The following is a 71,838-nucleotide window of genomic DNA, read 5'->3' on the forward strand; positions in this document are numbered from 1 at the left end:
TTCTATTCCATTGGCCTTACAAAACAATAGGCTATCATTTGCAAAGAAAATGTGGGATACCTTCATCTATCCACGAGCTACTAGTACCCCATGTATTAAATCCTTCTCCTCTGCTTTGCATAACAAGTTAATCAGAGCTTCAACACATAATATGAAAAGGTAAGGTGATAAAGGGTCACCTTGCCTTATGCCTCGAGTGAGGGAGAAAATTTTTTTAGGTTCACCATTCACTAGTAAGGAATAGGTGACTGTTTCAATACAGTGCATCACCAAGTCCACCCACTTGTTGCAAAAGCCCAGCTTGAGAAGGACTGCTCTCAGAAAACTCCATTCCACTCTATCATAAGTTTTACTCATGTCTAGTTTCAAAGCCATATAGCCTTCTTTACTTGCCATTTTACATTTCATAGTATGCAATGCCACAAATGCAATAATTATGTTATCTGAGATGAGTCTGTTAGGTACAAAGGCTGATTGAGGTGCATATATTATACCAGGGAGCACCTTTTTCAATCTATTTTCTATAATTTTTTAGATAAGTTTATAGAGAACATTACATAGAGATATATGTCTAAACTTTGTCACTTTTGTTGGTGCCTTCTTCTTTGGTGTTAGTGCAATGGAAGTGTTGTTGATGCTTTCCATGCTACCCTTCGCATTCAGCACATTCAAAACTGCATCACATACTTTAGGTCCCACTATGGATCAGTGTTTTTGATAGAACATAGCTAGAAATCCATCTGGTCCTGGAGATCTTAGTCCATTCATGCTGAAGAGGGCTTCTTCCACTTCCTAAGTGCAGTAAGGTCTGGTGATAAGCTCATTTTAAGACTCAGTCACTCGAGGCTCTAATGAAGAGATGCAGTCAGAAGGTTGGCTGGGGTTTAAGGAGGAGAAGAGGTTAGTGAAGTAGACTTGGAATAAATCACAAATTCCTTTTCTAGAGGTTAGTACTTGGTCATTGTTGTCCACCAGCTTCTTGATCAAGTTAGTTTTTCTTCTTTGTGATGCAGCCTGGTGGAAGTATTTAGTGTTTCTATCACCCTCCTTCAACCACCTTTACTTGGCCCTTTGCTTCCACTTAATGTTTTCAACCTCTAAAATTTTCTCCACCCCCCTTCGTACTTGCTTAATTTCCTCAATTAAATGGCCTGTGTTTCGTTCCTGAAGATACGATAGGTGTGCCATCTGATCTTGGATCCCTCTCTTAGAATTGCCAAATTTCTTTTTGCTCCACTGAGTAAGATTCTATTGGTAGTGCTTTAGGCTTTCTGAGGTGAAGCTCATTGTGTTGCTAGCCAAGGTGGGAGCCCTCCATGCCTCTTCCACTATTTGCAGCAATCTTCACTAAGTGTCCAGCTAGCTTCAAATCTGCAAGGCCTAGTATTTCTGTTAACTGAATAGTTTTAGCTGGTCCATAGTGATCCAAATTGGGTTGTGATTTGAGTTAAGGGAGGGGAGGGTAATGACTCTCGGGTCTGTATAAAGGTCTAGCCAAACTCCATTACAAAGAGCCCTATCCAGCCTCTCTTTTGTGAAAGCTACCCCTTGCCTTCCATTTGTCTAAGTGAATTTATTCCTTGAGTACCCCATGTCAAGAAGACCACATTTATCTATAGCCTCTTTAAACATATCCATTTGCTTATAAGGTCTCAAGGGTCCTCCACTTTTCTCTCCATACTTTAGAATCTCATTGAAGTCTCCGACACACAACCATCTAGTAGTTGTGGCAGGTTTTAGAGCTTCCAGGAGTTTCCAACTCTCATGCCGTTTTTCTGTATTTGGGTTACCATAGAAGCCAGTTAGGATCCAAGTGGTTCCCTCCTTTATTCCATTGACTTACAGTGAGATGTGGGATTGTGTATAGGACAAAACCTCAGCCTCTATCCCTTCCTTCTAGAAAAAAGCTAGGCCTATTGAGCTAATCACAAAACCATGTTCATAATTCAGCAACCGCTTGATTGATTCCATTTTGTTCCTTCTACTCTTTGTCTCCATTAAGAAAACAAAGGATGGGGATTTTGTTTGCACCATCAGGAGCAAATTATTAACTGACTGAGGGGTTCCAAGCCCTCGGCAGTTTCAACTCAAGCAACTTATCTCAGTTGGTGGGGCTGGATACCAGCCACCACCATGTCATCCTTGTTTAAAGACAAGGTAGGTCTTTGCTCATTTTTTGACTTCTTAAAGGCCTTTATTGCAGTTGCTTTGGTAATATGGCTCACATCTCTTTTAGAACCAATTGGCCTGTTTTCTTTGTTGTGTTCTAACTCTATTAGGAGGCTATCAAAACTTTTGTCTTTTGCTTTCCTCTTCTAGGTTGCTTGTCTCTTTATCCTCTGCAAGGCTTGGACTTGGTTTGAGACAAAATGGGCAAGAGATGATGCTTGGGCCTTCAGGTCGTTGCTATTCTCGAAACCCAAGGTAGAGTTTTGGGCCTTGTCATGGCTGGTTTTCTTTGGTTTACTGTGTGGGGGTTCAGACTCCTCAACCCCTTGCATCAGACAAACATCTGCAGGTTGGAAAGGCTTCTCTAGTATGTCCTAACTTAGATTCCCATATGTTTCCTTAAAAGGGGCATGCTTACACTTTTCTTTCTGGTCAACAGAAAGTTCCTTCTCAATTGCCATATTAGATTCAGAGTTGTCCCCATCCTACAGACTAGCTTCCTGATAATCTATAGTGGCTGTGTGCTTCCTGGTAGGAGAGTCATCCCTGACCTTTCTCTCTCCCCCTCCCATGGCTGCTCCCCTGCTTCTTCAGGTGGTCCTTTTGAACCGTACTTCTTTTTTAAAAAATTACTTTCTCTAGCTGCTGGGGCTCAAAGCCAAATCCCATATTGTAGCTTGCTGCTGCCTATAGCCATTGAAGAACATCCCTTATGTGCATGCTTGACAACACCACACTTGAAACAAAAGGTAGGCAAATGTTCATATTTGAGAGGGATCCAAGTTTTCTTACCTTCAAAGGTCAGGAAGAGACCTCGCTAGAGTGCTTTTGAAATGTCCAACTCCACCTTTAGCCTCAGGAATTTCCCCCAGCCAATGCCCCTCTCTCTCATCTGCTTGGATAGTTAGATGTTTCCTAATGGTATCACCAATCCTTTTACCAACATCATCAGTCATGCTTGCTAAAGGCATGTTATAGGCCTACACCCAAAATTCCTTTGTGGTGAATGTGACTTCATTGATGAAACTGTTTCCTTCATACAGATTTAGACATATCAGCCACCTGTCAAAAGACCATGGTCTCCCACGTATAACCTATTGAAGGTCCCTCTCAAGGTGGAACTCTACTAAATATTTGTTGGTTCCAACTTCAATAAACTGAATCCAACTCTTGCACCTCCACACTTTAGACATGGTGGTCTTGAAAGCTTCTCTATTCACTGATCTTTCAATAATGACCATGGCCAAAACACATAAATTACTCTGTTGCATTACTTTAGCTACCGAGTTCGATGGCATAATTACCTCTCCTTTTTCCTTCTCAGTTAAGCTGAGTCCTTCCCATTGTCTTGCTAAGTCCTCCTCCATGTTATCCTCTTCAAACCAGCTGAACTAGTTTAAGAGACCAGACTCTGCTAAAGAGAAAAAACCTCACCCTTCATGTCACTTTATTTATCACACTTATTAGGCCTTATAGACAATATCCAGATCTTATATTTGACAACTACACAATGTATGATTCATAACCTATGTATGTCTATTAATTTAAATAATTCTAACGACCTCCCACTTGGACCACATAGGTTTAGGGAAAAATCAAACATTGTAAGTTTTATGAGCTCAAACTGTAATTACTAAACTTTATGGATATCATCTCCAAACAATCTGGTTCATTGAATAATATTAGTATAGGATCATGGTAGTCATTGTCACATTTATTGTGACAAGACCTATCCATGGTCACAAACACTAATATTATCAACAACATAGATCTAGTACGGATACGTAGCATGTAAATTTTATGTAATGTGATCCTTTATCATGCCTATTTCCAATTGGTCCTTGCATCATTTTTTTAAACCCTTATGTATTACCAAAATTGAAAAGAAATGCAGCTTTAGAATCATCAATAAACCAAAAGTATGATCATAAAAAATGTCAAATAAGCCAAGTACATAACAGACAAACTCCCACTAATAAAATATGTCATTAGGGCTAACCACTCCTATACGATCTACTGGCTCCTTAAATACTTTAGCCAGTAAGCCCTTAGTGAGTGGATCCACAACCATGATATTTGTATTAATGTACTCAATTGACACATAATGATTCTAAACTCTTTCTTTCATGACAAGAAACTTCATGTCAATGTGTTTAGTCTTTGACAAACACTTGTCATTCTTAGAATATAATTCAGCGGCCTTATTATCACAATAAACCTTTAGTGGATTTTCAATATTGTACATGTCTTGCATCACCTACTTGTTTTCCATTTCCCCTTTATTCAGTTTATATTTGTAATCATTGCTTGGGAGAGATTAGATTTCTCTCACTTTTGCACCTAATTAAGGGTAAAATTGTCTAGTTTTCTTAAAATTTAGGTGGCTTGATTATATTTGAACTCAAAGGAACTTTCCTTCCTCTTTAAAAAAAAAAAAAAAAAACGAATGAAGGGAAAACTAATCCCTTGCATCATTCACATTAGGTTTGGCATTATGGGGAAAAAAAAAAAAATGATTTTTGTATATATGCCTTCTAACCATTACCCCTCGGTTGCCTTCTAAAAAATGATATTTTAGTGAGTTTTTGGAACTCCCTCTAATTGAGAATTTTTTAAGCAAAGATGTTGGAAAAGATAAAACTTTAAAAATTTTCTAAAATGCTCAAGATTTTTGACACACAAATATGGATACTTTTTCAAAGATGATAGTATCCTAATTTTATTAATAATAGCTTTAACGTTTGGTAGAGGAATATTGTGGTGACAAAATCCAATATGTTGGAATTACATGTAATCTTTTTATAACGAAAAACCAATTTTTCAGAAAATTCCCAATCTGTCCAATATCCCCACATTGACCTTCTTCACCTTCAAGTTATAAAATTCTATTTGCATAAACGACTTATATATCATTCTTCTTGTGTTTTTATTTTTTCATGGAATGATAAGCTGAATGGAACTTCTATATTTTCTCCTTTTTTTATTCCTATTTCTCCCTCTATTTTTCTTCTTTGCATTTCCATCTCTCTTTTTCTTCTTTTATTATTGAGAGCATGTCTGCTATAATCTTCTCAATAGCCTCTTTTTGTTATTGTGACTTAATCAACACTAGACCCATTCCATTATGTATAGGTATCCAATGATTAAATTTTCAGGTTCGTAGTTCTTGTGACTTGAGAAAAACAATTCTTTATATTTGCCAATTGGTGCTACCAATTGTTCTCTAGTCTCCAACTTGTTGGAATGAGGCTAGACTTGATCTTTTGTTGGTTGACTTACTAACACCAACCAAAATCATGGGTTCTCTAGCTTAGCTAAGGGTGCTATCTGCATCCAACAGGCTAGCGTTACCCCCTTCACAACCCTGCATGTGAGGAGGGTGGAGTTCCCCCACCCCCCTTCGGGAGCTCTTAAATAGTTGGGACAGACCTGAACTAGTGCTGGGGGACAGACCCCCTGAACTAGTGTTGCGATTCTGACACCTAGAGCCAAAGTTACAATTAAAGTACTGATGTCACCACTTTTCCCCTCCCAATCGAAGAATAAGTCCCCTCGCTCAACCAAGGAAATAGTCTTCTCGCCAAAATCTTGGGAATAATTATCACTTCCCACTAGTTTTGCACTGGTCTACCTTATAGAGATAGTTTGGTGTTTTTAACGTTGCATCTATCAGTTGAGCCTCTTCGGCCTTGGATTTAGTTTTGGATCCTCCTACATCAAGCGCTAGGGTTAAATAACCCCGCCCCAAACAACATGGTTGTTTTTTTTTTTTAAATAATAGTAATCTCGTTGTCAAAATGATGGTGGCGAGGTGGCTGTGGGTAGAGCCCAACCACCCACCCCTAGTCCAGCCTAGAAAAACCTAGTCATATGGTCAGAATTGACAATGATAGGACCCAAATGTTTTAGCCATTGGGCTCCGAAGACCGACCTGTAACCCTCGAGAGAAGAATAAAGAGGTCAACCTTAAAGATCAAGCCTTGTTTCTAGCACTCAAACTACTCATTTTCTCCTTCGAAGCGACAAGTACATTGATGTTTGATTTACCAACTATCTGCAAATCTCTTGCAAGAACCAAAGTACTCACAAAATTGTGAGTGCTACTCATATCAACCAAAATAAAGGTGGAAATGCTGTCCACGAAAACCTTGAAGGCTTCAAGTAGTTTGATCCAACTATAACATGTTTTGGCAATATTGGTGGATAATGAATGCAATGTTTTAATTAATTTATTATTTTATAGATAATTGAAAAAGGTGTATATTGAAAGGTTTTTACATTAAATAAGCAAATGAATGGCATTTAAGACAAGTAAATAAATTAAAATAATAAAATATAATTTTAAAAAATTAAAAAAATAGTGTTGAGGTAGTGATATTTTATCAAAATAAAAATATTTGATCAATAGAAACTATTTGCTCCCAATTTTGTAAAAAATAAATGTTGGCACATTAACTTAAATAGACATACAAGACATACATATCACAAGTATAACACATCTTTTTTGGAAGAGAGATGGTACCTCTAATTTTATTAATGATCCTCACTTGTGGCAAAGGAAAACTATGGTTACAGATGAAGGCTTGGGGGAATAAAAGCCCTAAAGCCAAGCTTTAAAATGTAGTAAGAAAAATATATCTTGCATATACAAACTAAAATTTCTATAACCATACAAAAAACTACAAGTACTAATGAAAGCAATCAATTCAACAAAAAATAACCAACAAAAAAATGTATCAAGACAGCAACTTACCAAATGAGTGTTTGAACCGAGATTGTATAACTTAGTCAATTCTATATTCACACGTAAAATATGGCCTTTTACGAGGCCATACCGGGTCTCATTTGTGTTGTGTTGCTTTTTACATGTCTACGAGAAATACAAGTACATGCTTCACATTTGTCAATAACAAGATGTCTACAATTGATTAATATTTCAATTTCTTTGGACAATTATTTCAGCCAAACAGAATCAAGGAGTACCAATGTATGCAAATTTTGCAACTTTGTCATGGAATTCGGTAACTTCTTGATATTAGGAATCCCAAACAGATCAAGATGTCTTAAAAGCTTCAATGTTTTTATAGATTTTAGAACATGACCAACCCATGTTCCATGCAAATCCAACGCACACAGTTTCTCACAAGAGGAAAATAATTTATCACAAGTTGACGTAGATATATGTAGTAATTTGTAGGGGATGAGAAATGTATGTATTCTAGTAGCTTTAGAAAATGAGTTATTAAAGAAGGCCTCATATGGAGAGTTGGAAATGGGAGCAAGATTAGAATCTGGCAGGACAAATGGCTTCCATGCCCATCATCCTTCTGAGTGCAATCACCTGTCAATACATTGGAGGCAGAAGCATTAGTCTCTGCACTCATAAATCTAGATACTATGCAGTGGAATCACCCCTTTATCTATGCCATCTTTTCAGATTCTGAGGCAAGCTTAATTAGTAAGATCCCTATTAGTCCCTCTAGGAGCCAAGATATGCTAACTTGGAGATGTTCAACTAGTGAAAAGTCTACTGTGAGAAGTGCCTATCATCTACAAGGCTCAATAAAAAAGATATAATGGGGCAATCATTAGAACAGGCTTCCTCTTCGAGGTTTTGGAATCAAATCTGGGGTATCAAGGCACCCCAAGCCACAAAATCCTTTCTCTGGAGGGCAACAACTGATTCCCTTGCCACAAGCCTAAACCTGCATAGAAGGAAAGTGATAGAGTCACCCCTTTGCCCAATTTGTTCCCTTGAGCCTGAATCAATCTCTCATGCTATTTGGTCCTATAATGCAGCTCAAGATGTGTGGTCTATAAGCTCAAGAAGAATTCAAAAGTTGAGTATCCTTGATGGTTCCTTCAAGGACATTTTGATGCCTATTCTAGCCCAATTACTTCCCTTGGAAATCACTGAAGTTTCTGTCACTGCTAAAGCAATCTGGCATAGAAGGAACACCTGGCTCTATGAGCAGCAGTTTCACCCTCCTTCCCAAGTCTCCAAGCAGGCCCATGTGGAGATGTCTTCAATCAAGTCCTGGCTAAAGGGTAGATTAAAACAGGCAAAGGTCCTTGTGCCTCCAAACACCAAATGGGTTGCTCCCCCACCAAACCTTGTCGAAGTTAATTGGGATGCAGCCATTAATAAAGACAATTCAAAATTGGGAATTGGTGTGGTCATTAGGGACTCAGATGGCTCCATTGTAGCTTCCCTTTGTTCATCCATGGACCTGGACCCTGATCCATTACTAGGAGAAGCAGTAGTTGCTCAAATAGCTCCTTTTGCGCTGAACTAGGGCTACATGATATTATCCTTGAAGGGGATTCTCTTGTAGTGGTAAAGGCTATTCAACACAAAGAAGATAACTGGAGCTCCATCAGAATTGTCATTAGAGATGTCAAGATCATGCTCTCCAAGACCCGCAACTGGTCTATTCAACATATTCCTAGGGAAGTCAATGTAATTGCACATCATTTGGCTAAGTTTGGCCTTACTTGCTCAGACTACTGTATACTTATTGAGGATCATCCTCCATGTATTCAGCATTTGCTCTAATGAATGAAATGTTTTCTTTAAAAGGGGGGGGGGGGGGGGGGGGGGGGGTTGGAAAGCTTTATAAGTTTTTTCCTCTCTAGGTTTTCTCTTACATAGAGGCGATTTTACTGCCTAGGTGAAGTTGCTTTCTATATTTTCTTTTCTCGTCTTTTGGTGAAGATGGACGACTCTCTCGATGATCTATACCTCCACCTCTCATTGACTGAACAAGAAAATGAAGAGGTGGTGACAGAACCAGAGAAGTTGGAGGATGCTATCCTCTATGGGGGTAAATTCTTGATTATGAATTTGTTGACTAAACGACATTTTAACAAGGACGTTTTCAAGAGTACTATGAGGAAAGCATGGCATCTGGTACGATGAAATTTAGAGATCTTAATCCTTCACTTATGCTTATTGAATTCAAAGATAGTAGGGATAAGGAGAAAGTTCTTCATGAAGGCCCCCGGTCCTTTGATAAGCAACTGGTCTTGATGAAGGAAGTTGATTGCTGAAAACAAGTGCAACAGATGCAGCTAATGTCGGCTAGTTTTTGGGTTCGGCTCCATGATTTTCCTCTAATGGCTAGAAATGAATGTGTGGGTCGTTTACTAGGGGAAAAGATTGGAATCATGGAAGAAGTAGATGTGGATGAGGGGGAGATTGCGTGGGGGGAATTATTGAGGGTTCAGGTTAATTTGTTGGTTTCCAAACCACTGCTAAGGGGCTTAAAGTTCTCAATTGGAGATGGTGAATCAATTTGGGTATGTTTCTTTTATGAGAGACACCCAAATTGTTGCTATTGGTGTTGTCGTTTGGACATAGTGATAAAGAGTGTAATAGTTTCTAGCATTCTTCTGATTCGGCTTCCAAGATGGTTTTCCCGTATGGCATGTGGCTTTGTGTGGGTGGTTATGGTGATCGAGGTTCAGTTGGCAAACATAGAGAAAAAGCTCTTGTTACACATGGTCCGGCTCTCCTAGAGGCATACAATCACCAAAGTTGCAAGGCAGTAAGTCTGTGGAAGGGGAAGTGCAGGCTATGGTGGCGGAAGGTGGTGCAACTGGTCAGTCTCAATTTCAAATCATAACGGATGAGGTTGTTATGCCGATTTTGAAGAAAGGCAGTATCACAAAAAGTAAGGAGACTAAGTCTACTCATTTTTAGGGAACAGAAAGTGGGGAATTAACTAGGGGTGCAAATTCAGGGGCAGTTGGCAACGATAATGTTTTTCAAACTTTGCCTATTGGTGAAACTGCTCTGGATCACATCTTGAGTGTTCATGGCCTAATGGGATTCTTAAGCCTAAATTGAAGATTAAAAAGGTTGTTCATAAAAGACCCACTAAAACTAAGCCTGATGGGCTTACAAGTAGAAAATGGAGGCGCATGTCATTTATTCATGAAACAAAAACCTCACTTTCCCCAAATGTTCAACCATCGAACTTTCAATTACAGGGGGATTCCAAGAAAAGAAAGGGGGCTAGCTCAAATGGGTCTTCGCAGGGAAGGTCAGCTAAACATGTTCAGACTTCGCAAGTTCTGGGGGATTCAATTTCGATAACAGATTCATAGATATCGGCAATGGCTGTGGTACAGCACTGCCGGAAGCCATGAAAATGCTGAGTTGGAATGCCCATGGGCTTGGGAACCCATGGGGCATTTGAACCCTCTATGATTTAGTCAAAAGGGAAGGGCCTGATGTACTATTCTTGCAGGAGACACGCTTATCTACTCATGAGTTTGAATCCTGTCAGTACAAACTAAGGTTTAATAATTGTTTGGCTGTTAGTTCATCTGGTAGAAAATGGTGAATTGCACTATTATGGGGTTGTGATGTTGATCTGTCTATTCTTAATTACTCCTCTAATCATATTGTTGCTGTTATTAAAGATGTTAATTTGCATATGGGCCAATGGTTTTTAACTGCTGTGTATGGATTTCCTTAAACTAATCTGAGATATCAAACATGGAATCTACTTAGATCACTTTGTAGAATCAATGGTTTAGCATGTGTAGTTATGGGAGATTTTAATGAATTGTTGTTTCACCATGAGAAGAATGGAGGAAAACCTAGGCTTGAGAGGCAATTATCTGATTTTCGAGAGTTCATTGAAGAGTGTGATTTGAGAGATTTGGGATACTCAAGTAATAAGTACACTTGGTGTTATAGGAGAGCTGGTAACCAACATATTAGTGAAAGACTTGATAGATTCTTAGTTAATTCTATTTGGTGGAATTGCTTTCCTAATGCAAAAGTTACTCATGGTGTAGTTGCTTATTCTGACCATTCACCAATTTGGGGTTAATTTGGAGGGGGAAACTGAGTCCCATAGATTCAAAAAAACTTTTAAATTTGAGACTATGTGGGTGGGTGAAAAAGACTGTGAGGATATTATCAAAGGTGTTTGGGGTAGGTGTTCTTGTCACTATAATATGGGAGAGGTAGCTACATTGATTCAGGATTGTGGAGCTCAATTGAGGGTTTGGAATAAACATGTTTTTGGACATGTTCAAAAATGGCTCAATAAAGCTCAGAACAGTATGCAAAATTCGCATAAGAAGGATCCAATAGGTGTCAATATAGATGCTATGAATTTGGCCAAAGAAATGGTTCAGCTTTGGATGGAAAGGAATGAGGTAATGTGGCGACAACGATATAAGGCTTTATGGCTTAAAGAGGGTGATAATAATACTAAGTATTTTCATATGAATGCATCCCAAAGAAGGAAAAAGAATAAGATTGTGAAGATTCAAGATGACAATGAGGAATGGCATGAAGGGTACGGTTGAAAGGGATAGGGTCATTCTTAATTATTTCCAAACTCTCTTTACAAGTTCTAATCCAACTAATTCTTTGGAATTTTTGGAACCTTAGCTGGCAAAGTTTCTGCTCAAATGAATATGGAGTTAATTAAGGAGTTTCATGCTGATAAAGTAAAGGAAGCTCAACAACAAATGAATGCTACGAAGGCCCTAGGACCTGATGGCATATCACCAATATTTTTTTCAGAAATATTGGCATGTGGTTGGCAACTCTACTACCTCAGTAGTTCTCCAAGCTTTAAACTCAGGTGTCTTTCCTTCTTCTCTAAACCATGCACGTATTACACTCATTCCCAAAAAGAAGTGTCCTATTAAAGTGAGTGATTATAGGCCAATTATCATGTGTAATGTGGTTTACAAACTCATTACAAAGGTTCTTTCTAATAATTGAAAACAGTTTTATCCAGTGTTATTAGTGAGAGTCAAAGTGTGTTTGTTCCTGGGCGTTTTTATTTCTGATAATGTATTAACTACATATGAATTGGTACATTATCTCAAACAAAAAAGGAAAAGAAAAAATGGATTCATGTCTTTAAAGTTAGATATGAGTAAGGCCTACGATAGGGTTGAGTGGGGGTTTATAAAATCTGTTATGAAGGTGATGGGCTTTCATCAAAGTTTCATTGAATTGATCATGTGTTGTGTTAGGTCTATGTCCTTTTCGGTTTTGATTAATGGGGAACTTAAGGGTCCTATATTACCTTCTGTAGGTTTAAGACAAAGGGACCCACTATCCTCTTATCTTTTTCTTCTTTATACTAAGGGTTTGATCTCTCTTTTGAGATATGCTAGTTTGAGGAAGGATATTTCAAGATTAAAAATTTGCAAAAGGGTTCCAAATATAAATCATCTGCTATTTGCAGATGATAGTATTATTTTCTGTAGAGCTAAATTGGAGGAGAATAAAAGAGTGCAAGATTTGTTGGCAAGGTATGAATCTGTTTATGGGCAGAGAATCAACAAGGAAAAGACTACCATTGTGTTTAGTGGCAATGTGAGAGTGGATACCAAGCCTAAGATAAAGAATCTGTAGAGTAATTGTGAGACTCAATAGTATGAGAAATATCTTGGGCTTCCACCTGTTATTGGGAGGTCTAAGAATCGTGCTTTTCAGTTAATAAAACAATGGGTGTGGCAAAAATTTCAATCTTGAAAAGAAAAATTATTGTTGTTAAGGACATGTCCTACCACCTCAAACGTAACCGTTCACCTACACAATGTAAGAAAACATCCATGTGATACACCTGAAAATACTCTGATGCTTAAGTCAGTAAGAGTCTTACTCAAGTAATAACGAATTTAGATCTAAATTGTCTTTGGAGTTACCTGGTATATATAAAGGTTTCTTGTTGAATTAGATCAGCACTATAATGGGATCACACTCATGTGATGTCTATCTTGCACAATGTTTATTAGCCTAGAATGTGTTTGAGTAACCAAAATAACCACATACATGCATGAAATTCATATCCTTCCATGCAAGGCGACGTGTAGATCCCTACTGGGCCTGAGTTCCCCAGTTTGGGCGGTGAGAGAGCCTTCTCTATTGGGCTAAAATCACCAAATGGGCCCTCCAGCTACCCCGATGATTCCCTTCACTACAAGGTGTAGGGAATTTATGTTGTGAAATCTTATTTATTATATATACATATTTTTCTTTTAAAAAACCACGCGAACCTTGTTATGGGCTTTCACATTTCAAGCCCTTCTAACTATCTTTGAGCCTCTCTCTAAACCATCAATTACCTCGCTGTCCCATCATGTTTCTTTATCCCGTTGCTTCCCGTTTTCAAGAAACAAGGGCACTCATGATTTACCACTTACGTGGCGATCGTTACAGGGTTACGTGCAACAGTTACCATTCTGCTCCCTTGTCATTCCATGATGCCTACGGCAGTTGACCCTTTGTATTTGCCTTTCAAATACATTTCCCTTAAGCCTTTCACTCTCCCTTCTTTCAGTACACTTTCTGTGCCTTTTTGGTCATGCTTTCTCTCTAACTCTTCTTTCTCCTAGCTTGTTCCTTCCTCTCCGTTCATTTGCTACTCTTCACTCCCTCTTTCCATGGCTGAACACAGTAGCAGCTCTATGTAATCGTTATACGTCCTGGATATCCCAACTTTCAAGGGATATGGGTGGCGCTCAGCCCTCACGTAAAGTGGTTTGACAGCGATTCGATAAGAAATCGCATACTTGAAACAGCAGTACTGGACATTCCCCCACAAGGGTATTGCAACGACGAGGGTTTTTAAGGAAAGGTCACCTTGACCGTGTCTCTATTGGCTCATGGGTTAAGGCTTCCTTCTGTCGCCCTCTTCGCGACATCCTAAACCTTTTCAGCTGGGCTCCTACTCAGCTCCATCCCTTCTCATTAAGGGCCTATATGTGCGCCTATATAGTGTTTCGTATGGCCCTGGAGCCCCCTGGGGAATTTTACCCCAATCTGACCACTCGAGAATTTTTGTCCTTCTACAACCTAAGGCCAACTACCAAGGGTAACATCATTAGCTTCCGCAAGAAAGATAAAGGGCATACCTTGGCACGATTCGAAACTTGATATTCCAATGCGAAGAATTGGACTAGTAATTTCTTCATCATCACTGGCCAGGGCTGGGAGTTCCCTGCCTCTAAAACCCTCCAGCGAGATTTCCCATTTATGGCTAATCGGGGCACACTTCCTGATGAAAAATGTTTATGGGCAAGCATGGAACCCTTGTCTGACCAAGAAATGGCCAGAATTGAAACTGTCTATTTCTTTGGTTGAGGCTCACCCTGACTATTTTTGGATTGACTTCTTGCTGACCCCCGCCCACATCGATCATTCCCACATTCAAGGGCGCTCATTCTTGATTTTGGCTGCAATTCCCTCCTTTCCGCCAAAGAAATCTGTAACACCCCGTTTCCAGAGGACCGGAGAGTTAGCTCTTATTACTTAATATCAACTTCAATATCACAACTATAAAATCTAGAAAACTTCATAAAATATTAATTCATTCACTCAATCCAAATATCCATGTTCCTTCATTGAGACAACAAAGAAATTTCTCAATAACATAAATTAAGAACTCCCAAAAGACTCAAAAATATCCTTAACTCATCAAATCAAAATATTTGAAAATAAATCAATTTACTAACTACAACTCTCAAATAAGCACTTGTACCCTGGGGCATTTATTCCACTACGATCATCACACCTTGCTAAAACTTCCTACTTTTGTTCTCCAGCTGAACCATCAAAATTATCTAAAAAATATTTGAAAATAAGGAGTGAGTTATTAACAACTCAATAAGTAGAGAACATATATTAGTTTGCAAACTTGAGCATTTACAGATTTTAAAATACAGAACAAGATGGTTTTACTTTCAGAATACAGAATCAGAACATGGTATCAAAAATATCAAAGTGAAAGTTTCAGAAAAATATTGTTATTCAAAGTTCCATTAGCACAACATAACTGAAACATTACATCAAAACAAAATTTCATGTTTAACCCCCGTGGTAGGTAGGGCTGAGCACCGACTTATCGGAGTCGGTATTCTAGTGCTCCGACTTTGACTTTGACTTTGTCGGAGGCCGAATCCGACCTCCGACTCCGACTGGTATAGACTGGGCTTTTTTAGTTGACTTTTTTATTGGACTTTTTTCCTTAACCCATTTGACATTTCAAGCTCATAATTTTAGACTTTAATCAGATTTGGGCTTCTATATCAATTTTTTTTAAAAAAATATAATTTCAAATTTTTAATTTATTTAACCAAATTTGCTGTAAAAAGAAATCATTCATACTGGGATCCTTCATCCTTACTCCTTAGAACCTGATACACACATTAAAAATACATAACCGAAATTATAAACTAAAATCATTCATTCAAAATTACAAAATACATAACCAAAACTACAAACTAAAATCATTCATTCAAAATTACAAATTAAAAATACATAACCAAAATTACAAACTAAAATCAATTATACAAAATTCTATTGTCATTTCAACAACAAAAAACAAAATAACACAAAGCCAACAACACATGGTCTACCATCATTTAACCCATCCAAATTCCATCATCATCTATCCTCCCAATTATCCAACCAACTCATGTCTCATCATCCATCAACAAGTTCTAATTCCATCAACAAGTTACAACTTACAACAAAAGAACCAATACAAATTACAATAAATGTCATTCCAACTTGTGCCTGAAGAAAAAAGAACAAAATTAGTGAAGAAATAAGATACCATATAAATTTATAAAAATAAAGAAAAAAAATTTGAAATAAGATACCATATTGTTGGGCTCCATCTCCATAAAAAAAATGCATCAACAAATAGAACCACAATAACATAGTAACTAGATATATGAATGTAAGGATGCATTGCAGGGCTTCTGAAGGTAATATGAGTGTGAAAAATAATCTTTAAGAATCATTCATTTCTTCCACTTATCTTTTCTTTGGGCTATAAAAAGCAGATGTTCCCTGGATTTATGGGTGATTTTATTTTTCATTGTTCAAAGGCGCTAACAAAATAAATGGTATGGACAATTTACAACAAGGGACGTTGTAGAATAGATGAATATGGGATGTATGTGGACAAAATCCTCTACAGAAACATAATTTGTGCATGATTGACTAATGTTCTTTGTGCCAGTACTTGCAGGGAACGTCCAAATCCATAGCCAAATATATTATAGTAGAATAGGATAATTTATGTTCATATCCATTTCCTTTGGAATTCGTGTTTAAGCTAATGTTAATTCATAAGCTAGTTTTCTTTTAATTTTATTATTTACTTAAAAAAAATATAAGAATGATTAACTTGAAAACAATAAAAGAAATAGTGGGGGAAATTGCTTCGCTAGGAGTTTTTGGTATCGTCAACTACAGTGATATTTCTATCCTTTTTATTCCTGCACTACAGTTTTGCATCTCTATATTTCAGTACAATTTACGGAAGGGAGAAAACGTGCAGTTCACCCATATTCATCCTGTTACCAAATCGAGCATAAATGATTTACTGAAATCGGCCAAAACAAAAAATATCCACATAAAAATTGATCTTATCAAAACAAAATATCAGAATATGTGAAAATCAACCAACAAAACAAAAAATGGGAAGAAGAGAATCAAGAGATTGGCCAGAGTTTCAACCAGATCTAAAACTAAGATGGGTAAGTTAGCTCACATGTATAGATCTGAAGGAAGAAGAGATCGGAGGCTGGGCTAAGGATGGGTGAACGCTGACCACGGGCTGGGGCTGGGATCCTGCGGTAGTGCAACTGGGGCTGGGATCCTGGGCAGTGCAACTAGGTTTGCTGAAGTGAGAAGTCCGAAGACATGGTCACACGAAGAAAGTTCAAGAAGAATGGATAGGACTATGGAGTTAGAAGTGATATCCAATCCAATTGAGTCAAACGGTGCCATATTAGTTTTAACTTAGTATAATAAAAGTGATATCCTGCTGAATGGAGAGGACATGTATTTATTGACAGGACATGTATTTATTATTATATGTTATTCAATATTAACTTAGTATAATATTTTATAGTAATGTTTAACTTATTCTTATTATAATATTATTATTACATGTTATTCAATATTAACTTAGTATAATATTTTATAGTAATGCTTAACTTATTCTTATTATAATATTGTACATTAGTTATTATATATTAGTATTACATGTTATTATAGATTGATTACTATTAAATGTTATTATACTTTAATATTTATATATTAGTGTTATATGTTATTATATATTGATTATTATACATTACTAGTACATGTTATACATTAGTATTAAATGTTATTAAACATTAGTTATTAAATATCAGTATTACAAGCTAATATGTTATTATGCATTAGTGGTTTAGTGCTTATACATTATTAGTATTACTATATTACATGTTATAAGTTATTATATAATCAATTACTATAGTCTATACATTACTACTACATGGTATATTAGGTAGTAAGGTACATTAGTGTTACATGTTATTATAGTATAAGTGTATTATTTTAGGTACATTTGTTCATACTAGCTAGTATATAACTCACTATATAAGTTATAGTTATATAAAATATATATGATTAATGTATAAAGAATATAGATATTTTCATAATAATAATTAACTTATGCTAGTATATATATTATTGAGTTTAACTAACTATAGTATATATAAGATATAACTATATAGTTATATATTTTATATTTTTATTATTTATATATTAGTGTTTATCCATTGGTGTTACGTGTTATTATGCATTTTAGTATTTATACATTATTATTAAATGTTATGATGATTAATATATAAAAAAATACATATATTTTTATTAAATATGTACAATATCGGAGTGAAGTCAGAGCGGAGTTGGAATCGGAGTCGGAATCGGGGTATCGGAGTTGGAGTTGAAGTCGGGATCGGGGCATCAAAGTCAGAGTCGGAGCGAATTGGAGTCGGTACACCCCCACCTCCAACTCCGACTCCGACTCCAACTCCGACTTCCTTGGGAAAAAAAACTTAGTCTCCGACTCCGACTTCGACTACGACTTGTCGGAGTCGGAGCAGAGTCGGTGTCAGAGTCGGATTTTCAGATTTCTACTCAGCCCTAGTGGTAGGGTTGTGTAAACCCCGACGGCCAACAGAGTAAAAACAGAATATGAATCTTCCCTTTATTATTCTTGGAACCCCAAGAGTACACACAGGAAAGACCACACAGAAAACCACTTTGCTTCCAAAGTGGGTGCACCAAAAATAGAAAAGTTGGTACCAACCTGAATAGAGGCCACAATTTTACACCCACGGTAAGGTCAGAATGGAATAGAAATAGAAACAGAATGTTATGCCAAAGGTTTTCAGAAATCACATTATATCATATCAGAGTACATAACATCTTCAGAACAGAACAAAATCATATCACAAAAACATAATTTATGCACAAAATTTCATATTTGCTCTCTTTTGCACAATTTAGAAACAAAATGTCAAAATAACTCATGTCTACACCATTCATGCTAGAAACTACCTTATTCTGATACAAAATTTCATGAGTAATGTAAAACAAATAATTGAGGTGTTTCAAAATTATTTTCTTAACAAAACATGCATACTTTTCCAAAATCAACCTCAGTTCATTTTTTTTATGCAAAGTCTAGCATAGGAACTCCACTTACCTGAACTTCTTAATCTTTCAAAAATTTCCTCAACCATGCTGAACAAATATTAATCACCACCTATAAAATAATCAAGTAATTTCCGTAAATTTCCAATCAAACACTTACTTCAATATTTAAGCCTAAGATGCTAAAATAACCTATTTTAATTCCTCAAGAACCTAAATTCTCAAAATTTCTAAACTACCATCCTTTTCCAAAACCATCAATTATACACTTAATATTTACTTAACCTAATTCCCACTTATTCACAAGTTTATTTAAAAAAAGTATATAAACCCAACCCATTTAACAATGAAAAGTCTTTGAAATAAAAATAAAATATTGCCCAACCCAAAATAGTTTTAGAACACGAACTCAACCCAAAAACATTTTATTTCAAAATAACTTAACATAACACAGTCAAAAATGAAAAGAAACCTAGTAGAGAAACAAGAATAAAACCCTAAAACACCAAGTTATAGAATTGAGAGCAAATTTGTCATTTTTACCAAAACAATTATTCCTACCATCTCTACGTAAGGCTACGAAAACACTATAACCCAAGTTTTATTTTGTTTTGTTTGCAGGGATGTTATACAGTCACATGACCAGGGTCGTGCAAAGGAGGCTTACCATGAGGACAGCCGTGAAGAGATGGAGACAAGGGCGGTGCTGGGTAGTTGATCATTAAGAGAGAGAGAGAGAGAGAGAGAGAGAGAGAGAGAGAGAGAGAGAGAGAGAGAAATGAAGAATGAGAGCTGGCTGAGAGGTGCCCGACGGCACTCTTTGTGCAGGTGGCGACGTCGTGGCTAGTTTGTGGCTAGTTGGTTGAGCATGGTTATTTGAAGTGGTGTAAAGGCACCGCTGGCCTGCTATTTCCCTTGGGCTTTAGATGGCTTTGGGATACTCTATTTTTATGCATAAAAAACCAGGGCTGTTAGAGGAGGCTTGCCGTGAGTTGCTCGAATTTTGGTGATGGTGGCAGGGTGCTAAGGAGACCGAGGTTGCTGGTGAACGTAGGGATGAGACGTGTGGACAGAGATGGTGGTGCATGCACTGCAGTCAGATCTAGAGGAAGAAGATGAAAGCTTGTCGTGTGATGTTTCCATTGTGTGGGGTGTTGTGGAGGAGCAAGGGTGGTGGAAGGAGGTTTACGTTTCCTTTTTAGTGGATGAAAGCTGGGCTGGGCCATGGGGTTGGGCAGGGAGCTTCTTGGCAGGTGCTAGGGCCACGGAATGGCATATCTGAGTTGACATTAGCTTCGGTTGTTGTGTTGACGCAGTTACAGCAGTAGCAAGGTGGAGGCAAAGGCTGGACTAGGGTACATGGTTTGCAAAAGGGTTAGGCAGGTTTTTTCGTGAGGTGGATGAACACGGCAGCATTGGGTGGTCTGGGCAGAGGTTTAAGATGTGCTGAGTGATGGAGGCTGAGTGTATTTACGCACCAAGGTTTGGAGGCAACGGCTTGCGGAGGTGCAGCAACGAAGGATTTTGGTAGAGGCTGGCGACAGTGGCAGTTTCTAATATGCAAGGGAGGAATGTATGAATATTTATAGGTGATTTGAAAAATAAAACCCTAGATGAGGAGAGGGAAGAAACGTGCAAGCAGGGAAGAAACGTGCAAGTGTTGGGTGGTTTGGGCGGAGGTTTAAGATGTGCTGTGTGATGGAGGCTGGGTGTGTTTACGCACCAAGGTTTGGAGGCAACGGCTTGCAGAGGTGCAACGAGGAAGGATTTTGGCAGAGGCTGGCAGCAGTGGCAATTTCTAATATGCAAGGGAGGAATGTATGAATATTTATAGGTGATTTGAAAAATAAAACCCTCGATGAGGAGAGGGAAGAAACGTGCAAGCAGTGTAAACGGACGTGAAGTCGTGCATGAGGTGGAGTCTATAGGGGCTGTGCGTGATCTTGGGCAACACGTGAAAATAAAGTGATGAAAAAAAATAAATAAATAAGCAAATAAATAAATGCTCTTTCCTAAATTTTGAACCTCGACTTAAACTCAAAAAAATCCAACTTGCTTAATAAAATGGCTCGTAAAATAATTTTAACTTAAATAACAAAGCCGAAGGAAATCTTAATTTATAAAAAAAAAACAAAAGAAATATTTTAAGCCCGTAGTCTATTTAAAAAAATATTGGAAAACTTAAATGGTTTTTTTGCACATATAAATTAAAAAAAAAAATTGAAAACAGCTTGGCATTGGACTTGAGTGTTACAAAATCCCCAAAAAATGACAAGAAGGATGGCCAAGCCGTGCAAGAGAAGAAAGAAAAGAAACGGTGAACTGAGAAGAAAGAAAAGAAGGAGAAGAAAAGCAAAAAAGCAAAGGAAAAAGAAAAGGAAAAGAAGAAAAAGGAAAAAGGAGAAAGGAGACAATGAAAGAGGGCTCGCTTTGAAGACGCCCCTTCCCCTGCCCTAAAACAAAAAAGCATTCTGACGCCCTCGAAGGGCGACCATGCCCAAACATCCACCCCGCCCGTTACTACTCTGCTCTCTATGCCTGGTGCCTCCCCTGTGCAGTTGCACTCCCTTGGCCTAGGAGATGCTAAGGGTTCGGCTAGCTTAGCCCTCTTTGATCTAGCCGCCACCTTCCATCTCCAAACTCCCCAACAGGTGCACACATTGGCGTCCAGTCCCACGTTTGAGTTCCCCGTGTTGGAGGATCTGGTAGGAGAAGGTGAGTCAAACATCAAGATTGTCGCCGCCCTCAACCTGGACCCTATCATGGGCGAAGGAGTTCTCCCCACCTGTGATGGAAAGTCTTGTACATCCCCCAACTGGGAGTGTGCATGGTGAACCAATGAGTGCCTCCCAGTTGGACGGGTGGACACTACTCCCACACACAGAGAAGACCTAGGTGACAGGGATGAAAATCTAGGCAGCGTGATTGGCAACATCCCCCCCAGCCCTCAACCACGAGGAAGTGCGCAAAGAAGTGAAGGCCAACGACCGCCTCTTAGAGACCCCGCCACCTACTATTTCTAGGGGCACTACCCCTTCGTTGAATATTAGCGGCTAGTGCCTCTCCATTCCTTCCCTCTTCTCCATCTTTTGGTGGAGATACTGAGTTCCTTCTTATCGAGGGCTTGAACAGTCTAATGGGAGAAGACACCCGCTTAATTGATGCTGACTTAACATATACCAAGGCCACCCACCCATTTGTGGGCCTCAAGTGTTCCCTAGAAGGAGTGGGAGATTCAACACCAAGACATGACAGGATTTCTCTACTGGGGGGTGTCCCTAGCCCTGAGGAGATCAATGGCAGAGAGACCAATGGCAGTGCCTCGTGTTTCGCCAACGCCCAAGCTGAGGCCACTGCCAAGATGGCTAGCCATTTAAAGGACTGGCTTTTTGAGGTACTATCACCATGGGACTTGTTCTTTCTCTTTATGTGCTTATTTGCAACTCTGACTCTAGTGTTCTATCATTTTTGTAAGGAATCAATGACTTGGTGGCATGAATTATGGTGGAATGGGCCTACTTGGAATAGGAAGTCCAAGAACGGTGAAGGTTGTGTATATTGCCAATGTTGCCTTCGAGAAATTAAGGGTGGATAAGGTGGAGCTGGAGGTGCTTATCGAGAAGGAGGAGTTGGAAATACTACTGGAGCAGTCAGAGGGCTACTCCCACTCCCTACACGGTGACTTGGAGATTCTTGAAAACAAAGTCCTAAGCTTCGTGATGATGTACACCTTGCCCAAGAGGGGAAGCTCAAGAATGACTTTGCCTTAAGGCTTCTTAAATCAGAAAAGGATTCTGCTAGGTCCCCGCTCTCTAATGCCCAGAAGGGCTTTGTGTCCAAATTCACCCACCTCAATTCTAATCTTCTCGCCCTCACCAGGGAGTTAGACTCAGCTCGCATGGAACTGACTCATTCACAAAAACATAGTCAAGGGTTGGCACAAGAGTTGGCGGCTGCTATGGAGAAGACCCGCCTTACCTCCCTTGACTTTTCTAAGGTGCAAGGGGCCTTGGCAAAGCTCAAGCGATGTCATCATCAGTATAAGGATAGCCATAAGGACTCGGATGAGGAACATAGAAATTTAAATTTGGCCTTCCTTGCCAAGGACCAACAATTGACCGAGAAAAAAAATGAGCTAGTTGTTGCTCGGGTGGAAGTTGCACATCTGTACTGCCAGTTAGCCTCTGCCCCTGCAACCAGGGATCGTGCCTTTGCCTTTGGTTATGGCATTGGCATCCTGTGGCTCAAGTCCCATCTCCTAACTAATCCTGCTACTGACCTTGTGGCTCTAGACCGAGGTTGACGCTGTCGAGCGAGATAAGATGTCTGACGCTTTTAAGAGTGTTCATTCCCTGCCGCTGCCCACTAGAAATGATGCCCCTTAACTTCTTAATTCTTTCCTTTTGTATCTCTTGTAATTTATCTTATAAAATCTTGTGATAATAACTTTTGGTTTACTTTCAAGCCAGTGATGGCAAATGTTTTTTGGCGTTTTTGTTTTACTTGTGCTGCAAATGTTTTTAGCTTGAACGGAGAGACGGCATGTTATAGGTCTTTAAGGGTGTTTAAAGACCCTTTTTTCATGGCACCACAAGTCACTAAGGCTTCTCATAAGTGTTTAAGGGTGGCGTGGTCTAATGACCTCCGCATCCCTTTTTTCATGGCACCGCGAGCCACTAAGGCTTTCATAGGTGTTTAAGGGTGGCATGGCCTAATGACCTCCATACCCCTTTTCATGGCACCGTGAGCCGCTAAGACTTGTCATAGGTATTTAAGGGTGGCGTGGTCTAATGATCTTCGTGCCCCTTTTTTCATGGCACCATAAGCTACTAAGGCTTGTTATAGGTGTTTAAGAGTGGCATGGTCTAATGACCTCTGCCCCTCCTTTTTTCACGACATTGCAAGCCGCTAAGGCTTGTCATATGTGTTTAAGGGTGGCATAGTCTAATGACCTCCACACCCATTTTTTCATGGCAACACAAGCTATTAAAACTTGTTATAGGTGTTTAAGGGTGGCAATGACCTCCGCGCCCATTTTTTTGCATGCCAGGTTTTGCACAAGTGTCCGCCCTAGGGTATATTTATTTTTAATAAGAGATAATAACATAGCAGAATGCGATAGGATTTAAGTAATAATAAACAAATGTAAATGTGATTGTGAATGTAAATGTAATAATGGCAAAACAAAATAAATGAAATCAATGTAATTGCTACGGATAGAATTTCTTTAAGTGCTCTGCATTCCATAGGTGTGGCGGCTCCTTGCCCTGGCTGTCTTTCAAGCGGTATGACCCTGGTCTGTTGTTTGCTACCACCACATAGGGCCCTTCCCATTGGGGCCTCATTTTTCCGTCGTCTTGGGTAGTCACCCTGCTTTTCTTCAAGACCATATCCCTTATCTTAAAAGTTCTGGGCCTTACTTTCTTATTGAAATACTGCTCAGCCTCAACCTTTTTGTGCAACATTCTAGCTTCTGCTATTTCCCTTTCCTCTTCCAACAAGTCGAGCTACTCCTCTATCTTTTTGTCATTTTAGGGTGTCGAGTAGTAGCATATTCGGTAACTTGGAAGCCCTACCTCAATTGGGGGGATCGCTTCACACCCATACACCAGTGTAAATGGGGATTCCCCTTTTAAAGTGTTTACCAATGTTCTATACACCTAAAGTACCCCTGGCAGCTCATCTGCTCATTCTCCCTTCTTCTCTGTGACCTTTTTGTTAGGATTGAGAGTAATGCCTTATTTGTCGCTTCTGCTTGTCTGTTTGCTTACGATGACCTGGTGAGGAGTACTTCACCTTGATCTTCAGCTTTGCACACCATTCCCTATAATGGTCTGAGTCAAACTAGAGTCCATTGTCTGTAACTATACTTTGTAGGATTCTGTATCTGCAGATGACGTTCTTCCACAAAAACCTTGTCACGACCTTGCTTGTCACAGTTGCCAGTGGCTCTATCTCAGCCCACTTCATGAAATAATCCACTACAACAACCATGAATTTTACTCCGCCTCTCTCTGGAGGGAAAGTTCCAACCAAATCCACACCCAATTGGGCAAAAGGCCATTGTGCAGTCATGGATGTCAATTCCTTCGAGGGAGTGTGATTGGTGTGTATGTATTGCATTTGATGCATTTTTTAGTGAACTCTCAAGCATCCTTTAATGCATTGGCCCAATAGTACCCCGCCTTTACCATTTTCCTGGTTAAGGCCTTTCCACCAGAATGGTTTCCATATATTCCTTTATGTATTTTTGTTAAGACATACTAGGCTTCTTGTGGTGAAATACATCGTAGTAACGGGGTCGAAAAACCTCTTGTATAAAGGACTCCACCGATAGGCCTAAACCTTGCCGCCCTTCTCCTTATCCTCCTCGCCTCTTCCTTTCCTTTAGAAAATCTTCCCACATCTAAATACTCGACCACACTACTCTCCCACTCTAGAATACTGGAGCCTAGAACGCCCACTTCTTTCCCAATAACTGGGACATCGATGATTCTTCTTTCAACTTGCCATGTTATGGGCGTTTCCTTCATTCCTAAAGCTTGCCAACTTGTCCACCACTTCATTGTTTGCCTGGGGTATCTGAGATACATTGAAATACGAGAAAATATCACGTGCTGCCCACACTCATGCTATGTATTTCTTCAGCTTCTCCCCCTTCATGGCATATAGGCCCAACACCTGCAAGACCACTACCTGCGAATTCGATTTGGCCTCTAACTCGGTTGCTCCTATTGCGTTGGCTATAGAGAGCCCTGCCACCAGTGCTTCATATTCTGTCTCATTTTTTATTACTTTGAATGTTAACGTTGCCATGTAATGTTGTTTCTTACTATCGGGGCTTAGCAGATACACTCTCAAGTCTCTGCCGGCCCGACAGGATGAGCCATCTTTGAAGAGCACCCATGGCTTTCCTATTGGAGCTACCACATCTTCTTGGGGGAAACCCGAGAATTCTACCACAAAGTCAACAGCGCTTGCCCCTTTACCGCCTTTTTTGGCATGTATTCTGTATTGAACTCACTTAGCTCAATCAACCATCCTACCAACCTTCCTAAATTATCAGGTTTCCTTAAGGCCTTTGCTAACGGACTCTCCTTAAGCGCCCTTACTGTGTGGGCCTAAAAGTACGATATAAGTTTTATGGCCGCCGTCACCAAGGTGAAAGTTAACATCTCAACTCAGGGATATCTTACTTCTACTTCTTTTAAAGCCTGACTTGGGACAGCTAACTACGCGTGTGGGGAGACTGCTAGATATGCATAAAGTATGTCGCCTTTCTCTGGTTGCTTTAGGAGTGGTGGGCTGGCCAAGTGTTGCTTCAACTTTTCAAGGGCCTCATCACATTCTTCATTCCAGGGGTGCATCTTGCGTAGTATTCGGAAGAAAATGAGACATTTGTCCATCGACCTGGTTATGAATCTACTCGAGACGGCTACCCTTCACACCAGTCGCTAAGTATCGTTTAGATTTCTTAGCGGCTTCATGTTGAGTATGGCCTCTATTTTTTTGGGAGAGGCTTCAATTCCTCTCTCAAACACAATAAATCCCAAAAATTTTCCTGACTTGACCCCAAAAGCACATTTTGCAGGGTTCAGCCTAGTCCTATAATGGCGTAAGATTCCAAATGCCATTCACAAATCGTCAAAATGCTTGGCGGGTTCCTTACTCTTTACTAACAAGTCATCCACACAACCTGGTACGTTGTGTGGATGACCTACGATTAACATGTGATTAATCACAGGTTAACCAACCTTATGTAGGGTGCTCCCACATTCTTCAATTCGAACAGCATAACCTGGTAGCAGTACAACCCGCGATCTGTAATGAATGATGTCTTCTCCTCATTTACTAGGTGCATTTGGATCTGGTTGTAGCCTAAATAGACGTCCATGAAACTCAACATCCGGTGTCGTGCTGTTGCATCCACAATGACATCAATGCATGGTAAAGGAAAAATGTCCTTTGGGCAAGCCTTATTCAAGTCAGTAAAGTCCACACACATTCTCCATTTTCCATTCGCCTTTTTCAGTAAGACAATGTTGGATAACCATTCCGGATAATGAGCTTCTTTGATGAATCTAGCGGCGAGTAGCCACTTTACTTCCTCATTAATGGCGGCATACTTTTCCGCACTGAATGACCTTCTTTTCTGGCGCACTGTCTTGTGAGCGGGATCCACATATAAGTGATGCTCGATGATGTTGTTATCTATACCAAGCACCTCCTTATTACTCCATGTGAACACATCCATGTGTTCTATTAACTACTTTAGAGCTTCTCTGCCCTCTGGAGGGACTTGGGTCCTAATACGTGTGGTAGTGCCGAGGTGGTCCAAGTATAGCGTCAGAAGCTCCAGTGGTTCATTGGCTTCGGCCTATTGGAGACTCTGATCATCCCTGACTTTCACACCTTTTTCTAAATTCACCGCCAAAGGTGGCGGTAACGGTGGTATCGATGCTTCACTTCTTTTTGCAACGACACAAATTTCGCTTTGATTGCTCTTCAACTCTTGTACATAACATTCTCGTGCTAGAGCTTGTTCACCCTATGACTCTCCCACCCCACCATCAGTTGGGAACTTCATCTTAAGGTGGTATGTGGATGTTACCGCCTTGAGATGATTGAGCGTTGGTCTCCCCAATATAGCATTGTAGGAGGATGGAGCCTTTACCACCAAGAAGTCGGTCATGGTGGTGACTATCCGTGTACCAATTCCAGCGGTTACCAGGAGGGTAATAGAATCAACGGGTTGTATTGTATCTCTAGAAAAGCTCTTTAGTGGCGTCAGAGAGGGCCTTAGCTTGTTGGCATTAATACCCATCTTGTTAAAAGCCTTCCCAAATAGTATATCTGTTGAGCTTCCACGTCAATTAGTATCCGTCTAGTCATATATTTAGCTATTACGAGGGTGACCATTGAGGCGTCATGGTGGGAATACAATACTCCTTCACGGTCTTCCTCTCAAATGATATCTCCACCTGAGCATTAAATTTTTTATGCTTAAGGGCCCTATGTGTATTTCGTCATACATTGCCCTTCGTGCATGCACCTTTCGGCTAGACGTGGATACGCCACCCCCAGCAAAGCCCCCCGCTATTGTCTGGATTTCTCCCATGGGCGCTCTCTTCCTGTCGACTTTTGGGGGTGCCCTGTCCTTGTTGTCCTAGTGGACATCAACCCAGTATTGGCACCATCGGTCAGGACTGTTATTTCTTCAAGTACCACGTCCAAACTTCTGGCGCCTCCTGGGTTTCGAGCGTATTGCAACCATTCGCTCCAACTCTCCCGTTCCCGCTAGCTTAGTCACCCTTTTCTTCATGGTTGTGCAATCTTGTCTGGTGATACTTGCAATAGCGACTACATGTCCTAGTCTAATGCTATTCCTTGTTGCCCCTTTCCTCTTCTCGCACGTTCAAATTGCTGTGTATCAATCTAGGAGTGTGGTCTAGTCGTCTTTCTTTCCTTCTTTCTTGACGATTCGATCCAGGTTTCCTATCAACCTGCCCATTTCTCCTCTCAATCTTACTGTCCTCTTTCCTCGAATCCACCAACGCTTGTAGTGTATCTTCAGCGTTAACAAAATCATCCGCACTATCCATGAATTCCCTGAGGGTGGGAGGAGTCTTTCTAGCTAATTCTGCCATAAAGGGACTTCGCGGCCAGACTCTGCCTAGTAGGGTGGGGAGGGTAATCTTCTCGTCCTTGTCATCCGTTGTTAACCTTTCCTTGTTGAAACTGGTAAGGTAGGCCTTCAGGTTCCCATCTTCCTTTTGTTTGACCATTAGTAGATAGGCAGATGGGCGCCGACGTATCCTGCTGGGCATAAACTAGGTGAGGAACTGCTTAGCCAGCACTTTAAAGCTGTTTATTGACCTTGGCCTGAGGGTCCCGAACCACCCTCTTGCTGTCCCCTTTAGAGTCAAAGGAAAAGTTCGACAAACGATCTCCCCTGGAAAACCATGCAGTGTATTGTGGGTTTTGAAGTTCTCCAGATGGTCCACTAGATCTTTGGACCCATCATACATGTCTATTTGGGGTATCTTGAACTTTGGCGAGAGCAGCATGGCCATAATTTGTTCATTGTATGGCAAATCAATTTCGTTTAGCAGACATTCTATCAAGAAAGATCCCCCCTTCTTCCTTGCCATTTCTTCATACTTTTCTGTCAGACATATTAACTCGTCGTCCATCTTCCTCGCCATTTCTTCACTTTTCTGCCATATTTCTTAACTCGTCGTGCATCTTTCTCGATATGAGAAAACTACATTGCATCCCAAAAATAACTCATAGAACATGACAGGTGATAATATCGGAATTATGCGGAAAGCAAGACCTAAGTAAAAAAATAATGCAACCACACACAATGACCAAAATAAGTATTATATAACTAAACACAAGATTTTGGAGACAAGTTGAAAGCCCTCTAAAGAACTTATCAATTGTAAAACTATCCGTCTTTAGCCAATCAAGAGACTCAATCCACTAGAAGAATTCAGTTATACAAATTCACTTCCAACCTTCTATAAAGAACTCTCTCCACCTCCTATAAAGAACTATATTCTATATAAGACAATCAACATGCTTGCCTCTTGTTATATATAGGGGCTCCAAAACCTCTTAACATTTCATCTATCTTGGCTTCCTCTTCCGAAACTATTGTGGATTTTGCCTAGAAGTTGAATGCTAAGAACTTGAGTGTAGCCTAAGAAAATGACCTTATGTTCTATTTAGTTTTGTGCATACAATTAGAGTTTCCCTTTTAAATAAAGAAATGGGAAACAATTGAACAACTTTGAGAAGAAGAAATCCATATTTTGGCCTAATTTAAAATTATCTTGCTGCCACTTGTCATTAACACCAACAGCTACCGCCCTAGACGTACGTTTGATCAAATTCTGTCTCATTTGTAGTAAAAGGAAATAGAATTCTAGTAAGTTTTAATTTCCGTACGATCAATAGAACTCATTTCTTTTTTTATATGTAGGAGCAAAAGAAAGAAAGCTTAAGATCGATCTGGTTTTGCTCCATTGAGGCTAGATGCAGGCCTACTTGTCTGTCCCTCGTAAGTTTTTCAAGAAAGTGGCATGCATGCATCTTTCGAAGTCGTTGATTTCTTTTCATCATGATATGGACTCTTAAAAAAATAAAACCAATGCAAGCATTTTTGTCTCATCTAAATGTGTTGCTTGAAAATGCTGGGGGAAAGTCACCTTCAATAACACCACTACTGGCATTTTAATTAAGAAATAGTCAAAACAACCAGGTTAATTTGGCAAGAGAACGATAATACTAAATAATAAGTATATTTATTCTTTCGATTTTATCGAATATATTCCACCCTGAGCATACTTAGCAAAATTCATTTCTCCATATTCTTATAGGAAGTCTCTATCTGACTCATTAAAAAGGAGAAAAAGTTTGAATTTTTTATGTAAATTTAAAGAAGTGTATCCATCAATTTAGTATACGAAACAATAAACTTCATTTTAGTCACAGATGCAACAATAAAAGAAAACTCAAAGGTGCCAAATATATTGATGAAAAATAAATAGACTAAATGGCTTTTTCTATCGAAGTGATGTCAAGGATTACGTATATTAAAAAATCTTTATAATAATGACAATGCACTAGATAACTTGTATTAGACTTGTGGATGGAATTGTCCGAAAGTAGATGACAAATCCTTTTCAGAGATCTATCAACCTTGATTTTGATGCCAAGGGCTTTCTTTGTTTTGCTCCATTATTTGAGGCTTTATGCAGGCCTACTTGTCTGTCCCCTCAATTTTTTTTCAAGAAAGTGGCATGCATGCATCTTGCGAAGTCATTGAAATCTTTTCATCATGACATGGACTCTTAAAAAATTGAAACTGATGCTGGCATTTTTGTCTCATCGTGTGAATGTGTTGCTTGAAGATGCTGGAAGAAAGCAAGCTGTGACAAAAAAAGGAAGTTCAAGGGTGCCAAATTACATGGATGAAAATGAAACAGCTAAATAGTTTCTTCTACCGAAGTGATGTCAGGGATTACGTTTATTAAAAAATCTTTATCAACAATAACAGTGCATTAGATAACTGGTATTAGACGGATGGATGGAATTGTCCTTAGAAAGAAGATGACGAGTCCTTTCCAGAGATCTATCAACCTTGATTTTGTAGCTAAGGGCTTCTTTCTTTTGCTCCATTAATTGAGGCTGCATGCTGGCCTACTTGTCTGTCCTCTGCATTTTTTTCAAGAAAGTGGCATGCATGCATCTTGCGAAGTCATTGAATTCTTTTCATCATGACACGTATGAACTCTTAAAAAAATAAAACTGATGCCAGCATTTTTGTCCCATCACGTGAATGTGTTGCTTGAAGATGCAGGGGGGAAAGCAAGCTGTGACAAACAAACTTTTAATTTCACCTTCAATAACACCACTACTGGCATTTTAATTAAGAAATAGTCAAAATTACAACACGTTTTAATTAAGTTCGGCAAAAGATGATATTACTAAGTAATGAGTATATTCTTTCGATTTTATGGAATTCTACCCTGAGCATACTAAGCAAAATTCATTTCTCTATATTCTTATAGGAAGTCTCTCTCCCTTCTAAGTAATTGTTTAACTTTCAATAAAGTCAGAAGACGATTTGGTAGATGATCAAACAATAAAGTAGATTATAGTCATACATCCAACAAAAAAAAATTAACCTTAAAGGATCCAAATTACAGTGCCGAAAATGAATCAGGCTAATTAGAATTATGCTTTGTTTACATTGAAATGTGACGATTTCAAACGGTTCTTTCCACCAAATGATGTCAGGATTAAGTATATTAGAAAGAATAATATTGCTATATACAATCTTATAGTGTTCAAGCTACATGTATTCATTTTGAAAAAAACTGAAATTTATTGTTAAAAAAATAATTTCTTTATGTAGATCACATATTCAATCAATTTTTTTTTTTAAGATAAATGCGTAACACTTGAATATTCTAATCTATAATTGTCATTTCTCTATTAAAAAATCTTTTTTCGCTAATGACATTGCACCAGAGAACTACTATTAGACGTAGGGATGGAATTGTCCAGTGGTTAAGTAGGACCATATTGCATTTACTAATGGTAGACGGCAACTTGCAAGGTAGATGACATGTCATAGTTTCAATTAAGACCCTCTCTCTCATACTTTGTATTAAACTAATTTCTTTGATGCGTATCCTTCAGCACTGGTACTACTCTGTAGGTCCATCACTAATTTCTCGTATGAGTAATTTCTCCTTTTTAATTTCACTCACTCTCTCCAGTAGTCACTTTCCTTGCAGTTCCATCCCATGCAAGGCCTTATAAAATGTTTGTCCCGGCTTATCCTCTGTACGTATTCTGAGCAAACATATCTTTCTTCTATCCCTGTAGTGATTTATCAAGAGCCGTTTCTACCATTCCTTCCCCAACCATCAACAAATGGCGGAAGGCATTCTCTTTGACATTGCTGCACGAATCATTGAGAGCTTCGGATCCCGGGCTCTCAAAGAGATCGGACTGTTTTGGGGTGCCACAGCTGATCAGCTTGAGAAGCTCAAGAACACCGTTTCAACAATCCAAGCCGTGCTTCTTCATGCTGAGGAGCAAGGCTCAGTGAACGGGGAAGTTAGAGATTGGCTTGAAAAGCTTGAAGATGTCGTTTATGATGCAGACGACTTGATGGATGCTTTCTCCACCGACTATCTGTTGCGAGAGATGAAGATGGCAAAAAAGGTAGGAATCTTCTTCTCCAAATCAAACCAGACTGTCTATAATCTGAAAATGGGTCATAAGATTAAGGCGATTAGACAGAAGTTAGATGCCATCGCAAATGTTAGGGAATTCCACTTGGAGGAACGCCCTACGGACATAGGAGTCAGGGCAAGTAAGTGGGATGATACTCATTCCTATGTAAGTGAGGACGAAATTATTGGTAGAGATGGTGACAAAGAGAATATCATAACAAGACTTATTTCTGATTCCGACATTAAAGAGAATGTCGGAATCATTCCGATTACTGGCATCGGAGGATTAGGAAAGACAACACTTGCTCAATGCATATTTAATGACTGGAAAGTAGATGAACATTTTCAGCTAAAAATGTGGGTTTGTGTCTCTGAGACTTTCGATGTTAGAAAAGTCGTTGAAAAAAATCCTAGAATCGGCAAGAAAAAAGAAAGCAGAGTTTGTTGAAATGGATACATTGGTGCATAATCTTCGGAAAGAAATTGGTGGAAAGAAATACTTACTTGTGTTGGATGATGTTTGGAATGAGGAGGTTGAAAAATGGAATCAATTGAAAAAGTGTTGGAGATTGGTGCAAGTGGCAGTAGAATATTAATAACTACACGAAGTAAAAAAAGTTGCAGAAATTACCCAAACAATGGAACCATATTCTTTACAGGATTTAGACAGCGAGAAGTCATGGTGTTTATTCAAGCAAGTGGCATTTGAGAACGGACAAGAGCCAGTGAATTCTAGAGAGGTGGAAGTTGGAAGGGAGATTGTAGAAAAGTGTTCAGGTGTCCCTTTTGTCATCAAAACAATGGGAAGGCTACTAGCCATGGAAAATTCTGAAGCAGAATGGGTCTCTTTTAAAAACAAAAAACTGCCAAGAATAAAAGAAAGGAAAATTCTAAACATTCCCGGGCTGCATCCCCTTTGCGTCCTCGTTGCCTACGTGGCAACTAAATCCAACAACGCTGTTTTCAGCTTAGAGGATAATTGAAAGGATTGACTCCCGTGTTCAGCCTTTTGCTCGTCTCTCTCCAATCTCGTCCCCCTCATCTCTCTCTTCGCCGAAGCCTGTCGGCGCCCTCACACGAACCCTAACCAGTTCCTCTCATCCCACCATAACCCAGCCGAACCCTCAAGCTCCCGAATTAACCCTAACTCATCCCATTCTAACCCACCCGAACCCTAACCCTAACCTCCAAGCTGAAACCCAGACGAACCCTAACTCAAAGATTAGGGGAACCCATTCTGCACTTGCTTGAGAAACAACCCATTCCAGAACGAAACAACCACCGCGAGCTGCACGGGCAGTAGATAAGCTGTGGGAAGACCGAAAGAATTTAGGTTTATTTCGTTTCTTTATATTCTTATTGCCTTGTTACCTTCTATACCCATTTTCGAGTTTAGACTTTTCCATATATACGCTATAACTAAAGCTTGCATTTAGTTTGAAATTCTTGATTTGAATATTTCTCTATTGTTGCTCTTGGAATTGGATGGTCGGATATTGCTATGAATGTACTTGGTGCTATTCGGATCGGTGTGGATGGATTCTCATGAAGTTAGACAATAGTGTTTTTTTTTAGCCCTTTTCTATTTAGATACAGATCTTTATTTGATGAATGTTTCGCGTATGTGCATTCAAATGTTTTTTCTTGGTCCTAGTATGAATCAATCCATGGCTTTTCTTCGGTTGCACATAATTTCAGAGTAGTGTTGTCTTGGTAGAAGAAATGCTATGGCATATTTCAGAGTAGTGTGCAGTATTATGACATAACGATATACCAAATTGATGCTTTGGTAGGAAGATAAAATTTTCATTGGCTAGGTTTTTTCAAATTGAACTTTGAATGCTAGTTTTTTCTGGTTGGTAGGGCGTTAAATTTCTGGTTTAAGAAATACAAGGAAAATAATTATTTGGAATAATAAGAAAATGGTTCTAAACTTGGGTATAAGTGTGACGCCCCCAAATTTCATTTGGGATCGAACGGAAATTTGAAGCGTCGAGACATGCAACACAAGGTTACCTGCCCCCGTTCATGACATATAAGATGCAATGTTCCTAACATGCATCTAACAATATGCAATATTCGCAGCGGATAATTTTTTTTTTTTCTTTAGCAATACTATGCACCAAATTGAAAATATCCCAAATGCTTAAAACATACTCCATACATAAAAACCTATTGAACAACTAAAATCACAACACTAGTCCAAAATAGTTATGATCCAAAAGTACTGGAGATGCAACTCCATCGTACAAGTAGTAATTTAACTACTATATTAACATTAACGACGCACCGTCATTCAATCGACTGTATCTAGATGGTCAGCTCCTGATCCTCCTTCAGGTCCTGTAACAAGATCTACCATTCGAGAGGAATGGTAGTTGGGACTACCACAGTGAGATTTGATTTCAAATCTCAGCAAGTTAACAAAAAACTTCCACACATGCTAATGATACATGGATGACAGTAAAAGCATAAATGTATAATCAAATTCATAAATAATTAAAGCATAACTTAGCGTACAACATAGCATAATTGACATAACTTAAATCGAAACATGAACTGAACTTGACTTGACATGAACTTGATCTGAAACTTGACTTAGTATGAACTTACTCTGAAACTTGAATTAACATGAAAAATACATACTCCACAGTTGTTGTGGCTCCATGTATTCTACGCAAACTTGACTTAACATGAAAAATACATACTCCATAGTTGTTGTGGCCCCATGTATTCTACGTGTAAATACATACTCCACAGTTGTTGTGGCCCCATGTATTCTACACATCACAATGCTGTTAAATACATACTCCACAGTTGTTGTGGCCCCATGTATTCTACACAAACTGAATGTACTCAAGATGAAACGTGACTAGAAAACTAAAGGACTGGAGCCCTAACGTAATATAACGTGATTTGAACATAACTTGAAATACATGACCAACTTGAGATAGAAACATTTCGTAACATGGCATAACATATAATAGATAACATATTTAACATGACATACTTGTAATGTACAGTAATACATGACAGAATATATTATGTAACAGATAAAAATTGATGACAGAATAAATTCTGTATAATAGATAATTACGTGATAACTTGGCATGGCATGACATATATGATAACATACATACATACACTATAGTTCCTTTACTTAGCACACATACACAGTAGACTGCTAGTAAGTTAAAAGCTAACTTACCTCGATCTCCGCGTTTCTTATAAAACTTCAAGTGCGATCACGAGGAACTGTAATTAGTGATTCTAAAAGTTAGAACTAAATCACTAATAATTTGAAATATGGAAAATACTAACTTAAAGAGTAAAATTTTCATTTTACTGTCTACATGTGGGAAAATGACCGTTTTACCCATAACTTAAGGATTTTGCATAATAACTCCAAAAGTTTCCAAAATTTACATTCCTCATGTAAATTTTGTCATAAACTTAAATATCAATTCAGAAAAAATTTAAAACAAAACACAACTATGGAAAATACACTATGGCCGAAACATCCATAGGCCATTTCCCTTATTTATTTATTTTTTTTTTTTTTGCAATTCTTTTCAACTTTAAAACTCATGCTTAAACCAAAATTTTACAACAAACATCTTCCAATCCAAAGTTCAAAACCATACTTAAAACATCCATTTAGAAAAATCTAATAATCAACACCAAATTTTTTTTGTAAAAAGTTCCAAGCACTTGAATCACAAGTTTTGACCTTAAATCAAAATATCTCCAAGAGTTTCAAAAATCAAATCTTACTTCTAACATATTCATAATATCATCCTAACATCAATCATGCTTTAAATCATCAAACCAAAGTCACCAAAATCACAAAATAACATTTGGAGTTTTTTGGTTTTACACTTAGTCCAAAAACAGAAACTTTTTCCTCAACTAGTTTTGATAAATCTCTTGATCTATGACTTATAAATATATGATCTTCAAACCAAACCATCACATGGTTTAAAAAGATGTCCTAAAACATATATAAGCTTCTAATTCAAAATCACATGGTTAGAAATTAACCAAAACATAAATTTAGCCAAGAATATCCACACTTTGGCTTATTTGAATATCTCTTTGCATAAAATTTCATATCTTTGAAACTAACATCAAATATCTTCAAAATAATAATATAACATGTATATAAGATACTTAGGATCTTCCAATAAAATTATTAAAGTCATTAGAATAGGTTTAGACCACCAAAGAGTTAAACTTTCTCAAAACAGAAACTGTTTCTCTTCTTCCAGTTTCTAAGTTTCTAAATCTAAGAAAATCTTTCATCAAAACCTTTAATCATGCAAAAATACTCAACCAATAGTCACATATACATGTTAACAATACTCCATAAAAATTTCGGACCAATATCTATCCATTAGCTTGGTCAAAAACTCCAAACTATAACATATTCTCCAGTTTATCTCCCAGAATGACCTTTCTATAGTGTACACAATATTTGACTGACAAAATGATCTTCAAATGGGGCAAATAAGATATCCATGTAAACTAGACTCAAAAAGGAACAACTTATATGAAGGAGACTTTATGATAAAACACTTACAACAGCTTCGAAATGGGCGTGCAAAAGATCTCCTAAAATCTGTCCGAGAGAGAGTGTTTGATAATCTTTTATTAGAAGGTGTAATTGAAGATAAGTTCATGGGTGCTGGCTGGACACATTTATGGACGAGATAAGGGAGGTGATAAGGCTGGAGTTGAGAGTTGAGTGTGGTTTTCTCCTACCCAAAATATCTATAAAAGATTATCTCATAATATTCTATCCAATAATATCTACAAAAAATCAACTTAAGATATTTTTATCTAATAATATCTATAAAAATCGACTCAAAATATTTTTACCCAATAATATTCACGAAAATTACCTCAAGATATTTCTTTTTATCCAATAATATCTACAGTTTTGGACAGACGTTTTGTCCGAAAATATGAAAAAAAGTTATTGCGCCATAAGACTTTAAATAACCCTCTGAGTCTAATGGCACAAATCATAATATATTTTGACACTTCTAACTATCTTCAATAATCAAAAATACACTTCTGATACCATAATAAATAATAACACTAACTATGTAGTTAGACAAAAACCTATACGATTAATGGATTCGTGAAAACTTATGGGGTTTTCACGAGATTCCTAAAGTTAATAGAAATTTCACAATTGAATTTCTAGCGGGCTGTTACAATAAGGAAGTTGTAAAACATAAATATAGTTCTAAACTTGGGAGAGAAGAAGATAATTCTGTCAACAGTTGTTTAAAATTATTTTGTGGAGTTTTATTTTTTATTTAGCCACATTGAAAACTTGGGATTAGAAGCCTTTTTAAAAACCATGACCATTCAGGAAAAATGAACCCATTGCAATTTGTCTCTTGCTTTCCATACCATCTTTTTTTGCTTTCTGAGGTTTTGTAATTATCTGCTCCTTAAGAATTAAATATTTGGATTGAATTCTTTCATCCTTGTTTATTTGAAAATTAGACATCCTTTATTGAGCCCCACCAACCTTTTAAGCCCGTTAAACTTTGGCCAGACTGGTCCCTTTTTTCCCGTATTGAGAAGTGGACAAAGTTATGAACTTTTTAAAACCCTTTTACATCAAACGGCAATAATGCTTTCCTTTGGGATTCATATCTTTTAAGTATTTCATATCTTTTACGTGTCATCAATACAATGAATATGGTGTATACAAAATCTAAAATGATCACCTCATTAACCACACCCAGTTGCTTCTTAGACACTCTGTCTTTCACCTTCTCCTTCTCTTCTTTGAAGTATTTGCTTCAGTTAATAAGCTCCATTCTTTAAGTTGGTTTGCATTTTCTGTACATAAGAAAACATCAATTCTCTCGGGACTGTTGGGCTTTTTATAAGTACCAAGACACACAGATTCTTTTAATTATTTTATAAGTATCAATTCTCTCAGGACTGTTGGTTTATGTGTTTCAGAGTAGTATTTCACTAACTTCCCTTCATTAATGAAATTTGAAAGTTAAAAACTAATTATACTGAACAGAATACTTTCTAAACTTGCTGCTCTTCATTAAATTGTCAAAACTTGCTGCTCTTCACCAATTATTCCATCATTATTCAACTGTTATCCAATTGTTTTATGGGGGTTCATCTTAGAATGTCAAAATCCACATCATCAATATCTTCATCATCTTTTCCCAAACGTAGTTTGGGAAAAGAAGTGTGCTTCTGCGAGCTGGAAGCCACATTGAAATGGTCAACTACTACAAAAAATCCTAGAAGACCCTTCTTAAGGTGTTCAAAGTATAATACCCAGGTAACTACATTATTTGTTGCCTAAAATATTTTGCAACTGTATATGCATTAATATAATGTACAGTTCCTGTTATTAATAAATGCATGAAATATTTCTAAGCAAGGCTTACCAGATTGTAAGTTTTTCAAGTGGTTGGATGGTAATGATTCCTTGAAATCCGTAACCAGAATTCTGCAACAAATTATAAAAGCTCATCAATTAAACTGCTGCAATTAAGGCACCTTATTTTCGTAATAGTTGCAAAAAAGACAACTTATTAAGAAAAAAATCCGCTACAAGTTATCACTACCTGTATGTTGATTGGATATTGGTTACCAGCCGGATATGATAGAAAAGTTGGTGACCACATAGGCACTGGTCCAAAGTAACCAGCCATGTAAGGTGGAATGTTTTGCGTGGTTGATGGTATGACCTAACATTATTAGATAAAGTTATTGATATATTTTCAAACAAGAAATATCAACAGTACCAATGTTATTGAAGTGCACAATTATATAACATACATACCTCCGATGGAGGATTTGAGCTAGATGATGGACATGTAGTTGGCTGTTCTTTCTCGTTTCCCATGCTGGGAAAATATAATAGAACTACAACCAGGATTAAGTAATTCAACATAAATATGAACTTTGAATGCTATTTAAAGGCATTTAATCAAATGAACTTTGAATGCTATTTAGCTAATTTGTACTTGCTTAGATTCTTCATAATTACTAGGGGCCAAATCAAAACCATCTTAACTAATTAATACGCGTTAAGTACTAAGGGCCAAATAAACTTATTCTAATTTTTGCTCTACTTCGATTTCAATTCGAATATGGCCATTCTCATTATTGATGTCATGAACTTGAACAATGAAGAAGTGAGCCTAAGTGTCAGCTTGCGAGATTATGAGGATTTCCTTTTTACTCATAATAATGTAAGCATGTTCCACTGAATATGGAGGCCAATGATAATTAATGGACATCATCAATTCATGTACATATGTACTATTCCAGAACATGCATGTACATGCAAATACACATATGTATATGAAATGAATTGAAATCCAAACAAACCCCAGCTCTCCCAGTCTTAACTCGCCAGTCTTACCAATGCTCAAAATTTATCATAACCCACTCTAAAAAAAATGCTCAAAATTTATCATAACCAAACACTACCATAATTAATGAAATTAATCATAAGTCTAGACCTAGATAAGATACTCAACCATATAATAATCTATTATTCGCAAAGGAGCTGGGCACTAGCAAGAGTCTTAAGAGGTCCTTCAAGGTGCATGGCTTGCTTGGAGTTCAAATAGCAATTTCCTTTTTTGATATCTACAATCTCATTCAATCAAAGTCCTCAACTCAGAAGGAAGTAGTCCCTCACTACAACAATTTATATCTTTTAGGACCAAAATTTTTATATTAAAAAGATACTTTTTGTCTCAAGAATTTCTAGAACTTGAAAAAAAAAAAAAAAAACGTTACAAATTAATCACAGAGCCTCAAACTTCCGTGACCCTCAAATTCATTACAAATTCTAAGGAAAAGTCTAACAATAATGCTAGATACATCCCCGGTTAAAGTGCAGTTTACTGGATGAGCTTTCTCCTTCCTGAATCAAACGCAAGTACCAAAAAAATAAACCCAAGCTACTGAAAATATTAAAAAAAAAAAAAACCCACTACTAAGCAATAGAAAATGCCCAAAAACAAATAAAAACAAAGTTTAACACAGGAGAACAAATAAACAAACCAGAAAATGTGTAACAACAACTAAAAACCAGTTAAAACCGTTCTCTTACCCACAAATGCAGATGAAACAACAAGCTAAAAACCAGTTCTAGCTCCTCAACAACGTCTCTGCTTGGGGTTTTCAGATCCTACACAGTTTTCTTCACCGTTCTCTTACTTACTCACAAATACAGATGACTGCACAGAGGAATGAAGGGTTTAGCTCGTCGGCGATTGGAGCTTCCGGTTCGGCGATGGGAGCTTCCGGTTTGGCCTCTGCCCGCTTCTCTTCAAAATCACCTCAAAAATATTCCTCCCGCGTTCTCTGCTTTCTTTAGCCTTTATCTCTTTTTTTTTTCTCTTTTTTTTTTCCTAGCTGACGTGTCAGTCACGGGGACACGGCGGGGTTACGCCCTGGTGGTATGTAGCATTGTTGTAAAAGAAAATGACATCTTACCAACTCTTAAGCTGAGTTATGATCAACTTCCATCACGATTGAAACAATGCTTTGCATATTGTAGTATATTTCCGAAGAATTACGTGATGGAAAAATCAAAATTGATAAATCTCTGGATAGCACAGATGTTTATAAAGCCATGTTATCCACATGAATGTCTTGAAGATGTTGGTCATGAGTATTTCATGGATTTAGTTTGGAGATATTTCTTTCAAGAAGTTGAAAGGGATGATCTAGGCAACGTGATTACAGGTAAAATGCATGACCTCATGCATGATCTCGCAATATCAGTGGCAGGATCATTGATCGCCAAAGTAGAATCTAAGGAAGAAACCATTGGTAGTCTGGAACCTCGGCACATATCAGTTGTCAACAATATAGATTTTTCCTTTGTAATTCCAACTTCCTCATCTACAGCCAGTAGGATACGTACGCTTTTTTCATATGATAAATTTGGGGGTTTGTGAAGCAATCTTTTCAAGTTTGAAGTCCTTGCGCGTGTTGGATCTACATGGAAAAGGATTACATATAGTACTGAGTTCTATATGTAAGTTAAAGCATTTAAGATATCTTGATCTTTCATGGAATTATCAAATTGAGAAGCTACCCGATTCGATAACTAGGTTGCCAAATTTGCATACACTAAGACTTTCTTATTGTAATGGGCTTAAAGAATTGCCTAGAGGAATTACAAAATTAGTGAACCTCAGGCATCGTTACAATGATGGATGTGAGAATTTGACTTATATGCCACGTGGATTGGGGCAATTGACAGGTCTCCAAACATTATCTAAGTTTGTTGTCCACTTTGATTCGGCCCCAAAGGATGGTGGCCGGTTAAGTGAGCTGAACAGACTATATAGTATAAGACTCGGAGAGTTGAAGATTAGCGAATTGAGGCATGGGGAAGACGTCGCAAAGGATGCAAATCTAAAGAAGAATGAACATCTTCAGGTCTTGCGTTTACGTTGGAGCACAAAAAATGTTGATGCACAAGATGAAAAGGCATCGGAAGGCTTGGAACCTCTGCCAAATCTTAAAAAACTGTATATAGATTATTATGGGGGTGTGAGGGTTCCGATGTGGCTTTTGTCACTAGCAAATCTTATTCACTTGAGTTTAGGGAATTGTAGGAAATTGAAATATTTGCAGCCATCGAGTCGACTACGCTCTCTTAAGAGTCTTTATCTGAATTGCCCTGATGAAATGGAGTATGTATCAGATTGTAGTGACAACAATGACTTTTCTTCTTCTTCTTCGTCGGCTTTAATTGAATTCTTCCCATCTCTGGAGGTAATTAGACTCCAATGGTGCCCCAATCTCAAGGGTTGGTGGAGGACGAGTGATTCTTCACTACTCCCTTCTTTTCCTCGTCTTTCAAATTTAACAATACGGGAGTCCCTATGTTGACTTCATTGCCAATGTTTCCACATCTGCAAGAAGACTTATACCTAAGGAGTGCCAGCTGGAAACCAGTGCAACAAACAATGATGAAAAATGTAAACCTGTCAACAACAGTGGAAGCCTCCTCCTCCTCCTCTATACCCATTGTCTTTTCATCTGCTCCTCTCTCCAAATTGAAAGAAATACGCTTAATGCATATTGGGGATATAGAAACATTGCCAGAGGATGGGTTGCAAAACCTCATCTCTCAAGTTCTTGGAGATATCTGACTGCCCTAGATTAAAGTCTCTCTCTCAAGGTATACAATATCTCACTGCACTTCTCGAGCTGAAGCTTATTGATTGTCCCGTGCTTGATCTAGGCAACGATGAGCACGGGATGCAATGGAAAGGGCTTAAAAGCCTCATCTCTTTGGAGTTTCAAAGTAATCCGAAATTGGTGTCTCTCCCGTTGGGGCTTCAACATGTTACCACTCTACGACAGTTCCAAATCTTAAATTGTTCAAGCTTTATAGCTATACCAGAGTGGATCTCCAATTGGGCATCACTTGAGGTGTTCACAATTAATGCATGCTCTGGTTTAACATCACTGCCCAAAGCAATGGAAGGGCTATCCTCTCTGAAAATGTTGACAATCTATGATTGCCCCATCTTAGTACAAAGATGCGAAAAGAGACAGGTGAGGATTGGCACAAGATTGCTCACATCCGAAAGCGGAATGTTTATCGTTATGGGAATATGATCTAGCTTGACTGATCCAGGTATTTTTCTACCAATTTCATCTTTAGTCCCACATCCACCTTCTTAACCTTCAACTTATAAAATTTTATTTGCAGAAACGACTTTGAGTAAAGAAGGAACAGGGGAGAGGAATTGAGAGTTTGTGAAAAAATATAACGTACTTCTACAGGTAAATAATTTAGTTATAATTACCTCGCTTTCTTTATGGTTTTATTCTTCCATATTCAAATAAATATCACCATATGCATGAATCTTCACATCCAGGAGAATTGTAAGGAGGCGGAAGAAGAGTAAAGGAAAGAAATATAGGAGGGGGTAACGGAGGAGATCCAGGACTGGAATCCGGAGGCCACAATGTTGAGGCTGTGTAATTTCACGACAACAATTTCAATAATGCCTGCATGTTTCTTAGAGTTGAAAGTGATGGTAATTTAAATTTTGCTGAATTTGATTACGGCTTCTGCAACAAAGAACTTTTCTCAAGACTATCTAATCATATGTCTAAACTTACAGGGATGATTTGGTTTGCATGTTGGAGCTCATGTATATGAAGTTGATCATAGCTATATGATGGATGATGCGACCAATTGCTCTGAACTCCTTTATTTGTGTATGCTCTCCAAGTAATATTGGGAGAGAAAATATAGAGGGGAGACACCTTTCGGCAGTTGCCTACCCAGGTCACTTCAAAGTCATCATTACCTGAATTTTGCAATTTCAGATTTTTATTTCCAATTGTTCATTTTTTTTTTTATCCCATAAAAAATTTCTGGGGTTTTGGTGTATTCATTTGTACATTTCTAGCAGCTTCTAAGACATTTTCTTCACCCTGAGCTGTTAAATTAGAATAATTGGTGTGTCCGGGTTGGGTTCACGGGAGAATCGGCTGGCCATGTCAGCCGATATATCTAAAAAAAGAAAAGCACAAAAGGAGAGGGAAAGTGTGAAATGAAACCAGGAAAGCAAAACGAAATCAGAGGTTTCGCTCAGGAGAGTGCTGTTGCTCGGAGCACAATCCAAACCCAGCCGAAGAAAGCCACCAAATCTGGGCCGGTGGTTGTCGTCATGGGTAAGCTTAGATTTTCACATTTCTTTGCATTATTTTCTATCTCTTTGCTACTTTTTTGAATAAGAAGTTTCTATTGGTAGTTGATTAATTTTTTTGTCGGACTTTGTTTACTTATCTTTACTTGGTGCTAGCCTGAGGGAGTTAGATCTCTTTGTGGAGTTCTGGACGGTTCTTGGAAGAGTTTTGTTGCTTCGATGTACTGTTTTTTTATGCAAATTTTGATGCTCTAGTGAATGGTTTCATCCCCTTAATATGTTCCCGTTCATCCATTAGAGTTTCATGAAGCGCCTAGATTGTCAAAAGAAATGTAAAATGATTCTGCTTTGTGATTTTCTGGGATATTTATGGTATTATAATAATGATTTGCTTTTTCACTTATTTTTTTGCCTTTTGTTTTTATTTTGTCCATTATATCATGAACAATGCTTTTACCATGGAGCTCTTAATGTTTATGGATAGACTTTCTCGGAAGCTGATGTGGACCAAGATGGGAAGATAGACAAGTCCGAGTGGCATAACTTCGTTATTAAGAATCCATCATTATTAAAGATCATGGCCCTCCCCTATCTGAGGTATGAGACCAACAAAAATTATGTGACTCCTTATATAGACCTCCTTCCTGTCTTCAATTTTATTCATCTTTGGACATGGATTACATCACATAATTTTGCGTGTTGGGTAGCCTTAGTAGACTGATTTTTACCATCCATACTTCATTTTTCTTTTACCATGTACCAAAAGTTCATTTCCAATACGATTATAAGAACCTCTTCGACTCTAAATCAAAAGGTCTAAGTTGAAAGACAATTTCCTGCTGATCGTCATCAGTTAAAAAAGAAGTAATGCAATAAGCCATTTCTTGTCGTCTGAATATGAGCCTTTTTAAGTCTAGTAAAAAGGTCTAAGTTGACAGATAATGTCTTCCTGAATATCATTATTAAATCTATTTACATAACGTAATGACCATATCTTGTTGTCTGTAATATTAGTATAGATTATCTGTAAAAATTCAAAAAAGAAAGTATTTTGGTGTTTTTTCCCTTGCATTTGTACTTGTAAAAAGGTCTTCTAGTTTCCAATAAACTATCACACTTTCAATCATCGGCATTATTCCAACAATGGTTGAGCATAAAAATAACAAAAATTATTGCAGGGGCAAATGGGGGCAGCTGACGAGGAAGATAAACAAAACCTTCTTAATGGGGATGTGAAGAAAAGCAAGAAGAAGCCTGAAGAAATCAGCACGCAGAGCGATAAGGATAATGTGGCTGGCTGTTGCCAGGGTGCTAATGGATTTAATTGTTGCAGGGATGGAAGTTTGGAGCAGAACAGTGTGAGTGAAGAAAATAAGGCAGGGCAAACTATCCATTTCAAGTGAAAATGAAGGAGATCCTTGTTCCAAATGTCAAGATACCGCAGGGATGATTGCTCTCTTGCATGCTATGGTTTAAAGATCGTGAGCTGCTATATTCCATTATATGTCATGGTTTAGAGGTGTGTTCCAAAAAGCTGGTCGGTGCTACAGTTTTGTGCCAATCCCAACTTATATTCCTGGATATAAGTGGTTCATGTGCGAGTTAAAGAGATGTTGGAAGGAGGCAGCCTTTTCACTACCCATCAAGAAGGCAATATGCAAGAGACTGGGATGGATTCCAGCTTCATTGCTTTAGAAGAGCTGTTAGCCTAAATTCCTCGCCAGGAATATTGTATCTTCTCATGCACTTTTCTGGTGCATAGAATGCTTCATTTGGAATATTGGGATGTTGTAATCTATTGGTTTACAATATTTTATCTGGATCTAATTAGTTGGAAGAACAGTTCATGTTTAACTGAAAAGGACAAAACTCTGAAGCTTCCAAAATTGTGAATTGGAATAGATAGATGATGTTCCTAGTACAGGTTCTTGGATAATAAATAATATGGTTATCTTTTCTTCAATATACACATGCAGTTCATTGTCCGTCGAAGTACAACTTTGCAGGAAATAATGGCATGTCATGTATTAAGCTTCGCAATCATGTCTCGATGTCATCCCCTCAATGTCCTCCCCTAGCATCAATTTCTTGCATAATCTGCTCTATAAGCTCATGTTTTGGTTGCTCACTACTTGAACCATTACTCGAGCAATCCCTCAAAAGCAATAGCAATTCTCTAGCTGCATTTTTAGCCCTCCATGTCCCATCTACACTCAACTGAAGCAGCCCTGGCATCACTCCCTCCCTTAGAATCAACCCTCTGTATCTTTCTCTACAGCCCTGGCGAATGAGGAGGAGGATTCCCACTGCGTGCTCTTTGCATTGTGGAGAACCATCCTCAACAGTCTCGACTAATGCTTGAATCAAACCGCCTGAGCTAGCAGTTTCACTAAAGCTATCCATCCAAAAACTTCAGTCATTTGTTCCAAATACACAAAACACAAAAACACAAATCTGCCATGTGTCTATGAATTACATTCAATACACAAATATTCTAAATATTAAAATTAAACTATCTAATTGTGTCGGTTGTGGCACTCCTCAAACCCAAGTTGCAAAAGATTTTGTTGACAAACTGAGAATATATATCTTTCGGGATTTACTATACATCAGCCACTATTTATGTTGCACACCACACACTTATAGGTTTTTATAGGGTGTAGGGATGTTTTTCATAAGATATATAGATGTTTTTTATTGGATGTGTGGTGTGCAGTGATAAATAGTGGCTGCTCCCAATATTTTTTCATATCTTAAAGATCAACTCTTTAAAAGAAAAATTATTTTGTGTTTTGAATCGATCACAATCAAAATTTTGTGTTCTGAATCGATCACAATCAAACAATTTATTCACTGCAGAATTAAAGAAATTAGCAATTACAATCAATTTAGAGTCTTAGACTACAGTTGCAAAACCATTTTTAAAATTTAAATTTGACTTAGAATCATCCCCAAGAGTAGTATATCGCTTGATTTCTAGTCCACAGTAGAGTAGTAAAATTTAAATTTCTACCACCCCCTTCTTCGGCTGGTGGATATAAGCTTCTTCAGTTTCACATCAACCTTACCTACTCATTCTGAAAAGGAGTAATGAACTCTTTCTTTCTTTCTTTTGCCTCTCACAATGTTTGTTGTTTGAAGAATTACATCAAAATATCTACCACACTAAATTCTTAATATTTCTAAGCTATTTATTATTCCTTTCTTTCACGTAGCAATCTCATCAACCTCAGAATTAAACACAAAACTTGGAAATGTCGTCGTTATATCCCTGCATTTAATTCAAAAAATATATATAGTGAGATGAAAACTAGATAGTCATAAAAATAGATTAATACCCAACAAAAACTGGATAATCACATAATTGAATCCAGTATCTCAGAAGCATGCATCTGACTTACTGGGTTAACGCTACTCTTCGAAAAACTTCAAACCCATTAAGAAAAACTTTCCAGCATAGTTTCATATGTAGAGGTTTTGCTTTCAATTCTTGTATTAGGCTCATATGGAACCAACCTATGTTATGGAACAGACAGAGTAACGGTGTAACCTATCAAAGAAAAAAATTGGAGCAAACTAACAAAATACAGGTAATTGCTAATTCAAACGATTTTATTGTGTGGTTTATATAAAAAGATTGGAAAGTTTAACTTCATTTTTTTAATGGTCATCCTGGCAATAGATCAGGATCAACCATACGAAGGCAGGGAGAGGCATGGCTTGGTGGGTTGGGGTTAGGGTTTTGGGCTTCAGGGGGTTGGTGAGAAGAAGATGAAAAGATGAGAAGATGAAGTTGAGAAGACAAGACGCAGAATCTGCTTGTTGATGACTGCGATGCTACTCGTGGGTTGTCCAAAGAGGACTGCTCGTGGGGAGGGGGGAATCAAATCTGCTAAGACTGTTTATCCGGGTTTCGGACCAGGTATCCAGGTACACCCAGCTCAGAACCCAGATTCCAAATCCGGACCGAGTTCCGGACCGGATATACCCGGGTTATGACTAGAGCCGAAACTCGGATGAATCTGGGTTTTTATAACCTGGGAATTGGGTTCCACATGTACCCCTTTTTTGTGTTTTTGTTTTTGTTTCTTAAAACACTACAAAGGCTATATACCATGAAATTTTTTTCTAGAAAAAGATGTTCTTGTAAAGCATTTTTGTTTTAATCTAAAGCTTATATTCTATTACATTTGAAAAACATTTTTTTATATATAGAAAACTAATTATCTTTTTAACTAAATGCATCTAAAAAATAGAAATTCAATATTTATAACCCACTTCATATTACATTATTTTGTATTTAATTACATTACAAAATACAAAATTACAAGCTATTGTATCATCATCAGTCCAATCAGAAGACTTTTGCAATACTCTGACAGATCCAGATCTCCTTCTTCACTGTTCCATTTGGATCTTCTACGATGGGTCTATTTCACCATCCTCATTAACACTTATATGTATACTCCACTACTTAAACATAAAAGATATATAACCATCACTTTTGGTCTCCAAATCCAATTTGTTGACTACAGTATATGCTCCAACTTCCCCGCCCATATGGACTGGACTTATCTAAAAGTTAAAAGTTCCAGGCAAAAATAATAGTAATAATACTAACAACAACAACAATAATAATAATACTAAAGATAAAGAAAGTGTCCAGGCCAAAAATGGAATGACATGTCCTACAAGAATAAAAGATAATGACATTACAAGTAAAAAAATATATATATAAGAAACAACAGTGATATAAAACTTAAGCCATTGAACGAGAAGATTGATTAGATTTAAGCCAAAAAAGGAGCCATATACCAACCAGGTCCAACCCATTTTCCCTGCCAAAGTTATGACAAACACAAACACAAACACAAGCCCAAACACACTCATGCAGCATTCTAAGAATATTAGTTGGGAGACTGATCTTGAGAATCGCCAAGTCTTTTTACTCTGTTTCTCATTTTGGTTGTTTTTCTCTCTGGGTTTGAGCTGCAACTTAAGTTAAAAGTTACTTTTTGATAGTTACTATTGCCTTTTGGTTGAAAAAAAAGACTACTAAATTTATGTGTTGCCTAAATTGATATGAACTCCTTTTTGATGAACTTTGTAAGCATAATAGCATTATTGGTATGCTTATTTTACCAAAAGAAGAAATAATTTTGTGGCAAATCTAAATTAGATAAGCATTACCTAGAAAGAGAGCCATAGACATATAAATGTATCAGAAAGCAACAATTATAATAGGATAAGTGCTCTAACTTTATCAACCTTTTTTATTTGTGTTTTACTCTAAACCTGTTTAAGATTGTATTAATTCGAACTGTGGGTATGTACCAAGAGGTTGCCTTGAGTTAGTTACTCAAAAAGCCAAAATATAAGGGTTATCTTCAGTCATGGAAAGGGTACGAGTTATATATAGCAAAAGAAAAGTTCAGATAATATATGATCACACAAGAACATACAAAAGCACTGAAGAACCTTGCAGTGTTCATGACTTCATAAATAGAAAAATGCTAGCACCGAAAACCCTAAAAAAAATGAATATTCATATGTTCTTAAACTATATTTTTTTGTTTGAAAAGCAGATCCATGAAATAAGGCAAGAAACTGATTTTCTAAGAACATCAAAGTCATATATCAGATCTCCACGATTCAAAAAACAACCCAAAAATAAAAAATAACCCAAATATCAGAGCACATCAAGGATTCTAAGATCTACAAATAAATAGAAAATATAATGCAAATTATGGGATCAGATCTACGAGTAGATCCAGAGCAAAAAAGCAAAAATAACTCAAATCCACGTCTTAGATCTAAGAGTAGATCTAAGAGTATTAGGGTTTCGGCACTTGGGGCTAGGGTTTCAGCACTTAACAGTCCAAAACTCAAACCCATGATAGAAAATATCAAAATTTCCCTCACCTGGTTGCGGAATGGGACCCTGGCGACACAAGAGAGCGAGAGAGATGGAGACGACCCATGACAAAAAACCCACTTCAATATAGCTCTTGAGCGGGAAGAATCAAAGATAGGGCTTCGGAGAGGCTGAGATTGAGAGAGGGATGACGCTAGGGTTTTGGAGTGACTAGGAGAAAGCTTTCAGCGCAGAGATAAGAGAGCGAAAGAGAGAGAGTAAGAACAAAAACTAAAATCGACTAATTGAATCCGTTTTTGCATTGGGAAAAAAAAAAAAACCCAGGTACCGGGTTTCGGATTTAAAATCCGGTACCCAGCCCAAATGCACCCAGTTTTCATGATACGGGTTTTGGCCCGGTTTTAATCCGGGCCGAAAACCTCATCCAGAAACCCGGTTATATGGATTCTGGGCCAAGCCAGTTAAAAACCGGTCCGAATGAATAGTCCTAAAATTTGTGATACTGCTTGTTGATGACTGTTGATTTAGCGAGAACATGGCAATTTAGATTAAACGAAGCGACTGATTGGCATGTATATGAAACGTAGTGTTTCATTTATCCTCGTGGAGGCCCGTGTACGCAAGGGTTAGTGACGGGTTACCACTCCCAGGTGCAAATAGACTTTTTGAAAGGTGAAGGATGCATGTGGCCATGGGCTTGGACTAAGCCCAAGTTAATTAGGCTTGTAACTTGTTACATGTAAAGACATTGTTTCAGCTTTTATATAGGTAATAGAAAAGATTGTGAAACAAAACTATATAGCATCAACTATTTGGGATTTCTAAAACTAGGAAAGCCAATTTTATCCAAAGTAAAAATCCATCCAAGGCGTAAGGAGGTTGATGAACATGAGAGAAAGAAATAGAGAAACCAGATGCTCCAAGACTTTCTAGGCCGTCAGCTAACTTGATTTGTGATGTATGGATGATGAGTAGAAAAAATTTAATTAGTTTATAAAGAATAAATTAAAAATAAATATGGTGTATCAGGATGATGAGTAGCAAAACTATTTTTGAAAATATGGAAAACAAAATTATAAAAAATCATCAAGAAAAAGAATGTCCTCCCAAATGTCAGCAAATCTCCTTGGAATTGTGGTCGAAAGGCATCATTTGAAGAAGAATTGTCACTTTTAGGCATTGTGATTCAAGATATAATCATGAGATTGATTGTCACTTTTAGGCATTGTGATTCAAGATATAATCATGAGATTGATTGTCACTTTTAGGCATTGTTATAATCATGAGATTGATGGAGCAGCTGTTTAAACTTGATGGAGATATTTTATAATTCCAATAGCAAATTTATTGAAAGATTTTCCTTGACATCTGAAAATTTTGTTGATCTTCCCAGTACATAGTTGTTATGTTGTTTGTGTGGAAATCTATAGTTATAAACATCCATTTGCTAAGCCACTATGATTTGTTGCATATGGAATTCTTCTTATGAGTACAATTTGTATATGATTAGAATGTGTAATTTTCTACCTCTCTTCTACTCAAGGAAAGAAGCAATATTCTGATTAGAATAAGGGGTTGTTTGTGAGATCGTCTCATATTGTTATCCCATCTTATTTCATCTTATTACATCTCAACATCCAAACACTATTCAAGCATACATTTTTTAATTTCGAATTTTCAAAATTTTCATATAATCATTTCCTATACAATTTTTCTAAACTTTCAAATAAAATACAAAAAATACTTCAACTTTTTTAACTCTCAAAATAAAAATATATTAAAAAATTATATTCTAACAATATTTTAACTTTATAATATTTTTATTCAACTTTTTTTTTCATTTCTCAAAATTTCATAAAACATCATAAGTTAAATAGTTTCACTACTATTCACAAATTATTCATTACTATTTACAAGTTTTTATCTCATCACATTTCCCAAGCATCCTCTAAAAAATACTAATCTTGTGTACGTATCTTTCTTTTCTTTTCTGATTCTACCCTCAACGTTCATTTTGAACTTTTTAAGAGAACTGAAAAACATGCATGCATGCAGCCATGTAAAACTTGAAAATAAAATGCACATTACAAGACCACATGCACCCTTATATATTATTAATAATACAATCAATTGTTAAGGTGCTCAAAAAAGAAAGAAATGGAAAGAATGAAAAAATGAAAAAATGATGAGTTGGCGGATAGGATAGGCTTGATATTAGGACAAAAATAGGATGAAAATGGGCTCTAGTCCGACCCATTTTGTGGCATTTTCCGTCCGCCACAAATGGAATTTGACCGTAGAAATGATGTAGGTTTCACTCCATGTAAGTTTGTATGATTAAAACATTCTTTTATTCGGTACCTAATCGACTCAATCATAAATCTTCATGGGTTAGCTCGTTCAAACTGTTTGAATATATTTACTCCGTTCGAACAGATAAGCATCAGTTTGAACATTAATAAATTATCATAATGATGACCATATGGTGATGTTGTTCGAATAATATTTTTACTTATTCGAATGTGTATACACCGCTCAAGCAAGTGTCGCAACACTTGTTTGAATAGTTTTACTTAGCGTATAATTTTATTTATTCGAATGAAGTAAATTTATTCAAACGAGTTTATAATAGTTTTTCCATTTGAATTAGGGGTGTAACCGGTCTGGTTCACTCTGGTTTTAGACAAAATTTAGGACCGAACTAGTATGTACTAGTTTTGTATTTTTTAAAACTAATTACGCACCGATTACCCTCCTAAACCTGTACTCTAGTTTTCAGTCCAGTTTGGTCCGATTTTACCGGTTTTAATGTATTATATAATATAGTATATTATAGTATATAATATAGTGATAATATATTGTAATATATTATAATAAATATTATAATTGTATTATAGACTATAATGATATATTATAATATATAATATAATGATATATTATAGTATATTATAATATGTAGTGATATAGTATTAGAATAAGTGTATAACTATTAATATGCACCGTATAATATTAGTATAACTATTAATACAATAAACAAAATGATATAAGATTTTAAAATTTAATATTATATTAATTAGTAATGTATCATATAATACAAAACTATTTTATATATAGTTATATATTATATATAAATATTATCTATAATATAAAAAAGTAAAATGTATATCAACCGGTCCGGTTCGGTCTGGTCCGGTTTTAGAAAAAAAAAAATTGGAATCGGACCGATTTTGACTGGTTTTAAGAAAAATAAACCGGTACCAGACCGAACCAAACTCGGGACCGGACTGATCCCATCGGTTTGGTCCGGTCCGGTCCGGTTTATCGGTTTTTTTTTACACCCCTAATTTGAACGTATAATGCCATGTTCGAACTGGAAAATTTCTGTTTGGCAATAACTATTCGAACAGATTTCAAACTGTTCAAACGAGCTGTTCGAATAAGAAAATAGCTCGTTTAAACAGTACTCATCAATATAATATTTTACAACTTTCTATTTTATTTATATTCATTGTCTATTTATTTTATGAATGTTGAATTAATGGCATATGTTGGAAGGAAACGTGGGAGGGAGGGCCAAACTAGCAATGAAGCTAGTGAGTCGAGGAGGCCAATACTGGTTGAGCAGGAGATCATTATTGAATACTTCTGCAATTTTGTCTAGGATGAGAGGAGCCTATTATCTATTATTAGCAATAGATGATGGAGTCTGATCTATCAGCAGCAGGGGGTGGCCTATCCTAACATGGTCAGTGAATTTTTTCGAGCCATGGGTCAAATGCAAGTTAATGAGGAGTCATTCTCATTTTCTAATTGGGAAGTAAGTATTACTATCTCAACAAAAATTATAGCTGACTTTTTTGGGATCCCCTATGAGCTTGGTGCATATCCTGCACAACAACCGAGTGCAGGGATAGATGGTGAGGATGCCATCATGGATAAGGCTCCAGCAGACGATGGTCCCACTCACAAAGAATTTTCCAGTCATTTAAATGAGATCAACTTGAGAATTATTTTATGTACACAAACATTAGTTTTTGCACTAAGTTAGTGAAAAGGATAATACAAACAAACATGTAATATTATATATCATATATGTATGTGCTGACAAATCCGATGGTACCCTCCATGGCCTACCTAGAAGAAAATCACTGAAAAACTCCACTACACCCAGATGGATGGCCTTCGATGTCTTCAGAAAATTGCCATCCCTTAGTCTCATTTCATGACCATTGTTTTCGACATAGAAGTAAAGGATCTAAAAAACCAGGCCAACACTTTCCCTTCCTCCAGCCAATTAAGCTTCACTTGTTGAGCTAACCTTATTTCTTCCCGTTGGTTCCACACAGCTAGCTCTTCCCGTTTAACCAATAGGTCCATCTCGATGTCCTCCAAGAATTGATGTTGCAGCTAGTGTTCCAGGCTCTCAATCCTCCTCTCCAAGCTCTCTATATGGTGCTTTGTTCTGGCAAACACCCTAGCGTTCCAGTCTTTTAGAGCCACTTTAAGTTTTTTTTTTTTTAATTTACCAATTAAGCGATTGAGTCCCAACTCCACTAATGGTTGCTACTAGACCTCCTTGACCAAATTCTTGAACCCCTAATGTGAAACCCACATTTGTTGAAATTTGAAAGATGTTGGCCATCTCAAAATGAGCCATTTTGATGAGCTGGTGGCACGTATTAGAGACAAACTGGGAGGTTGGCATAACAGAATTTTGTCAAATGATGCTCGGATTCTTTTGTTGAGGCAGGTGATTGCTAGTATGCCGATTCACTTATTTTCTATAGTGCAAGCACCTAAAGCAATTCTAAGTAAACTAAACTAGCTAATGAGCAATGTTTTTGGGGCTCCTCAGGAGGGAGGTGTGGAGTTACATAATTTACAGGAAGTCCAAAGCTAACTCCTCATGGAGTTTGCTTGGAAACTCTTGACTGAGAATTCGGTGTGGGTGCAATTTTTCAAAGCCAAGTATGTAAAAACTAAACACATTTCATTGGTGGAGCCTCATAAAGGAACCCGTTTTTGGAAAGGTATTATGCTGAGTATTCCGAATATTCTTAGCAATGCGAGATGGCGTATTCGGGAAGGGAATTTTTTTTCTAGCGTGATAACTGGTTGGAAAATGGCCCTCTTATGAATGAACTGCCCATTACCGCACAGCCTTCTCTAAAAGTATGGGAGTGTAAGATTGAAAATGGATGGGATGTGGACTTGCTAAGGAGCCTAGTGGGAGATAACAAACTAGAAGAGATTTTAGGCTACCTTGGATAGCAAAAGGAAGGTGCAGACCTGCTAGTGTGGACTCCAAATTTGAATGGTGGTTTTTTCTCTAAAAACGTGTACGAGTGTGTTAGAGTTAAAGTACCAAAAATGAACTGGTCAAACTGGGTTTGGAATGTGGCTCTTCCAAAAAAATATTCAATAACCATGTGGAAGGCGATGAATGCTTGCCTTAGCATTGATGATAGAGTACGTAAGCTAGGCATTCCCATGGTATCAAAGTGCAAATGCTGTGGAGAGGGGCGTTTGGAGGACTAGGATCATGTGTTAGCTACAAGAAAAATTGCAAAGGAAATATGGTGTAGAGCTTCTATACAAGTGGGCATGCTATTTGATCTGCATAGACCATGGAAGGAAAAAGTGGAATTATGGTTCAGGTGCACAACTCGGTCATCCCAAAAAGGGTGTTTAATTGAGCTCATGCCTTTTATTTTAACTTGGTCTCTTTGGCTTTGGCGATGCAAAGCACGAATGGAAGGACATGCGGTTTCAATGGAGTCTCTCTAGTAGTTGATCAAGGCTACAATTGCCTAGGTTGGACTTCGCATGAAAGCTAGAAACAAAATTCAAGTCAGGGATGAGAAGCTGTTGACTGCACTTTCTATACCATTTAAGGTCCCCAAGGGTAAAAGAGTGCTCATTGTTAAATGGCAAAAGCCAACGAAGGGATGGTTTAAATTGAATGTTGATGGCAGCTGCCTGGGACATTCAGGTTGTATAGGGACAGGAGGTGTTATAAGGGACAATGAAGGGAAGTTGAAGCTGGCTTTTTCCATAGGCTTGGGCCAGGGCACGAATAACTTAGTGAAACTCATGGCTCTGCTCCTTGGCTTGAGGTATTGTAAAGAACTCAGACTAGTGCAGGTGGAAGTGGAGTTAGATGCCTTGTTAGTGGTACATTGGCTAGAGAAAAAAACAGTGTGGGATCTGGTATTTGGAGGATTATTTGGAAGAGATTCAAGGTCTACTCTCTAACATGCGGGTTGTGGTAAGACATGTTTTTAAAGAGTACAATGCAGGAGCATATTTTCTAGCCCGTATGCAAGCAAATGTAGGCAAATTGGTTCCCTTAACTTTAATTTGGATGTAGGCAAATGTAGGCAAATTGGTTCCCATACTTTCATCGCTCTATTGATGTGAGAATTGATCAAATAACTTTTTTGGACAGTATTAAATGCTTAATAAATATTGTGAGATCCAATTTATGTATCTCTCAACCATTCTAGATCTTAAAATTTAAGCAAAAACTATATATAGGGATCCAAATTAGTTAGAAAAAAATAAAAATATAAAGAAAAGGATCTTGCAAAATAAAATAAAGAGTATGTGACCTCATTCCATTGGTTCAGGAAAGACTGCATTGATAGTTTTTTTTTTAAATAACAGATCACATTCATTCATAAAAGAGGACATACAAATTTGACTTAATAACAAGCCAATTACAATCGTTAATAGCTTCTTAACACACTACCGCAATTGACATGGTCTAGTCCAGACAGCAGATCTCTAAAGACCTAAGAGATAACACAACTCTATTTACAACAGAGTTACCAAATCCCCATAACCCGACTAAGCAAGGTATGGAGCATCAACCCCACTACAATGGGAACATTGCACAAAACCAAAAAACCAGTGCACCCAGGGGCTACTTTAGCGCGTGTAGAACACACGCGATGCCGGGAGGAAACCAACTGTCGATCTTGGAAGTCCCCGACTCATAGGCCCCAAAATCGCCGCTCGTGGCATCGGCAGAGGGCTTCCCGGTGGTGCGTGAGAGCCACGTGCCGAAACTCCGAGAACTTTCAACCCGCGTGTGTGAGCCATTTGCTGCTCCGTTTGGCACAATAATCGGTGGTCTTGAAAATCGATGACTGGGCAACACCATAGGGGGGCACGTGCTGGTCTGTGGTCAACGGCGTCTTCCAGATCTACGATTCTCCCTTATTTGGCTTGAAAAACAAAAAATACAGAAAATAAAAATCCCTACTTAGAGGAGGAGAGAGGGGGAGAGATGGAGGGAGGGGGAAGAGAGCCGAAGCTCCCACCCCTATAGCCGAATCTGTGAAGAGTGTTTAGAGAGAATTGAGAGTTTTTTTCTAGAGAGAGAAGCGAGAGAGCAATCAGGTTTTTTCTAATTCTCTTGGCTGCTTTGATAGTTAAATTAGTATGTACCTTGTATCTCTTCTGATTTGGAGACACCACTATGCATTATTCACAATGGTGAGACTAAAGTCTTGTTCAATTGTTTGGATTGAAAAACACTCACAACTGATCTCATTTGATTTCATCATTACAATTTCTTAAATTTCTACACAAAATATAATAAACAATTCAACTTTTTCAAATTCTAAAATAATAATAATATTAAAAATAATATTTTAAAAATATTTTATTTAATTTTTGTCTAAAACCATCACATCTCACTATCCAAATTGTACCTAAATGAAAGATTTCAAAGGGGGTCACTTTATTACCTTCGCTTTGAATGTTGCTGAATGAAAGCAAGATATTGGAGCTAGGGTTCATTTTTGCAACTTTTGTAAGCCAGAAAATAAAAGAAAGGTGTTAGAGAGTTGGTTGTTGGTTCCCAAAACTTTTGGGTGACGGAAAACGAAAGGAAGGTACTACATTTGGTTCCCTTAATCTTGTCTCTTTAGATGTTCCTCCTCAAAAAGTATTTTGTTCATGAAATCAGTATGAACCATATTGCATTAAGGATCATTCATTCTTAATTTAGTTTTGAATGGCATTTGTGTTTTTTTTTTTAATGTTTAGTTTTGAATTTTGTAGTTCCAATGCATACTTAATAGATAGTGTGTGACAAAAATTAACGAAGCCAGTATTAAAATTTTGAAGGGACAATTTCTGGGGTTAATATATGTCGTTGATTCAATGTTTTTAATAGCACTATGAATTAAAGAACATCATTTTGTGTTGAAAAATTATTACAAAAAAATCAAGACTAAGGAAAAATTACATTTTTTGAGATTCAGAGGTAGAATACCATAAACTCAGGGAATTTTTTAATTAAGTAGTGTATAAATTTGAGTAAATGTAGATATTTTAAAAAACAAAACGACGATATATACTGAAAAATCTATGCACAAATTTTGGATAAAAAGAGTTGGTAAAAAATAATAAATACTATATATATCTTTTTGTGTTTTAAATTTGTTGAGATACTTTAAAATATATATGCATAATTTTTTTCTATAAAAATTCTCATTGGAAATCAAAATTAAGTCTTATCTACCAACAATTTGTGTTTTTAAAAATAATAAAAGAAAGGTAACATTAGGATTTGAGTTTCAACTAGTTTAAAAAAATTAGAGAAGAAAAGTAAGTACCATTTAGGTGTGGTTTCGATAATGAGATGAGATGAGATAGTTTTAGATTAAAATTGAAAGTCAAATAAAATATTGTTATAATATTTTTTTAATATTATTATTATTTTAGAATTTGAAAATGTTGAATAGTTTATTATATCTTATATGAAAATTTTAAAAATTATAATAATGAAATGATATGAAACACTTTCACTATTCAAAATGACTGTTAAAAAAAAAATTAAGAAAGCAAACAAAGGTGCAAGTTACTGTCACAACCATGGAAGACAACATTTATTTTTGGAAAAAACCTCCAGACCAGTCGGAGTTCTGTAAAACCCATCTTTACACCACCCCCAATACTTACTTGCTAGGTAGAAATTCATTTAATTCCAGTAGTGTGCACAACAAGAAGAAAGGAATGAAGGTAAGCAGAGAAGGAGGAGAAGAGAGATAGTCATGATGATGAGAAGTCTTTGATTGAGAAGGAAGGAATTTATATTTGGTGGAAATTTTCAAAAGTCCAAGTCAAGTGTTGAGATCAACTAGAGATGAACTACAAGCTTGAATGCAAGGCAAAGTTCGGGTACAAGTGAAGAAAGAAGGGAATCTAAATGGAAAATGCCAAGAGAGAATTATGTTAAAGTTAACTGGGATGCAGCTGTTGATAAAAAAGAAAGAAATGTGGGACTTGAGGTGGTCATTAGAAATGAGGAAGGGGAAGTCTTGGTTGCTATTGGAGAACTGAAAATGCACGTGACACAGCCAGCAGTTGCTAAGAGTTATGCTCTTTAGAAAGCTATGGAAGTCTGTACAGATCTCAATTTCAACAAAGTTCTATTCAAAGGAGATACTCAAGTTATAGTGAAGGCAGTCAATGAAGGGAAAGAAGATTATTCTATCTATGCCAGTGTTACTGAAGATGCCAAGAACATGTTGAAGGCAGGGGAGGGATGGTTAGTTAATTTTGTGTATAGGAAAGCAAATGAGGCAGCACGTCTTAGCTAAAGAAGTTTTATGTATGCAAACTGAATTAGCTTTGATAGAAGAGGTTCTAGGATGTATTAGAAGTATTATAGATAAGGAAAACGCTTGTAATGAGTTTTCAGATTAATGAAGGATACAGAGGATTTTATCCAAAAAATAAAATAAAAACAAAGAAGAAAGGAAATGATAGACACATTTGTTTTATATTTTTTTAGGTAATTATATTTTAAATGAGGGATAATTATATAAAATAACATATAAAAGGGTGGTGGTAAAAAATATAGCTTTTTGGGATGAAATATTTTCGTCATAAAAAATCAAGTTTATGCCACAAAACAACTTTATTGGTGAAAACTTGTCGTCAAAGGATTGTCAATAACTAGCAAAAAAAATCCCATTGCGGCAACATGTCGTCTTCGACACAAAAGTTGAATTTCAGGCGAATATATTTCTGCAGCAATAAGCTAAATATTCGCCACAAAAACTATATCAAAAAATTGTTATTTCTATGGAATATTTCGCAGCAAAATAACTCTTTCTGGCTAAGAGTTTCATCGCAAATGTTTATTTTGTGAATAACCCTTCTCCACAAATAGTAATTTGCGGCAAAAAAATTATTTTCTACAAGTTATATTCACCACAATAATAAAACTTTCAATATATATATATAATTATAAAACCAAGAAAATGAGAATGAGCACGAGATGTTCAAAAGAAATTGTCAAATATAAGCCTAAATATAAATATAACAATCATGGAAATCCAAATTCACAATTATCTAATAATTTTAGAAAAATATTTTAAATTGTGCTAACATACTTACCAACTCAACGTCACCAGAATAATAGCAAAGAACTTAAGAAACCTAAATAACACATTAATTATATAAATTGAAGATTATAATAAGAGAATGATAGGAGGATTGAGATTTCTAGAGGTTAAGAAAATTCAAAGGAGAAAAGTAATCATGTGCAAGATTTCGAGGGGCAAGACTAGGTTCGGGCAATGGGGTTTGGGCCCCCTGCCCTCATGGTGCCGGGTGGGCAGATCTAATAGGAAACAATATTTAATCAAGCGAGGTGGGTTACGGGCAGGATATCCACCAACTCGGATATTCACCTACCTGCTCGCCCCACCTATATAAAAACAAAAAAAAAAACATCAAGTTTAGTTTCTAACTTTCTAATCTTAGTTATTGCCACCACATCTTAGAGTTCAGAGCTTTTTCGTCTTCTTCTTCTTCTTCGACCTCTTCTTTCTCTTCTTGTGTTTATGCCTTTTTCTTTTTCTTCTTCTTCATTGTCTTTGCCTTGTTCTTCGATAGATCTCCCTTTGTGTTCTTCTTCTTCGTATTCTTCATCTTTGTCTTTAGTAAGTCTGATGTCGTGCTTCTCTAGTCATGATCCAAAGATCCACGGCCACACGACTCATTTTCTGATTGTGAACCGGAGATCCACGATTGCACAATGTTCTCTAGTACCAAATCAATTATCGTTCCATTTTTCATTAGATTTTCGTTCGATTTTGGTTGGTTGATTTATTTGTTGCTTTCATTTGGTTTGATTTTTGTTGTATGATTTGTCATTGTTAGATTACTGTAACTTTTTGTTGGATTTGGGTTTGTAGTTTGGATATTGGTCTCTATCTGTCTCGTTAATCTCTGTCTCAAGTGGCCGAATCTCGCATAAGACAGGATTGGGCGGCCAGGATAGTACGAGGGCCCCCCGCCCAGGTCATGGCATCAGAATGACTGCCTGCCTGCCTGCCCGCATAATTCAGGTAGTAATCCTAGGCAAAACTACACATGGAAAACAACATTGTTTTGGAAAAATCTTCACGGTCAAGTATAAAGGTCTAATATTTACTTGCCACGTGCACTCTCATTTAATTCCAATAGCATGCACATCACATAGGATAATCTCCTTAATTTGAAATGCTAACACCATACTTTGTTACATCTTCATCCATTAATCTTCAGGCTAGGTCATTCATTTTTTAATTAGATTGTTAGAAAATGATGTGCTCACAATATTTTTTGCACCTTTTTACATAATTATATTTTAAATAAGCATTTTTATAAAATAACTTATAAAAGTAACAGATATATTAATTTATTCGTCCTTGTGTTCATTAAAAAGGGTAGCAAATTTGAAAGATAAAACATGGATTCTTTTTTTACTTAATTGAATATAAAAATAAATAAATAAAATAGGGGAGGATGAGTATTTTATTTAATTTGTAGTTTTGAACAAAATACTACCATTCGCATGACCTTATAACTTAAGAATATTTATCTTCTTTGTAGACGAGAGTATTTGAGGAAAAAAATGATGATAAATGAGGTCAAATATATAGATGGTATGCTTATTGAATCTATTTAAATTAATACTATATTTTTATTGAAATTAGTAAATGAAATCTTTACTTTAAATTCTTGTATACATTAATTTAAATGCTTGAATCACATTATATATATTTTTAATATGCTTTAAATAAATACTTGATTTAAAATTGTTGTGAATAGCTCTAATCAGCAAATTAAATCAATTATAAGCCTATTTTGAATTGAAATTATATTCACTATCATTTTTAGTATCATCCTCTTAACATCTTTTAATATTGCATCAAATAATTGATCTAAAAAACGAATATAATAAATAGTTTTTAATTATTTAACATCATATAATAGGATGGTGAGTGAATAACAATAAAAGCCAAAAGGGATTATATTACCATAATAAATAACATTATTCATTCAAATTTTATTCCCATTTTTCAAGCTTTGAATATAAGAAAACCATTGAGGTCGATCATTCACCCCCACCTTGCATTTTAGGCCTTGTTTAAGAAGTGAAATGATATGAAAATTCTTTAAATAGTAGTAAAATAATTTATGAATAGAAGTAAAATAACTTGAGTCAAGATGTTTTATTAAATTTTGAAAAATGAGATAGAAAAAGTTAAATAGAAATATTATAAAGTTAAATATTATTAAAATATAATATTTTAATATTATTTTATTTTAAATTTTGAAAATACTATATTATTTTTTATGTTTTATTTAAAAATTTAGAAAAATTGTAATGAGTAGATAATAATTAAATTAAAAAGTTAAAGATTTGTAATTGAAAATTATTTGTATTTAAATGATATTTGAGAATGAAATTATGAAAAATTTTAAAATAAGATAAGATCATTTCACTCCCAAACAAGTCATTTGTTGACAACATGTTTCACACACTAAGTACCGAATCCAGACACTTGCAGGCTACAGTGTGTATGAAGTCGGGGCTCGGGATTATGGTAACCTCCTATGCCTAAATCAATTTCTTCTTCTTTAGAGAGTATTTTAGTAAGCACAAAAGCGTGATCCCTAATTCTAACTTGGAGTTCGGCTTTATATTGTTGGTCGAGGTTATCCCCTATATCTCGTGTGTCGAAGGCACCTGTCTTTCATACGGGACGTTACATTGCTGCCTCTGACAGGTCGTAGTTTGCATGGATTGGTGAGTGCGGCCATTCCCCGCATGTCCTTCTCAGGGAGTGGAGTCCTGTCGTGCCCACCATTGGGACAGGGGCTTGACTGCGACCTCTGTCCATACGTTTGTCAGTCTCCTTGACAGCATGGCTATATCATGGAGGACGATGCCAAAAATGCCAGCACCTCATCATTCTGTATTGAGTCTATTGACTTCCTTATCGCCGTGGTTCTGGGCTTCTTCTTGCCCGAGTCCAAGTCCTCATCACGTATTGAGTTTGCCATGTAAACATTAACATCCTGGTTTTTTGGCATAAACTTGGCCCAACCTAAGGGGAACATGAGCATTTCTCCTAATCGAACCCAACCCGACAGGCGATTTTCTATCCTCCCCACCCAGCCCGCCGATGCTTGGGTTTGTTTTCTTTTGATTTTCTAATGGGCGGTTATTAATTTCAATTTGGGCGTAATGGAGTGAGGATCGACACATTACCCAGTAAAATTGAAATTTATATAATTAGAAAATTTATGAGTCTGTTACAATTCAAGCAGTAGTTCGTTAAATCAGATTTTTGTTAAAAATTATAAAATCTGATTGATCAAGATACGTACTATCTAGAAAATATTTTGGATAAGAGATGAACTTCTTAAACATATTCTAGGAAATTAAAAAATAAAATGTCCAATTAAAAGACAAAATCAAAAGGCATAAAGGAAAAAACATCAATGTCTTCTTATTTTTGCTACACACTATTAACACCACAAACAAGTTAGAAGAAAACTTACCTTGTGAAGAACCAAACGGCTACCTCCCATACAAAGAACCAACGGCTACAAGCAAGATTACATCCACAAATTATGGAATAGCCAGCCCATCTTCCAGATCATGCAACGGCTAATATCTTTATTGTAATATAATTACTTTCCATTACCGTATGTATCCTAGGCCTCCAATCAGTACAAACTCTCATGTATTGATACAATATATGAAGTGTATAAATACAATAAAACTCTCAAAGACTCTCACAGTTGAAGAGATTTTATAAAAGCACCTTGTTGTAATTGTTTTCATGGTACCAAAGCCCTTGTGAGAGAAGAGAGTCTTCCTCCCATGGCCATCATCGCCCTCAATGTCGGTAACTTTGTTACCTTGCGATTAAATGCCACCAATTATCTCCTCTGGCGAGAACAAATCCTAACCTTGGCTGAGAGCCAAGACCTTGTAAAGCATCTCACTGATGCATCTCCACCCACTGAAATCATCATTGCCAGTGAATCAGCTCCTGGTTCGAGCAAAACCGAACCTAGTCTTGCCTTCCTTCAATGGCACAAATCGGATCGATTGCTCTGTGGCTGGATTATCGGGACAGTATCTGAGGAAGCTCTTGGTCTTGTTGTAGGCCTTGATTTCGCCCATCATGTCTGGGTGGCTCTCAAAGAGGCGTATGCTCATGATTCCCAAGAACGGCAATTCCATCTTACACAGCAGTTAACATACCTGCGCAAGGAACGACACCGTTGGGTGACCATCTTCGCACATTCAAAGGCCTGTGCGACAACCTTACTTCCATTGGACGTCCTATGCAAGACAAAATGAAAGTGTTCTCTTTGCTAAACAGTCTTAGCGCCAAGTATGAGCCCTTCACAACGGCAATGTTGAAAACCCCCATGCCCTCCTACGCTGAATTGCTTCCTCTGCTACAAGGGTATGAAATTCGCTCAACTCTTCATAATTCCACTCATAATTTTGCTTTCTATGGACGGAGACACTTGAACTCTAGCAAGGATTACCGAAACAACAACCGATCTCAGAATCGGTCTTTCTCTTCAAAGGGTCGAGGATTTCAGCCCTCTAACCAGTCCGTGAGGAATTCCTCTGGAGATGGCCCTCAAAACGTGCATTTTGCACCAAACCCCAGTGGGTCTAACCCACATGATACTCATGAATAGCTCCCTAACAAAGGCCCCACTTCTAATCGTAATGAAAGCTGTCAAATTTGTGGAAAAAAAGGCTATGTTACTCTTAAATGTTGGAACCGGTTCAATCACTCTTATCAACCTGAGGATATTCCTCATGCACTTGCAGCAATGACTCTTGAGAATTTTTCTAATGATGCTAAATGGACGGCTAACACCGGTGCATCTGCTCATATGACTGGCGACCCAGGTATACTCGAAAATTTACGTCGCTATTTTGGTAATGATGCTGTTATTATTGGAGATGGTAGTTCTCATGCTATTACTCATATTGGTGATACTTATCTTGATAATGGCACTACTAAAATTAAATTATGTGATGTTTTATTAGTTCCTGCATTGGCCAAAAATCTTTTATCTATTGGGAACTTACCACTGATTATCCTTATAACTGTGAATTTTACGGTGTTGGTTTTGTTGTTAAGGAACGGGAGACCAACCGCGTCTTGTTGACCGGATGTCAGAAGGGTAACCTGTAACAACCCGCTAGAAATTCAATTTTGAAATTTCTATTGGTTTTAGGAATCTCGTGAAGACCCCATAAGTTTTTACGAATCTATTAATCATATAGGTTTTAGTCTAACTACATAGTTAGTACTATTACTCATTATAATATCAGAAGTGTGTTTTTGATTATTGGAGATAGTTAGAAGTGTCTAAATGTATTATGGTTTGTGCCATTAGACTCGGTGGGTTATTTAAAGTCTTATAGTACAATAACTCTTTTTCATACTTTCAGACGAAACGTGCGTTCAAAACTTAAGATATTATTGGATAAAAATATCTTGAACTGATTTTTATGGAGATTATTGGATAAAAATGTCTAAAGCTAATTTTGTGGATATTATTGAATGAAAATATCTCAAGCTAATTTCGTGGATATTATTGGGTAAAAATATCTTGAGTTGATTTTTATAGATATTATTGGGTAAGAGAGACCTACACTCAACTCTCACTCCAGGTAAGAGAGACCTACACTCAACTCTCACTCCGGATAAGAGAGACCTACACTTAACTCTCACTTCGAGTAAGAGAGACTTACACTTAACTCTCACTCCAGCCTCATCTTCTTCCATATTTTGTCCATAAATACCTCCAGCCACTCCCCACGAAATCTTTTTCCTTTACACCTTTCATTGGATGAACACCAAACACTCTTTCGGACAGTTTTTAGGTGTTCTTTTGCATGCCCATTTCGAAACTTTTGTAAGTATTTTATCATAAAGTCTCCTTCATATAAATTGTTCCTTTTTTAGTCTAATTTATTTGGATATCTTATTTGTCTCATTTGAAAATCATTTGGTCAGTCAAATATTGTGTAAACTATAGAAAGTTCATTCTGGGAGATAAACTAGAGAATATGTTATAGTTTGGAGTTTTTGACCAAGCTAATGGATAGATATTGGTCCAAAATTTTTATGGAATATTGTTAACATGTGTATATGATTATTGGTTGAGGATTTTTGCATGATTAAAAGTTTTGATGAAATATTTTCTTAGATTTATAAACTTAGAAATTGGAAGAGGAAAAACAGTTTCTATTTTGAGAAAGTTTAACTCTTTGGTGGTCTAAACCTATTCCAATGACTTTGATAATTTTATTGGAGGATCCTAAGCATCTTATATACATGTTATATTATTATTTCGAAGATATTTGATGTTAGTTTCAAAGATATGAAATTTTATGCAAAGAGATATTCAGATAGACCAAAGTGTGGATGTTCTTGGCTAAATTTATGTTTTGGTTAATTTTTAACCATGTGATCTTGAATTAGAAGCTTATATATGTTTTAGGACATCTTTTTAAATCATAAGATGGTTTGGTTTGAAAATCACATCTTTATAAGTTATAAATCAAAAGGTTAATCAAAACAAGTTAGAAACAAAAATCAATGGAATTAGCATATGGGAATTTTGGCCCTATGGAGTTTTAATAGTTGTGATTAGTTTTAAATTTTTCTAAATTGATATTTGAGTTGAGGATAAAATTTACATGAATATGTAAATTTTGGTGACTTTTGGAGTTAGTATATAAAATCCTTAAGTTATGGGTAAAACGGTCATTTTCCTATATGTAGAGAGTAAAATGAAAATTTTACTCTTTAAATTAGTATTTTCCATATTTTAAATTATTAGTGATTTAGTGTTAACTTTTAGAATCACTAATTACAGTTCATCGTGATTGCGCTTAAGGTTTTATAAGAAATGCAGAGATTGAGGTAAATTAGCTTTTAACTTACTAGCAGTCTACTGTGTATGTGAGCTAAGTAAAGGAACTACAGTGTATGTATGTGTGTTATCATATATGCCATGCCATGCTAAGTTATCACATATTTGTCTGTTACATAGAATTTATTCTATCATGAGTTTCATTTGTTATACAAGATATTTTGTCATATATTGCAAGTACATAATGTTAAATATGCCATCTATTACATGTATGTCATGTCATGTTCACTGTTGCAAGTATGTCAGGTTAATTATGTTTCCTTTACATGTGATATCATGTTATGAAATATTGTGTTACATGTTTAAGTCATGTTACGATAAAACCCTATCTCAAGTTGGTCATGTCTTTCAAGTTATGTTCAAGTCACGTTATGTTACGTCAGGGCTTCAGTCCTTTCGTATTCCAGTCACATTTCATCTTGAGTTACATTTAATTTCGTGGGATCCACAACAACTGTGGCACACGAAGTATGGGGTCATAGCAATTATGACGCATACACTAGGTGAGACACAGCAATTGTGACACGTAGAATATATGGGGCCACAACAACTGTGGAGTATGTATTTAACTGCATTGTGACACGTAGAATACATAGGGCCACAACAACTGTGGAGTATGTATTTACAACAACTGTGAAGTATGTATTTAACTGCATTGTGACGTGTAGAATACATGAGGCCACAACAACTGTGGAGTATATATTTTTCATATTAGGTCAAGTTTCAGAACAAGTTCATGTTAAGTCAAGTTTCAGATCAAGTTCATATCAAGTCAAGTTCAGTTCACGTTTCAATTTACGTTATGTCAGTTATGCTATGTTGTACGTCAAGTTATGCTTTAATTACTTATGAATTTGATTATGCATTTATACTTTTACTGTCATCCATGCATCATTAGCCTGTGTGGAAGTTTTTTATTAACTTACTGAAATTTATAATCAACTCTCACTGTGGTAGTCCCAATGATTGAGCTGAATTATTGCATTTTTAATGCTTTTGGAACTAATATATATTAATTCTTTCATTACTTTATCATTGGTTTTATATGGAAAAATGAATAAATCAAAGTTGTGATTTTAATTAATTAAAAGCATGAATTTCTACTCTAATTTTATCAACTGTTGATTAATATGGATTAAGGCATAATTCGCTCGAGCGGCCAGAAGCCGCCGCTTGAGCGAAATCAGGCAGATTCAAACGCTCGACTTCTGCTTGACAGTGGGCTCGAGCGAGTTGCGGGAAAAGAGATCGCTCGAGCGGAGACATTTGGCCACTCGAGCGAATTCAGGCAGAGTCGAACGCTCGATGTTCGCTCGATACTCCGCTCGAGCGAATATCGCATTTTTACAGATCAGGGTTTATTCCGCCGTCAGAGTATATATATGTTTTCTTGACATCTTAGGACGACTCTTGGCTGAAAAAACTCGGTTTTGGGTAGAGAAACACTTAGAATTCATTTTTTCCATTGATTTTCATTCAGATTCGGAGATGAAGATTCATACAATTGATCATTCACTCACACTGCAGCAGATTGAAGAACTCCTTGAGGGGTCCAATTGCCACTGTAGCTCAGCCTCCTCCACCGCTTCGAATCTTCATCTCCATTCAACTGGCTTGATCTTTTCAATTCCCTACTTGCTATTTCATTTCAGTTTTGAGTTTCTGAATTATTTTAGAGAATTTTGATTTAGACGTTTGAGTAATTTATTTGTTATTCATTTAATTCATGTTATTTATTTTTATCGTTTCGTTAAGCTTTCATTTTAGTAGTGATTACAATTACGGTGGTTTAATTTGATAATTTGTGATTTGAATATAATGATGAACCCTAGAACATTAAATTTGGGGCTTTTCAATTTTCAGTGCATGTTTTATCAATTACTTCCTAATTTAGTTTAATTCTTAATCTAGTTTTATTAATTTTTGAGTTTAATCTATTAGTCCTTTATATTCCAATCCGACAATCAAAATCTAAAAACATGAATCTAGTCTATGACTAGTACCCTTTTCCATCCATTGCACATACCATCATTTTATTTTCTTTTTGTTTCACCTTTTTCAACGAGTTTGATTTTTAAGTAACTTTCCCTGAGGAGACGATTTAGGAATTTATTCCTAATTATTACACGACATCCTCCTGCATTTGGGATAGTTTTAGTGCTACTCATTTTTGAGTGAGTCAAGTTTTTGGCGCCATTGCCAGGGAAAGTATTTTAACTTAAATTTAAACTCGTTATTTTTATTATGCTCTTTAAACTGATGTTTCATGTCATGGGTGAGGGACAGTTCAAATAGGTTGCATAGAGTCACATCGAGTGTTGAGAGTAGTATACACAGTTTGGAGATAGATAGCTCTTCTGTCTTTTCTATTAGTGAGTCAGGTGAGGAAATTGAAATTGAACCAGAAAACATGGCTGCACCTGCACCACGCACTCTTAAGGATTATTTGCAACCCACTCGCACCACTACACCTTCATGCATTGTTTTACCTGAAAATGCATCTAATTTCTCTATTAAGTATGGCATGATGTCAGTGATACCTCAGTTCCACGGGATGGATTCTGAGAATCCTTACCAGCACTTGACAGATTTTGAGTTGGCTTGCACTACTTTTATCACTAGGGCTGTTACTGATGAATTCATTAGACTTCGTTTATTTCCTTTCTCTTTAAAGGATAAAGTGAAGATTTGGTTTAATTCTTTGTGGCCTAATTCTATTTCTAGTTGGTCTGATATACAGCGTGAATTCTTACAAAAAATTTTTCCTTTTCAGAGAACTCGGTTTTTGCAAGAGCAAATTAGTCAGTTCAATCAGAGACCTGATGAGACCTTTCAGGCCAGTTGGGAAAAATTTAAAGATTTAGTGAACATTTGTCCACATCATGGTTTTGAATCTTGGAGATTGGTGAGCTATTTTTACATTGGTCTTACTCCAGAATGCAAGCAGTTTGTTCAAACAATGTGCAATGGGGAGTTCTTCAGCAAGGAACCTGATGAAGCACTATCATTTTTTGACTACCTTGCTGAGAGCGCACAATAATGGAACACTCGTACTGATCGAGTTCCATTAGCAGCACAGCCACTGAGGGCTATTTCTGGAAGGGGTAGATATGAGCTTAAAGAAGACACCGATGTTCAGGTCCGAATAGCTGCATTGACTAAAAGACTAGAGGTAATAGAAATGGAAAAAGTGAAGGCTATGAAAGTAGTAGAGGCATGTTCTATATGTGCTGATTCAAAGCATAAGACCCAAGACTGCCCGATTATGCCAGTATTTCAAGAAGGTGGGTCTGAGCAGATGCAATCAGCTAACTGGGTTAATAGAGCATAGAATCAGCCTTTCTCCAACACATATAATCCGGGGTGGAGGAATCACCCAAATTTCTCGTGGAGAAATGATCAGCCTGGTCGATCCCCACCACCTCAGCAGCAGCCATTTAATCAGGGTGCTCCTCAGCACCAGTATCCACCATATCAGAATCCTCAGAGCTATCCTTATGTAGCTCCTCCTGGATTTCAGCCTCATGTAACTGCACAGAGTTCTCAGCCTTCATCATCTGCAAAGAAGACTCTAGATGATAGTATGGCTCAGATGGCCAATACACTTCATTAATTCATGCAGATTCAGGCCACCACAAATAATCAGAACACTCAGGCCATAAATGAGTTGCGAGACACTATAAATAAGATGAGCACGACTTTGAGCACCCTAGAGAAAGGGAAATTTCCAGCACAGCCTCAGCCTAATCCTCAAGTGTACAGGCAGCAACAACAGCAAGTGCATAATGTCTCAGGGGATGTTATTCAGACAGCAAAGGCAGTTCTTACTTTGAGAAGTGGGAAGGAAGTTCCCCAACTAGAGATGCCTATAGACACACAGGTAGTTGGTCCTACACCTGAAGATGTAACAGAGACTGATGAAGTTGAGAAAGAACTAGAGGTAGTGAGACCAGAGCTGAAGAAGCCTGTGAGTGCAGATGTTGAGACTAGTAAGGGATACCAACCTGTGGTTCCCTATCCTCAGAGATTGGCAGCTGGCCAAAAGAACAAGTATCACACAGAGATTCAAGAGATTTTCAAGCAAGTGAAGATTAATATTCCACTCTTGGATGCCATACAACAAGTACCTTCATATGCAAAATTTTTGAAGGACTTGTGCACAGTGAAGAGGAAGCTGAATGTGAAGAAGAAAGCTTTCCTAACGGAGCAAGTTAGTGCATTGATATTGAGCGAGACTCCTCAAAAGTTTGGAGATCCTAGCTCTCCCAACATTTCCATTATGATTGGTGAATCACGCATTGGGAGAGCTTTACTTGATTTGGGGAGTAGTGTGAACTTACTACCGTTCTCAGTTTATGAGCAGTTGGGATTGGGTGAGCTAAAAAAGACCTCTATCATGCTACAGCTGGCTGACAGATCAGTTAAGATACCAAGGGGTATTGTAGAGGACGTGTTGGTCCAGGTGGACAAATTCTACTACCCAGTACATTTTGTGGTTCTTGACATGCAGCAGCCGGTCTCCACTATTTACCAAGCTCCTGTCATCCTAGGAAGACCATTTCTAGCTACATCAAATGCATTGATCAATTGCAG

At 37.1% G+C, this 71,838-nt stretch overlaps 3 protein-coding genes across 6 annotated transcripts; 2 read left to right on the forward strand and 1 right to left on the reverse strand.

The window, feature by feature from the left end:
- Positions 1–32,098: 32,098 nt before the first annotated feature.
- Positions 32,099–33,386, forward strand: LOC122293501 (putative disease resistance protein RGA3). The gene is made up of 2 exons (XM_043102079.1): positions 32,099–32,788; positions 33,063–33,386. Exons 1-2 carry the CDS (start codon positions 32,099–32,101, stop codon positions 33,384–33,386), a joined length of 1,014 nt encoding a protein of 337 aa, XP_042958013.1.
- Positions 33,387–37,578: 4,192 nt separating this feature from the next.
- LOC122294425 (putative disease resistance protein RGA1) lies at positions 37,579–46,056 on the forward strand. Of its 2 annotated transcripts, none has more exons than XM_043103156.1 (7): positions 37,579–43,069; positions 43,145–43,218; positions 43,314–43,475; positions 43,563–43,729; positions 43,896–44,118; positions 44,578–44,690; positions 45,272–46,056. In XM_043103156.1, exon 1 carries the CDS (start codon positions 41,350–41,352, stop codon positions 42,313–42,315), a length of 966 nt encoding a protein of 321 aa, XP_042959090.1. In that variant the 5' UTR covers positions 37,579–41,349; the 3' UTR covers positions 42,316–43,069; positions 43,145–43,218; positions 43,314–43,475; positions 43,563–43,729; positions 43,896–44,118; positions 44,578–44,690; positions 45,272–46,056. The 2 variants fall into 2 exon arrangements, with proteins under 2 accessions (XP_042959090.1, XP_042959091.1); XM_043103157.1 differs by having other exon boundaries at positions 43,314–43,416.
- Positions 45,966–50,269, reverse strand: LOC122294426. Of its 3 annotated transcripts, XR_006237604.1 has the most exons (3): positions 50,016–50,269; positions 47,495–47,609; positions 46,907–47,364 (listed from the first exon to the last, which is right to left on the reverse strand). XR_006237604.1 is itself a non-coding variant. In XM_043103158.1 (2 exons), exons 1-2 carry the CDS (start codon positions 50,072–50,074, stop codon positions 46,155–46,157), a joined length of 393 nt encoding a protein of 130 aa, XP_042959092.1. In that variant the 5' UTR covers positions 50,075–50,269; the 3' UTR covers positions 45,966–46,154. The 3 variants fall into 3 exon arrangements, 1 of the variants encoding a protein (XP_042959092.1); XM_043103158.1 differs by lacking the exons at positions 46,907–47,364; positions 47,495–47,609 and adding an exon at positions 45,966–46,488; XR_006237603.1 differs by lacking the exon at positions 47,495–47,609.
- Positions 50,270–71,838: the final 21,569 nt, after the last annotated feature.

Source organism: Carya illinoinensis, chromosome 14 (genome assembly GCF_018687715.1).
Source record: "Carya illinoinensis cultivar Pawnee chromosome 14, C.illinoinensisPawnee_v1, whole genome shotgun sequence".
NCBI classification, from domain to species: domain Eukaryota; kingdom Viridiplantae; phylum Streptophyta; class Magnoliopsida; order Fagales; family Juglandaceae; genus Carya; species Carya illinoinensis.

Coding starts and splice junctions, on each gene's coding strand:
- LOC122293501 (XM_043102079.1), top strand. CDS start 32,099: ATGGCGGAAGGCATTCTCTTTGACATTGCTGCACGAATCATTGAGAGC. Junction 32,789..33,062: donor GTGTCTCTGAGACTTTCGAT/GTTAGAAAAGTC, acceptor TATTCTTTACAG/GATTTAGACAGCGAGAAGTC.
- LOC122294425 (XM_043103156.1), top strand. CDS start 41,350: ATGATAAATTTGGGGGTTTGTGAAGCAATCTTTTCAAGTTTGAAGTCC.
- LOC122294426 (XM_043103158.1), bottom strand. CDS start 50,074: ATGGGTCGTCTCCATCTCTCTCGCTCTCTTGTGTCGCCAGGGTCCCAT. Junction 46,489..50,015: donor GGGTCCCATTCCGCAACCAG/GTGAGGGAAATT, acceptor TTGGATGGATAG/CTTTAGTGAAACTGCTAGCT.